The sequence below is a fragment of the Mesitornis unicolor genome, unplaced genomic scaffold (assembly GCF_000695765.1).
Source record: "Mesitornis unicolor isolate BGI_N332 unplaced genomic scaffold, ASM69576v1 Scaffold10685, whole genome shotgun sequence".
Taxonomy (NCBI): Eukaryota; Metazoa; Chordata; class Aves; order Mesitornithiformes; family Mesitornithidae; genus Mesitornis; species Mesitornis unicolor.
Window position 1 is genome coordinate 1 of NW_010184815.1, and position 50835 is coordinate 50835.

A 50835-nucleotide genomic window follows, 5' to 3' on the forward strand; every position below is an offset into this window, starting at 1 on the left:
ATTTAATATAATTAAAAATACATGGCTGTTACAAGCCCCAATCTTACCTTAGAAAGCCATAGTACATAAACAGCACACATTAATACGGAAGTTACACTTCATCTGCACTTCAAATCAGAACTCATAATACATATTAAAAAAAACCTGAAGGATGTCAGACTGAGGCCAGAGCTGAAAATGTGTCATTTGCGATTCTCCGCTGTCCTCTAAAGGCTGTTTCAGGAATTTCAGTCTCGGAGTTTGAACAGCAAATCGCTCCTGTTCTGTCTCCATGTAGAGGAGCACAGGCCAGCAGGTGAAAGAGCAGTGGAAGGTTTGCACAGAGCTTCAGATGGAGCTCTGAGAGGCACTACAAGAGGTTGGTCTGACCAGAGACACGGAGAGACCACGTCTGTGAGGTGTGTGGTGCTGCTCTGGCAGCATCGCTGTCTCTGGCAAGGGATGAGATCAGCAGGATTTCCGTCATTCTGCATCCTGCTACAGTTCATTCTGCTGGTGAGGCTTGGAAGTCCCTTAGCAAATCTGAGTGCCTGCTGCAAATAGCAACGTGCACCCAAATCAGCTTGCCAGGATGAACTTACAAATTTTATCTTGTTTAGTACCTGCTTATGCCTTTATAAGGTGCTCTTGAGGAGTTCTTTATTTATAACAGAGAAAGGTCAAGCCTTAAAATAAGCCCACAATTATATAATTGCCCATTAAGAAACCCTGTAGTTTAAGTCACAAGCATCTATAAACTTCTATGCAGCTGTTTCTTCTGAGTCACTTACAGTATTGCCCTTTAATGTTCTTAATTAAGGAAATTGTAACATTTATTCTTTTCTTATCCTTCCTGGCTACCATCCAATTACTCCTTTTGTAATTATTTCCTGTTCTGTTATTAATGGCTGGTTTGCTCTTTGGGTTTGCAGGAGACTTGATCTATTTTAATTTCCAAAACTTTTTGCCTGTGCAATACAAGTTCTAACTCTCAGATAAGTCTGGATCTGACAGATACTGTTCCTCTGCTGCTCCACCTCTCAGAGCTGCTTTGCTGCTTTACTTCTAGAAGATGGGACATCCTACCAGTAGAGGTGTCTCTTCACGATGCCAAACCTATTTTTTGCCTGTTTCTTTGGTGGCCCCTGAAGACATTTTGAAAATGCGTACCTATTTCTTTTGCCCACAGGGAGTTATAGAGGAGATCTAATCAACTAATTGCTCCTGTGGGCAATGAGGTAACCTCATTGATGGAAATATGAAAGACCTGGAATATATCGCTTGTAAAGTCTAATGCAGGAGTACAAAGGCAATCTGAGTGCAGGGATCTTCAGCGTCTGAATGCTGTTAGGAGGGTGCTCTGGGCAATTTGGAGGAGGTGTTTGTGTAATTCTGCGGTTATGATTATTTGTTCTTTTTTGGCTTTCTAAAGGATCCACCTTTCCTGCAGCTCTTGACTAACTTCAGCTGTCAAGAACTGCATTTATAACACCCCTTAAACACTCCTTCCTAACTGTCTCAAGGATCCCAGAACTTGCCTTTGAAAGGGAGAAATGAGGTTGGTGGGAAGGGAAACAAAGATGAAAGGGAAGATGTGACATGTCTTGTTTCCAGAACTTCTCTGCCTTCTTTATTTCTTATTCTTCCTTTAAAACAAGAATGATGAGAGGTTTTGGAAGTAAGGTCACTACACATTTCCTCTTCAGTTGTTTTGGCAGACATTGATCTCCAGTGGTTCTTAGATTCTGTTTTTGTCTTAAACGTTAGTTGTGTTAGTAAAATTGCAATGAGTGGGAATTCTCCCATTTTTCTCATTTATCAAGCATCATTTTCAATCCTCCATTTTCTATTCTCTTTTTGCTTTCTGTTCTCTGTCAAAGTGTGCCATTTTACTCCTCTGCATGTGATGATTAAATTGCTTGTTTTCTAAAAAAATTTTATTTTCTTCCTTTTCTGCCAATTATAATATGCTCTAATTCTTATTTTTACACACCAAGTTGTTAAAGGAAACTTCCCATTTGCCTTTTTAGTTGCTGTTGAAAGCCTGCTTGTAATTTCCCTCTGTTTCTTTACGCCCTTCAGCATTGCTCATTAGAAACAAGAGGTAAAACTCAGTACAAACAGGAGTGAGCATACTGCCTTGTTAAAAAGCAAAGCAGAAGGCTGTGTTCTTTGCCTCTCCCTTGGCAATTTTTAGAAAAGTTTTAAAGGGGCATGAAGTGGCCTTGACTAGTTTTGGGAATGTTCCCACTGTAGAAGTGAGAGGGATCCTAGATGCCCAGCTACCTTTATCTTGTGGCATGCGTCTCAAATACAAATAATTGGCTTTCATTCTCCATGGCACTGAAAGATTTCATATCACAATCACCTTGTGACAACTTTTTTCTATCATATCTTATCGTTTCATATTCAGACTGATGGTAACAATCACTCCAACAGCATTTTCAGTGCTTTAATGTTTAGCTAACTTAATTGCTGTTCTGATGACTTCTGGAGGAAAACAGTTAACAGAATTCATTCGACAAAGAGCTGAAGTAAATTAACTGTGCCGTGATAGAAACTTTCCCTCCTACACTCCTCAGACAATTTTTAAAAACATTTTTCTTTCTCTACTCTTTCCTGAGGATCTCTTCGGACATAATTCGCTGTCTTTCAGGATCCCTTCTCTCCTTTTGCAAGCGACTATCCATCACATTGGTTTCTTTAACTTTTTTGACCCCTGTATTCTCTCTGACCCTGTACACCTCTGCTCCTCTCTATCATTTCGCTTGCACTCCAGTCTCTATTTCCACTTCTGTGCAGCTTAGGTTTTGGCCGAATGATTTTATGAGAGAATATACAATGTTGGGTAATTAAAGCACCTTAGCAAAAAGCTAACTTTGGAATAAAAAGAAGGAAGGCAAACACCGACTGAGGCACTTTTGCTGCTCTTCTGGTGAAAGGGAGTAAGTATCAAGTTAACCCTTACAAGTGATTCTGGTGCCTTAAAGACTACATTGCTCCAACTTGACATAAAGCAGTTAAAATACTATGACAGGGAGCTGGCTTAATACTTTAGAAAGACTGAATGGTTCATATGTTAAATTCTTAGTATTTCCTGTCTACATAAACCTAATGTATTTTCATTACATTGTAAAATTGCAGTTCAGCAAGCCCTCAGAGTGATGTATGGCTGGTTAAATCAATGGCTGCACAAACTTCTCACTCTGAATAACTGCAGACTAAGAAAGAGAATATTGTTATCCTTGGCACTGTAAATAATTTTGGTTTGTTAAAATGGATAGAGCTGGTGATGGTTACAAAGCCTTCCTAGGAACCATGCAGAATTATTTCCTCCAACTTCTGAAAAAACAAGTTCTTGTATCTGTCCCTGCTCTACTTGCAAATGTTTGTACACCTCTTGCAGCTCTCCCAAATCTTTTTTTCTCTCTCCAATTTATAGAATCGTATGAGAGGTTAAAGTGATATTTTAGGTTTCAAGTAGCCAAAAGATGATTTTCAAAATAAAGTGGGCACTTCTGAGAAGTCTCTGAGCACCTTTACATGTGCACGAAATATGCTCTGTCATCTCTGAGGCTGCTTATTCTGTGAAAATTGAAACGAGTACAAATGGGTACAACGCACAGCTGGTTTCTAAGTGCAGCATCAGGAAACGTCCAGGAAACATCAAAGATTACTTCAATCCCTAAGTCTAGAAGTTCATAAGAAGCTTCAATTGTCTGTCCAGATGCCTCCTTTTTTTTTTTTTAAAATCATTCATTACTTTCAACTCTTAGTGTGCGTTTAAAAGTTTACATGTGCTCTTAAAGAGTGTCCTTAATACTGAAAATTATTATTAGATGTAGCACACTAGAAGTTACAGTATTCACACTGACCAAAGGTACTTGGCCATTCTCGATAGAAATGCTATTTTGAAGAGTTGGAAAAAGCTCTTAGATATGCGACAGGAGGAAGACAGAATCCTCCCACAACTCATTTTAAAAAATAAATAACGTAGATTTAGGTTTTTTATAAAGATAAGTATCCTTCTATGTAGAGTTGAAAGACCTTGGCATTTGTTCATTGTATCTGGTATAAGAGGAGAAAATCCACAGGGCCTTGAGTGAAAAATAGAATCATTAAAATAAAACCAGATTATTATTATTATTATTATAGTCTGTCCTTGATCTCCTACCCTAAACTTGTAATTCCTTGAAAAATACACTCTATCCTGAGCTTCTGCATTTCCTAGTGGATGTTTCTAAGATATTAAATCACATTGTACTGTACCCACAGGCAGACAAGCTGTTATAACTTACAGAGGGAGATTAAAATTTCAAGGACTGTTTTTTTAACTTTTTCTTCTTCAGACTTCATATTGGTTAAAATATAATTTCCATGTCAGTTATCAGGACAAATATCCCTTGTAGTTGAAAAGTAGAATACATAAATACTTTCCAGTTCTTTTCCTTTAAATGCATTTGTGACACTGGTAGCACTGCATGGATAGCCCTTCACCCCAGGACAGTTTGGTATACTCTGTGGCATCCTAAGGTGGGTAGGAATCTCAGTTTCAGTTTCTGCATTTCTCTTTTTATTGCAGTTTCTCAGAAACTTCTTTAATCCTTGGCAACTCTGAAAAGGAGGAGGCCAAGTGTGCAGGGTTGGTTATCGATGGCCGCAGGATAGGATGCAGAGAGCTGGAGCTGCTGGGCCCATTTCAGCCTGGAGATATGACTGCTCAGGCCTTCAAGCTGTATTTGTATTTCTAGATGCTGTATCTCCAAGAGAAAAACACTGACATTACCAGCCAGTAGCCTGCATTACATACCTTACAAAATAAAGAATAGCCTTGAAAGAGTAAACGTGTTGTTAGGAATTATAATCTTTAAGATTGATTGTAGTAGATAAGCAGTTCAGTGTTAAAAAATAAAATAAAAGGGTAAAACTCCTATGCTTCTCTTTAGAGACATACCTGAGCAGTGCTGCTGCCACCCACTGAAAGGTAAGCCACTTGCAAAGCTGCAGCAGGAGGTTGTCAACTCTTTACACTAAGTACAAATGCTTATGTAGAATTCAATACTGGTCTCCAGGCACAAATGAAATGTCAGAGCATTTCTCTCCTGCTTTTGTTGGGAGCTGATGAATCCAGCAGCTTGACAGAGTTGAGGCTGCTGCAGCTCCACGGCCCTGGGTCCAACCAGCGCCAAGGCTCAGGGTGCAGGTGCACACAGACCACATGTACACACCACATACAGGTACATACACAGCACATACATGTACAAACACAGCTGGCCATGCAGGTCAACCCAGACAGACACACATTGCAATCACATGAGCACAAGCAGCACCAATGGCCTCATCCTGCTCCCCTCTCTGACTGAACAGGATGGAGGGCCACTAGTGGGAGATACAGATTAGTGGGACATAATAAACAATATATAAAAAGAAGTCATATATTTATATATCCAAGTACAACATTGCTCTGCACCAGGAAGTCACTGAGAGTAAGAGGGTGCAGGTTTTTTTGGATTTCAGTAAGAAAGGCTTGACAACAAATGGCTTAATAGCTGTTTTAATATGACAGAACAAAAACAGGAATAAAATAATAAACGGGATAAAAAGAGGAATACACATAGTGGGTAAAACTTATGCCCATTTAGATGCTGGGCATCCTATGTTTGTGTGGCAGCAGATAGAGCCTTCTTAGATTTTCCTGTGTAGGTCCCATCCATGGAGGGTTTCCTTCTTCCCATGCCCTGGCATGCATGATGGGGAGGCATGGGGCACTCCATCAGGTTCCCATACAGCGGCTGCTCACATTAGCGTTCAGGCTACTCAAGCCTCACGTACAAGGCAGCGGAGCAAAGCAGACACATCTGTAAAACATCAACTCCCTGAATACACCACCTTCTGCAAGGCTCCCCGTATAGATGTGGATCTCTCCAGTGGCTGGGCTTACACACGTGGTCCAGGCAGCAGCTGACCCCTGGACCCTCTCACCTCCAGATACGTACATCCTCTCGCTGCAGTGTCTGCAGTTGCTGGCACCACAGGCACACCTCCCACCTGCAATCCTACTCCAGTTTCTGCACTCAGACCCCCATAACACACCCCCAGGGAAAGGGATTTAGTAAGACGACAGGACAGGTTGCACTGATCAGGTGATTTGCAAGGCTAGAAAAACATACTGACCAGCACCCTACTTACACAAAAGTGGCCCTTTTTAGAGAATCACAGAGTGGTTTGTGGTAGAAGAGACCTTAAAGATCATCTGGTCCAACCCCCCTGTTGTGGGCAGGGACACCTCACACCAGACCAGGTTGCTCAAAGCCTCATCCAATCTGGCCTTGAACGCTTCCAGGGCAGGAGCACCACAACTTCCCAGGGCACAAAGATTCATCTTTTTGTCCATGAATTTTTTTTTTTCATCATATCATCTTACTTGAAAAGGGGGTCTCTGGCTTCCTCAAGCTATACTTCTAACAGTGCAACTGCTCAGTCTTAATTGTAGGAGAGGAAGTGAGAAAAACTATGCAGATTGAAACAAACATGATGGGTTCTGGGTAAGGCAGTAAAAAAACTTGTCTCCGCCCACAAAAGAAGTGTTGTGGACAAACAACAGCAGTCTCCACCAGCCCAGGTATTCTGTGCCTTGCATTCAAAACCTTCCCCTCAGCCTGGCAGTGAGAGTGAGGACTGCAGCAGTGAGGACTCTTCCCAGAACGATGTGTATCTGCAGAATTACCCCAGAAATGATCATTTCCAGCACAGCCAGTACTGCAGGTTTCCTATGTACTGCTGGATTCATCTTAGCACTGAAGGGAACTAAACCTTCCTTATGGCCCGTGGATTGCCTAATGACACATGCGATCATGCAACATGTCCTGAGGCAATGGCCAAAAGTGCCCACATGGTTAATTTATTTTTCCAACAGTTTTGGCCAAAACACTGGCATCACATTAAGTGTTGAACTTCTTTCAGATTTTACAGGAATGATATACACTCCCACCCCATCTACAAAAAGCCTGCCTGTCAAGTGATCTGCAACCTTGTGATGCCAAGCTCAGCGCTCGCCAGCTTTGCTTTAGCACACAGAATATCACTGGCTTCAGAGTCTGTATTTTTCCCATGGCTGCAGTGCTGCCCGCTAGTACCTCCCAATGAGGGTAGCTGCACCAGCAGGTCCTTTAAAGACACAGTGTTAAAAAGCCTAACATGTTTTATTCAACAAAAGCAAGGACTCCAAGGCCTGCACAGTAACAGGAGTCCTGGTGGCCAGAGGGCAAACCCTCTAATCCAGAGCTGCAAGTTGATGCCTCATCCCCAGGACAGTTCACCTGTCACAACTCTGCTTCCCAGGGGTTCATGTGGAGTAAGGGCAAAAAGCAAAAAGGCTACAGACCTGGTTGGTCTGAGGGCAACTGTTAATTAATGAATTGCACACAGCTATGTATAGTAAGACTAGTACCACAATCTTGAAATAGGTAGGGATCTGCAAACCAATACACTTACAACAGGAATCTTCTCCTTTCTTACCCTGTGGAAAAATCATCTTTCAATTACAAAAAGCAAACCACATGTTTGAAAGATAATTGTGGTTTTATTTTTCTAAGCTTGCACTTGTGGAACATAATAAATGACCTGATATAATGACAACTTTGCAAAAGAAGAATCCCCCTCTCCCCAACATCTGGACAGCAATATATAAATATTTACAGTGAAAAAATAGGGACGGGAAGAGAATGAAGTCAACGTCAGCCAAGTCAGTTTGTTTCTACACATCTGATTTTGAACATCAATTATTTCATTCACTTCAATCTTAAACAACACTCTCTTTTTCCAGTACTGAGGCTTTAACTTCATTTTTAAGATCTTATGTGCAATAGATACACTCCTGCTCTGCTTCTATAGTTTTCTCCTGTACAGTAACCATAGAATTTCCCTACTAAATTTTTATTTTCAGTTTGTTAACTTTGAAAACAACAGAAAAATTAAATATAAGTTTGTCTCCTGATACAAAGTTTCTCACACAGTCAAACACATCACAACACTGAAAATCAGCATAGTTAAATGCTGTATAGCCTCTTCACAAGGAGATTAGGTCTGGGTCCTATCTGTTGGCTTTAACAAAAGCTCTCTTCAAATACAACAAGTACATATAGAAAAAATAACCTTCTTATTTTCTTGTTAAAAAAAGAAAATGGTGCTTTCTATAAACAAAAGATGCAATTTCCTGGACAGAGATATAAGTTACAGTAGAGAGAGCTCAAAACACTTCAAATAAAATTTGCATTTGTTTAAAAGGATGATTTAAGTTGATTGGAAGAGGTTCAATCAGCCCATTCAGTGTGAGAATTCTAGAAACGTCAGTGTAAAAAAACCCTACTGTTTTTTTTTTTGCTGTCTGCTATACAGTGTCACACAAACACATGACTGAGAACATGTTGCCAGCGGAAATGGTAGACACCAATCACGCACAATTTGGTTGTACTATGTCAACACTGATTGCCTTGTCCAACAAGAGGTTCAAGATCCTTCGGATACCGAGGTGCAGTCCTTAAGCTGGCGTGTCCCATATGTGAGCTTCGTCTGCCTCTAGAGCCCAACGATACACGGAGCCTTGGCTCTCTTGCTTTGTAATGTTCATTGAAGTCCAATCTAAAGCTAAGAAACCGAAGGCTTTCGTCAGAGCTGGTTGTCAGCAGGACCAAAAACTGCTGTACGATTCCCTGCAGGAGAAAGAAAAGCCCAAGGGACAGTTAAGAAGAAATCAGTGGAGTGTTCTGCACATGGAAGCCAGGTGGTGGCCAGGCCTGGCAAGTAGGCAGAGGGAATCTGGGAAAGAGCAAGCACAAGCATTTATACTCAACTGTTAACAAATGAGTTATGTTGGATTCATTCTTTCTGCAAATACCTAGGACTTCATTTTATGTTCAAACATCTGCCATGCACCTCAGTCTCCAGGGCAAACAGCTCGGTCTTTTAAACTGCCCCTGCCTTGCCCTTCCAGCACTCTTGATGTGTCTGATGGCTCCCAGGTTGCAAGGAGCTGCCCCTGCACCACTGCCCTGGTGGTCCCAGGGCAGCTCCACCATACCCAGAAGACCAATTCAGGATCCAATCTGCGCCAACAGGAGACCTCACCCGGTTTCTGCATTATATGTACAATGCAGGCCAGACCAGCATTAGACCACTACTTGCTTCAAAAACATGTATTTGATGTAGAACATATAGCAGCAAGTAGCAGCCCAGAGCAGCAGAGCATCTGCCAAGTAGGGCAGTCACTGCTACAAACCCAGTGGCTAGACTTTACACATCTGGAGCAGTTTACGTGGGACTTGCACTCATGTAGGAGGCATGCTTCTGGAGCCCATCTTGCCATTTGGCTCTAGACAAGGGACTACAGGTGCACCACAGCATGAAGGAAAGGAGAAGACTTTGGAAGGATAGGGGGACTCGCTTGAAGAGTTCATTCCTGATCTCCACTAATAGTAAAGATGACCAAGGCTGGCCAGGTAAGTCCTGTATGAAAAAATCTGTAATAGGACTCACTAAGAATGCAGTCCAAGCAGGCAAAAGATATATTCCCAACTTGGAGCAGTCCTGTAGAGCACACAAACTACAATGTATTCATAGCCTACACTTTTTAAAGAATTTGGCTCCATTTTTCTCCAGGAGGCAGAACTGCTGTATTTGGACCTTGTAACAAATTCCTCCCAGATTTGAAGTCCTCACTTCAGAGCTTCGATCTCTACAGCCTTCAACAAAAACCACCAGTATTTTGTAACCTGGGTACCCTATTCTGTTTTCACTCAAACTTCCATGTGAACTGAAATCTTCTGACATGCAGGGTAGCTATAGCCTGGCAAAGCTATACACAATACAGAAATGGATCTGCTGCTCATTTATTTACCTAGGGAAGCAATGTATGCTTACATGTTTAATATTTAAAGGCTGCTGTAGCATGTAGTGCTGTCTCCTAGGGAGGGCCCTTTCGTCACTTTCTGGGACACTTTCCCTGAAGTCTAACAGCTGACTTTCCCAGGGAATGGGAGTTTTAGAAACAGATATAACAAATCATGGCAAAGCTAGAATAATTCCCATCAAAGACGACAGCTTATATGCATTCCACCAAACACCTTACCCATTGTCCATCTCAGTGTGCTTAAAATCAAGTGTTAGGCCCTTAAAAAGGACCCTTTCTGCAGTCTTTAATAGCAATGACTTGCAAAAACAGTGAGAAGCAATGGAATGCAGAAGGAATTCTACTTCTTTCCAGTTTTCACCAGAAGATAGTTATTGCTTCCATTACTGAAGGAAGGAGAAGACTAAAGAGACTATTCTTCTTTGTCAGGGGAACATACATGATCACAAAACCTCTGTCTACTGAGGAACAGTGAGCACAGGTTTCTAAGTAGAGAAGCAAAAACATGAAGACTTATATCCACAAACTGCGCACAGGAATGTAGAAGTTGCACCATACTCCACATTGGAAATTAATTTCTACATATCAAAGCTTAGCATCCATATTAAAAAATATAATTTAAAGGGGCACCTGGTAAAAGTGAGTGAGTATTCGCAGCTGTGAGCACATTTTGGGTACTGAGTCTTGAAATTCTTTCATTCTCTTGCTCTCTTCTTCCTCTTCTGATGCAGTTACACCCCATTTGCCCTACACAGAGACCAAATGAATTACAAGGTTAAGTGTCACATGATGAAAACTGCAAACTGGATCACCCTCTGACCAGCCAAGCCACCATGTTTATACAAATCAACTGTTACCATAGAAAGCTAGACATGGAGCCTCTAGTACTGAAACTATCAGGTCCATTGGTGATTGCACAGCACATGAAAGAAATCTGAGGTTAGCAAAACAGGCGAGTCTCACACCAGCACTGCATTTCCCAAAGACAGTAGGGAGATAGGCATGGAGCAAGGAGCTATGGTATTTTTTGCAAAAAGGTTCAGAATATTAAAGCTTCTCCTATTTCCTTCACCTAAACCAGACCTAAACTTCTCATCCTCTAAAGCCTACTGCAGAATCTATTCACCTAGAGGTTTTGGATAGAAAGACAGAAATGAAAAACATAATTCAGCAGTTTTGTCTGAATACACTAGCTACTGTTGATGACTTTTACATTTATCCCAACTACATTTTTCTGTTTTGCTGTACCTCCACATGATACCTAAAATCCTCTGTATATCAAAAGACAAGTATATCTGCCTCAAGAAATTTTCACGTTCTTGCAACATCCTTACTGTACCTCAAGCTCACGCTGTTTTTTCCTCTCTTCAAACTGTAACCTCAGCTGCAGCTCCTCCAAAGCAGCTCTGTACATTGCATCTTGGGCATTCTGGAGCTCAATGATCTGATCAAAAACAGCTCGAAGCTGGTTGAGAAGTACCTGTGAGACCATTAAGCAACAAAACAATGAAGAATTCTGTAGCAAAAGTTTTAAGTTACAACCATTCTTCAGCACATGAGTAAATTAAAACTTTTTACACACTACTAGAGAGACTGTTTTGCAAAGCTCTAAGTCAGTTGTTGCATGATCACGCAGCTTCTTAGGACCAAAAGCAACTGGCCCAAATTATAACAAGTTTTATAATCACCATCTGTCACTGCATGTCAGCAGTATGTACAGAGTTTACCACTATAAGGTCTTACATCAGAGGAAGAAAAATGACTTTTCCTCTTGCTTCTACAACATCAGAGAAGATGGCTCCTAACACATAATCCAAGATTATGAATTTACGGTTTAACGCAAAGGTGAAGACTTACCCTGGAATCGCTGTCCAGCAAGCACCGAGCTATGATTGTGTCTAGAAAAACTTCGTGAGCTGCAATGATATGATCCAAGTCTTGTGCTTGTTGGACCTTGTTCCAGAGTTCATCCCACGAACATTCAAGCACCTGGAGCAATGATTCAGGATTGGGCTGTTTTGATTTGCTAGATGACAAGCTCTTTGAAATTTAAGACACACAACACACACAGAACATTAAAAGTACTTCATTTTTAAGCAACTAATTGGGTGGATAGAGTATACCTCAAATGTAATGTAATACTGCATTTGATGAATGAAATGGACCATTTCTGATGCCAGAACGTGACACTGATGCAGCACCCCAGAAAGCTCTGTAAAAAAATCCAAAGAGATGGCATGTTAAAGACCGCAAAGACAGGCAGCTTCAAACCAGCTTGGTAAACTTTTTCTACCAAATCGAGTACTTCATAAAACAGCCATTAGCCTTGGATGGTAGCAGCAATACTGTCTGGGAACAAATGAGCAAAGAACATTGCACAATTAACTCCTAGAAAATGTGAGTCAAAGACGACACCAACTGTGTGCTCAGACAGTACTGGAAACTTTGAGTATCACAAGTGAAGACGATCCTCTCAAAAGACCAAAATACAGTAAATGTCCCATGCGTTCTTTTGGTGGAAAATCTGACACCACAGATTTACAGTTGCTTCTGGGGCCTCTCATCTCTTACCATTACCCTTCAAACTAGGGACAGCATATTTCTTGTTACTTAGCTACACTGATATCAAAAGGGAGGGTGGTTGTGACAGAGGTAGGAATTCTGTGGCTCGTGTGGTCCAGGCTCAATTCCCTGATCCACCAGAGACCCACAGGCAAGTCACTAATGGCCTCAGCTGCTCACCTGTAAGAGAAGGTCTTTTTTTTGTAGAAGGGTATTATCAAGATAACTATCAACTGCAAAGGTTCTCTGGAATGAAGATACTCAGCCTTGTGAAACCAGGCAGACATCCAGACAGAGGAAGCCATTTCTAAAAAGCTGTCAACATAATTTGCCACTGCAGACAAGCTATGAGACTGCTGCAAAAGGAATTCTACATTTTCACATCTTCGGATGTTACAGAACCATCCTATAATCTGACAGATATTACAAGCTACTCTGTTCTTCATTTCTTATGCCTTTGCAGACTATCTCTAGCAAATTATGTTGTATCTGTTTTGAATAGGATTAATAAAAAAACCTCCAGGGTTGGCTAAACAGCAGAAACTCCTCAACACTGGCGAGCTGGATGCATCAGTGTTTCTTCAAATTAGTGACAGGAAAAGCATGAGCTTGGCACTACTGTCTAAGTATTCCTTTAAAGCATTAAAATCCCTGGCTTTTAAGACTTTTTGGGAATCGTGAATAAAACTATCCTTGAAGGTCAATGCTACCTGTTGTGGTTGAAAAAACAAAAGACCCTGCAGCTGCTTCCTCCTATCTTTCATTTGGTGCTCTGTGACTGGAAAAAAATAAAAGCAAGTTCTACTACTTCTTCACAAATCAGTCCTGGGGCAGACTCTCCGTCTATTTTGGGGAAAAAAAAAAATCTACTTGCAGCTTCCAACTTAAGACATGCCAGTGATAAAGAAAGACTTCTGCCCCTCCAGGCAGAAGGCAGTACACGTCTTTGTAAACACAGGCTCCTTTGTCAGAAGCATAAACTGAGAAATAACAAGGCTCACCTCCTTCTACCAACAACAGCTATAAGAGCTTGGCCAGCATTTTAAGTGTCTGCATTACTGAAAACATACCCAAACATAAAGGTGACAAGCAACTGAGCTTTCACTTACAGAAGGCTGCTCCATGGCAAAGCATAAGAAAGGTCTCCTAAAAGGTGTGGGGAGAAGGAAAAAACACCAAACCTCCTTCTGAGAACAAAAGAACAAATAAAACCCTAGCAATGGGACACAGCTCCAGCCCAAGAACCCTCAGGTGATGAGAATGAAATCTGTCAACTGCACCCTAGGCTCAAAAAGGAACAGAAAGAAAGAATACTTTCTGGTTTGAGTCATACAAGCACTTACTTGGAACAGGGAAATGACAGCAAACTAAATCCTATCTCACAGAAACAGAAAGGAAACCTAGTTAAGCCATACAGTTCCTAAGATCAGTCTTATGCGCTGAAGCAGGCTTGACAAGTTTGTTTCCCAGCAACCTTCTGAGGCCAAAGTGTCCATTCTCACCCACCAAACAGTTCCTAATCATGAAAATATAAATGTGTCTTTGCAAATATTACTATGCCAAAAAGAAGCATAACCCTCAATAGCTATTTTTCACTGGGAGAACTATAGATAGGTAAAAAAGTTAAGATTGAGCCAGTAGATGCCCACAAACAGGACTATATTCTCAGCTGAGAAGTAGGATCAAAGAGCCCCAGTCTATTAAACAATCAGAGCCACTACACTGAAGAGCTTTCCTATATCTTCTCAAACAGGTGATTCTCTTATCTTAGCCTATTCTGTTCTTAGCTAAACAAAAGCACCGGGAATGAGTGAAGGTAAAAGTAGTAAATTCAGAAGTGTGCATGTGTGAGACTTATACTTTCAGCATAAGAAAGAGGGAGACACAGGGTACAGACAGGAAAGCATCAACAAAGATGAATACAAGGGGATGGAAGAGTAACAGTCTCCTGGCGAAACATGGGATGTTTTGTTCGCTCACTGCTACAAAAACTAAAGGGACTAAATAAAACAAACAGGAAACTTCCATTTTCAATAATGCTATTTTATCTTCATCATCTACCATTAAAGAGTCAGTGAAGAGAAGCAACAAAATATAAAACTAATCTGTCCCAACAGACTTCCCCACCATTAATACAGTTTAAAAATAAGATGCAGTTATCTAAATCCAGTTTACAAGTATGTAATTCATTTGGGCCCCTCTTACCTGGTATACTTTTCAGTAGCTTTGCATTGCACATGTGCCCTTTCCATATATCAGTAAGAATATACTCCATTCGCTTTGCTCTCCAAAGGAAATTAAATACTCTTAGATAGTGGCTCATGCACTCACGTGTAAATACCTATCAAATAAACAAAACATCAGTAGAAATTTAATAGATATATCATGTGTTCTGAAGGACCAAGAACCTCTTCACAGCCCATCTTATCCTACCCATACAGCTTACTGGTAAACATTGTCAAAACAAAGCCCCTGGAAACCCCAGAGCCTTTGGGAAGATCATCCCTCGGTGGCTGAACTGAGTTATCTAACATTCAAGTAGGTACAGGGCACTGCTGAAGGCAGAGCTACAGAACCTGCTCTGGTCCAAAGTGCACTTCAACTGCGCCTGCTTACAGTGCTATCTTTTTATTTTAACCATTTTATCATTAAAAGGATTCCCACATTGTAAATTTTTCCATATCATATTATTGAAAAGACTGAAGAAAATGGAGTAGAAATGCATTGCAGCTTATAAGCTTCTCTACACAAGTCCTTCACATAGGCATCTTCTCCATATCCAAACAAAGTTAAGAAAAAAAAAAAAGGTTTTGCTGCCTTTTTTCTTTTTTTTAAATCCTTAGTACTGCTGAGATGCTTTTGCCAGTTCCAACTCATTGTAGGCTGAGAAATTACAACTGTATTTGTTGTCCTACCAACATGCCAATTGAAAAAGCTTGGACCCACATGCTAGGAAGCAATCATTTCTTGGGAGGTTCTGACTCCCATATGGGAGTAAGTGCAAGAAGGGAAGAACAAGACAAAGCCTAAACATTTTGCTCTTTTCAAGCTACATATGTATATAAAAATTCCTTATGCTGGGCAGACTTGCGTTTTGATGTCCTGTTTAGAAAGAAAAAGTTCTTTACAAGGTCTTTATAGAAGCTAAATACAGTCTGACCAATAGTGCAATTATTTTCTCAGTAGTTCTAACGAACACTACCTATCAAATTTCATTTAGACAGTACAAACAGGTTCTCCTCACATACATTCTTCACTTCCTTGCAAATTATCCCAAATTAGCAGCTACAGTATAGTAATAATGGAAGAAGAGCAACACTCCATTTATTAAGTACTTGCTAAAATCTCTGCTGGAACAAATGAATTACTGATTTTCAGTAATGTTTGTTTTAAATGTAGCTTTTTAGCACTCATAATTAATTTATAAGAATTGCTATTTTGGCTCAACTGTTTACATAGTGGGTACATTCTAGATACCCAAAAGAAAAAGGTAATTTCTCTGATCTTACACTCCAGAATAGAAAAGGTTATTTCAATTAAAAAAAATAAATTAACAATTCAATTCAGTATCTGAAACAGGTTCACAGCCAGCAGTATAGGACATTACCGTTGCTATGGGCCCATCAACATGATAGTCCAAGCTGAAGACATCCCATCCAGTGTCCCCCGGCGACACCTGTATTAAAAAGATATGCTACTTTCAGCAAATAACCAGAGCATACTAGTGCTGAAGAGCAACTCTCGCTTACTCTTCCATTCTCCAAAGATTGCGAAAAAGCAAGTACGCACACCCATACAGGACATTAGCAGAAATGAACCAGAGTTTGACATAACGGTGTGATTCATCTTGCCCAAATGTTGATGCTTGTATTGTCAGTGTTCTTCCATTGGGGCTAGTAAAGGAAATGAAGGGAAGAAGAAATTTCTCAGGCAGGACACAACCTAAGGTACAGACATATTTCAGATGCTACAGTACATCGGTTCACTCCCACCTCTGGCACTGGAGCTCTCTCATTAACTCAAGTTTCTTAACAGAGGTCTCATTCATGAAACACACTTTCATTGCTTCACTTTTTGTTACTGGTGACAAAGAGACTGTCTCCCAGATTCTGTTAAGAGCAAGAGCAGTAGGAGCTATTTGCAGAAACTCAAATCAGGGCCATGAGCACCAATTATTGTTAGACCTCAAATATTCAACTTCGTATTGTCAATAAAATGGATGTAAACCCACACCTTGAAATACAAATAGACAATAGGTAGGAAGTGGGAAAAGAGACGACTTAGGTTTACATAACCTAAGGTTTACGTAATTCAAAGTAGACTTCAACGGAAAGGTAGGGGGTGTATTTACTTTATACACATATGAAAATTGTTTCATATAGATGCCTGCATGTATACACACACATACAAAAAAGGTATGTTTCAGGTCAGAGACACCATGATGCAACAGACCTCCAGAAGTCGAACATCCAATCGCTTGAGAATCTCAGGATTATCAAACTGGGCATTAGTGGCCCTCACCGCTGTTTCAAGGATTCCAGTTAGATTATGCTGATACAAAGTTGTAGCTGGTCGTGCAAGCTCCGGCCTAGTGGTTATGAAACAAACATTCATAGCATATTACCAAAGTATTCTGCAGCAGCAGTTTGGTAACTGCAGCACAGTGAAACACTTTTCTGACACTTTCAAAACCTCTCCTATTACTCTTTCAGTTTTAACCATGAAGAAAATCAATGAGCAAAATATTCAAGCAGAATATGTCTATTCATATGCAGCTATACACCTGAACATCAGCATGAGGTGTAACATTACCTTCATTTAATGCCACTAATTTGAAATTACCAGGATTGCTAGCATAACCATTCTGTAATTTGAGCTGCATTCATATCTAAGATGAGGTAGATTACATCATTAGCACATCAAACCAATCATTTCATTTCAGGTTTGAGAGACTTACTGTTAGCCATCTCATGGGCTTAGAAGTGCTGGCAGAAGCACAAAAACCCACTCCCTCTATGTAACTTAAAACTTTCCAAAGAGTTGCAACACGCAAGTAACAAGCACCTTGCATGACTCCTCTCCCTCATGATCAGTACTGGAAAGCTCCTCACTACTTCTGCCTCTAATGTAGTACTGACTACACAAACCAACCTTATTCTGCCTCACACTAATTTTCACTTTTAAAAGCATGGTCATGTACAAATAGTCACCAGACAATGCTGATTTTGATGGAAGCTGTATTACAAAACCTGCCTTCTAGACCAAAGGAAAGCTTTGTAAAAGACATTTTTTTGGTAGACTAAGTTTCATCAGTAGCACAAGCACGTAGAAGTAGTAAGCTTGCAAATACACTTTAAGAACTGAAATTGATACTTGTGGGTGCACCTGAGTGCTTAAAACAAAGGCTGGTGAGGCATAATTAAATTTTTTAAAATGCATGAAGGGGTTCTGACACAATGTTTTGCGCAAGACACCTCCAAAATATAGAAGCCTACCATTCACAGTAAGGCTAACTAGTGACATCAAGAGCTACAGGACTTTTCTGCTTAAACTTGCTGATAGAAGCAAAAGAAGCGCTAACATCCTCAGGGCTGTCACAGGGTCAGTGTAAGATACGTATATTAGTGCAGCTTCTCAAGTGGTACTGTACATACTTCCTAACAAAAAGGAAGAACAAAATTAAAGGCTCAGGGTCAAAGAAATTAAACCCAAGATAGAATTTACAAGGTGTTGAATTAAACCTTTGAGCAATAAGATATTTAAAGCGTCCTCTTCCAAAGGCAAAACAGCTTCTGTGTTGCTCATGCACATTTGCAAGCATCAGAATTTCAACATTATTACCCTTCCTATTTTCTTACTTGAGCAAGTCCATTAAATGCCTGATAAAGTCTCCTTGACCAAGCAGTAAGTAGCGCCTCATGGCCTGCATGTGTTCCAGTAAATTGTATTTCTTATTAAGAACATCCAGCAGGTATTTGCTGGTCTCAAAATAAGCTGCATCGATTTTCTCTTGAAATGCATTTTCCAGATCTGTGAACAAATCGGCAGCTAGAAAAAAAGAAAAAAAAGTTTAAAATTGTATTTTTATAAAACAGGCAAACAAACTTCGGAATTGAAACATACAATCAGACATTGCTGCTTATTCTGATCCACTATATTATACATTTAGCATAGCCAAAGTGAAAGCAAGTCTAAAGCAGACCATACTTCACCATTATTACTTTTAATCTGTGCCCAGCCTGTACTTTCCAATAAGAGTTCATACTATTCCATCACTTTTACACAGAAAGTGAATTTTCTTTTAGCTTGCTGAAATAGTGTAATTTACAGAAACAAACTGTTTGAAGAAAATCTAAAAGCTCAGAGTTGGGGAAAAGCTTTATTGGGGGGGACTAAATAAAAAGTTACTTTAAGGGTGTGTGGATAGTTGGGGGAGAAATAGAAGAATCAAGTCAGAACATTCAACAGAAAAGAGTTCCCACATGTATGTCAGAGTGAGAGAGGAGGGAATATGCTTGCATGGTCTGAGGGACAGCCAGCAACCTGATGTTTTTTTCTCTCCACCTTTAATGCATGACACTCAGGGTCAGAAAGTGGGACACCATCCTTCAGTAGAGAAGCACATTTCATTCTTTTCTACAACTACAAGCTTGTTAAGAAAGGGACCACAATAAAGCTTTTATGAGATAGCAAGAAGAGAAAAGTAACCTCTTCAGGCAAGATGGAGCAAAACTCCAAATACTGGACTGCCAACTATCTTAAGATTCAGGCCTTCCTCAGCATTAAGGATATACTCCCACTTTCAACAGTTTTTAATTGCACAACTATTTGTATAGTAGTTTGGTATCTGAAGATCCAGGTACCAAATTTGTGTAAGACAGTGCATTGCCTGCACCAGGACTAGTTTCAGCCTGCACTGCAGACAGGAAAAATTAAAACCAAGTTTCATGTTGCTCTGATGACATTCAGCCTCAATTTAAAAAAATGCTTTTTACACTGAAGAAAAAAAAGTGGTTCTAATAAAGAAGTAACTTTTTAATGAGAGAAATCTCACAATGTCTGGTCCAATAACACTCCCCGAGGTTTCCAAACTCTGATTCAGAAACCTGTAAAGTTCTCCATAAGACAGCAAGTGCAAACATATGCAGAGATGTCAAAGAAATGATACTTGTATAAAACATCACGGTGCTCAAAATCCCTATGCTAAAAGAATACTACTTAAAGTAACACACAAAGCTTGGGGGATGTGAGAATTAATACAGCCTGTAGGTAAGGAATCCCCAAAGTGCCCTTTCCAGTCACTGATAGCAAGCCAGGAGAGACACCTCACCAAGATCTTTTAATCACAGAATTAATTCATCATATGATTCCATAATAATACAGAAGTGTATTTGATGAGAAGTTGCAACTACTAAATTCTTACTGCAGCACTCAAGAACATTCCTGTCCCCACCTTATTCCTTCCAACAAAAGTCAGCTGAAAGCAGACTGGTTTCTGAATGGTTTCATTCAGAAATCCGGTACATTAAAAACCATCCAGCAAAGTAAAGAAAACTATACGTGTGCATCTTCACGCATCTTGTAAAATGAAAATATTCATTAAAATACCTATATTTTAAGGTAGATAGGACTTTTGTACTCCTTTCTAGCACACTATCCAAAGTGTCAGTTTAAAGTTTAAATTGCATTGTGCAGAGCTCAGTTCAAAGGAAAGAAGTTGACCAACACCGATACTCTACCATCTTTTGAAGACTCTGTAGACTTTGCCACAGCAATCATCTTTGTGGATGGAGTTTGATCATGACAAACCTGATGCAAGAAGTTTATGGATTTTCCTATTAGGAGGACCTAAACACAAAAGGATTTGTTTCTTGTAAGTGATTTACATATCAAAGAAAACAACCGACCAAACAACAAAGCCACCCAAAACCATCAGGACAACAGGGTATTTTGTCATCTTTCTGTGCTCTTAAACTTCACAATCCCAACCACAGCAATCCAGAACTTCAGCACTAACAAAGCTCTCTCTCCTCCCTTGAGATCTCCTTAAAGTTTCAGTTAGAGAATGCAAAGCAGAAAGTCTTACAGACTTCTTCAGAAAACTACTATACTAACGTAGCTATTCTTAAGATGACTATTAATTGTTAAATTTGTCTCTGTTTTCTTAATGGAAATCTAAACAGCAGCATAAGGCCAACAAATAATCAGAAGATTAACTTTTCAATTCATACCTTTTTTGATTGCTCCATTGTAATAAAAGAAGGGATCATTGATTTCCTCAAAGTGTATTTGTCATGCCACAACCGATCAGTTTTAACTGTTGGATCTGAAGCTACAAAAAACTGTAGATCAAAATAAATATTAGAAACAAAATATGAATATAAACTCTCTCCTCTTACATTTCATTTAAGTTTTCAGAAAAGTATAAAAACATTTCTGAGTTGTTCTTAACTACAAAGGAAAAAAAATTCACAGATAACATGAATCTGGCAGAGTTATGCTGGCAATTGATATGCAAATTGTATCTTGACCAATATGAACACTGAAGAAAAAAATTAAAGAACAGCTCACAGAATTTTATCTCCTCTGTATGTTATAAGATCTTGACTACCTCAGGGTAAAGTAATATGTACTATATCTGTAAAACACCCACTAGGAAATACAGAAGCATATAGTTTTTCAGGCAATTAGTTATATAGTTAGGGTAGGAGATAAATTTCAGAACGTGAGTGCAATATCCTTTTATTTTACTGGTTCTATTGCCACCTAAGCTATTTTGGATTTCCTCATATTTGCACAGATACAGAACTGCAGAAAAAAACCTCATGAAATCCAAACCCAAATCCAAAACCCAATTGAACTGGTGATCAAATACTAAGGCTTCTCAGCTCCACACAGAGGACTACTTTCATTTGTAGAAAAACTATCTACGCAATTAATTCTGCTAAAATGATGTGTGGAAGGATTCTGTCAAACAAGACAACTATTTTATGGACAAGAGCTTTTTTCACCGCCTCCAAATACCATTTCCACCAAAAATGTCCATTGTATTTTTTCAAAACCCATGTCTATGGTATGACAATTGTAGCTTTCAGAATACCACATCCAACAGTCATTTTCAGTATTAAGAACACAAATATAGTGCACGTATAAATTTTTAAGCAAAGACTTGAAAACCAATGAATTATATAAAACCCAAGAAAGACACCACCTCATCAGTCTGAGGGACACCTGGGAAAAAAAAGTCTATTTTACACTCCTAGCCATAAAGATTCACAGATATTTAACACAAGTCTCCTAATGCTGACCTTAAAGATCAGCTGTGGGTGATATTTGTACTCATTTTAATTTTGAGCCTGATGGACAGTTTCAGAAGTCAGACAGCACATTTCACACTTAAGTTACTCAGATGTGTCTCAGAAGCGGTCAATTTATTTAAAAAAAAAATTCTTTGGCTTCTTGGAATGAAAAAAATCTCCCTTTAACAAGACTACTTATTTGAGACAGGAAAAAAAGAGTTGGAAGAGCTTAAAAAGGCATAAAACATTTTTAAGGAAAGGGACAGTTACTAGAATTTGCTGCTACACAAGTCAGAACCAGTAACTCTGCAGAGTTTCTAGAGGAATGCTGGAACCATAAACCTCTTCTACCCAATTTGACAAGCTGAAGTTATTTACAAAGCTGTGGATAACAGCAGGTAGTCAGAGTAAAATATTCTGAACTTTATTTCAAATGCAAGGCTTGCATTTTAAACAGTTATAAAGAACTCTGTATACATTACTATCGTAACATTAAGCAAGAAAAGAGAAAGAGATGACTTCATCTCTCTCCAGGAGCAAGCACCTATTGTTAGTCCATCATTCTGCCTTCACTAAACAGACCCAGGAAGTGATTCATTGAAGACAACACCCTGCAGCATTGCAACCTCCAGATACCACACTGACTGAATCCATGAAGAGTGTCACATTTCATGCTGTTATTGTATATATTACTTACTCGTATGTTATACGTTTCCATCACAGTCTACTTTTCAAAGTCTCCTCTAAGTTTCCCACAGATTATACTCTCACAAAGCAAACGAACAGAGAAAAATCTTTATTGTATCATACACATTACCTCATGGTAAGTATCCTCCAGCTCTCCATCATAAATCCAGCGATAAAGGAAATTCAGTACTGGATGAGACACCAGGCCAAGAATGTGCTGAACCAGAGATCTCATGTAGGGATCTCCTGTTTTAGTATAGGCGTGAACTGCTGAGGCCAGTTCACCCCCTTTTCTCCCTGTCAGATCATAAGGGAGAGGAACAGAAATATATGAAGGAAAAAATATATACAACATACTTAAATTCAGCAGCCACGGATTTTAAATGGTCATATGTCACTCAGAGCTTGCTGAGCAGCAACTCTAAAATGTAGCAAAAGCACATTCTTTATGTTAACATGGAATTGGTAAGTTTTAAGGCATGAATCAGTAATCTCACTGAAATACTAAGCACAGTTCTCTTGACACTGCATTCTGTCTACTTTATGGTAGCTTGGAAGAATACAAATTTCAAGGCACTGGATCACACATTAAAGTTGACTTTATGCTTCTTTTCTTCCCCATGACTCCCACCAAAAGAGCATTAAAGCCTTCGTATGTTTCCCTTCTCTACTGTACTTGAGTCTCTCTCAGATGTTGCATGTGCATACGTACGCTCAAACACATCTTTCCTGTGTCTTGGTTATAGTTTCCCTCCATAACTCCTTTAGGCATTATCTCCTGTCTTCTTGCAGTTGAAAGGTAAGATGCTGTCAAAAAACCTCAACCAAACAGGTCTAGTACTTGTTTTGCTGTTATGCTGCACAGCTTAAAGGTTCTTTGCAGCATAACAAACAAGGAACAGCTACAAGGCTGGAGCATTCAAAGTTTTCAGGAATGTCTTGGAAGTAAAGCCCACTATTTTATTCCCCAAATCGTTACCAATTCTGATAATTAAGGTAAAACAGATGTTAAGCTTTTCTGATTAAGATGATCTTTCCAAAGGGTCACAATCTCCATTTATTTTTAAAGACATCAAAGATGAAGTACCCTCAGGGAGAAGCATAGCCTATGGGTCAGTTACTGGCCAAAGTTTTGGTCAACTCCAACACCACTCCTCAGAGTTTTCTTGTGGATTGCCAACACAGCCAAGCACTATGTGCAAATTTGTAAAGTTTCATTGTTTCACAGGAATCTGCAGACAAATCTGCAAATTACTCCTATACGCCATGATATATAGAGGAATAGCATAATACTTATACATAGTGAAGAGACTAAGCCAACCATTTCATACCGTATCTGTGGGCTTTTTCACAGAGTAACATTCTCCGAAAGATTATTAAAATGGAATCATTGAAAACAGCAAGAAAGGTGCATGCTTAAAATTCAAAGGAATTTTCAAGCACATTCTAGTTTTTTAAAAAGTAGAAAAACATTAAGTGTGTCAAAACAGCACTAAAGTTTGTCAGGTTTTTTGATTAAACTAGAAGTGTGAGAATCCTTTTCATTAGCTACTTAGAATGTTCTAAAAAACACAACAGTAATATTATTGATATCCACCTTTGGCATGCACAACCACTCAAAGTTTCATCACTTCCCCAGAAATATTCAAATAATGTTAAACAGACCTTGACAGTGATCAACAAGTGCTGCAAGAGTCTTTAACCTTATTTTGGGATCGTATGTCCAGACCAGAAGACGGCGAAGTGTTAAACTGCTCTCAAGTCCCAAATTCACACCCTGATCATCTTCCAATTGCAACTGATCAAATTAGAAAGAGAGACATATCAAGGAACAAAACTGGCAAAACTGAAGTTTCATAATTTTTGTCCTGAAGTTAGTTTTTGCCTAATACATGTGAAATACCCAGTATTACATGTTCTCTCATTAAACATTTGGGCCAAAACCAGAGTGACACACAAGTGGAAATAGAGAATCAAGTGCAGATGAAAGGACAGAGACAAACAGAAGTGTAAGAGGGCAGACAGAACACAAAGGTGAATACAGTTTAAAAAAGCAAGGTGATAGACAGTCACAAAAGGAGATGAAGAGCAAAGGAAAATAGAGCAGAGATCCTGAAAGACAGAAAATACTGGCCAGAGATGCTCAGAGTAAAAAAAACAACAAAAAACCCACAAAAAAAACATCTAAAAGAAAGGAAGGGTGTAGGTGGTAAAATTTTTTATTGCTGCACAGTCAGCTTATTTTAGTTCAACATGGGAAAAATTCTGTTCAGTGCCTTACTCCAGAAGCTACCACAACAGAAGTTAGGTATATAGTGAAATTAAGGAATTGCTACCATCAGAAAAAAAATATATTAAAAACCATGATAAGAAAAATCTGTCACAATGTGACTACCACGAATCATCCAATACTGTGGAAAACGAAAGCCAAATATCTGCACCTGAGAGGCCAATGCACACCTCATACAAGTACAGGACAAGAACACAACCTAAGAATAGAGAAGCAAGTTCCTAGAGCAGTCCAAGCAGACAAACTCTTAGAAAAGATGCTCTTTTGTGTATGTGACAACCAATCCACTCCATGCTTCCACGTCCAGCACACTTCTTTTTTTCCAAATACAATATATCAGTTAAACTTAAGGTTAGAGTCATCCACATTAAGCTCAGCCTTAAAGCCAGTTAAATTAATTCGCCTCTGCATGTTCCTGAGTCCATGGAGGTTTTTTTGGTTTTGTTGTTTTACTTTATTTGCAAATTGGCAATGATTAAAAGATCATTAATGAGCAAGAATGATCCTTTGCCTTTAGGGTGGAGATTATATGCCTGTATCTTCATCATGGAAGTGCCTTTTTAAAGGGGCTGATAATTTGAAAACAGTCTGCAAGGAAAAGACTGAAAAGCTTATGGAATAGTATACAGTTCACGCAGGAAGACTCTTTCAGAGGAAGAGACATGTTTGGAGGAAGCTCTAAAGACATAACAAAGTTAGAGAGAGAGAGGCAATACAGAACCCTTTGAAGATATTATGATGTACTACTATGCCTGAACTGAAACTGCAGCTAACAACTCGCAAGCCAGCAGCCTGTGTGATCTCCTGGATTACAAGAATGCAACATGCACTCAACTCCCAGACACCATCTTCTACTTTTTCAAAAAAGTATGTATTGACTGTTGCCTACCAGAATGCACTTAATCAAGATACTCATGAACTCTAACACTGGAGATCAATCTGGCAAGGAAGACAAAGAGCAACAAGAAAAGCAGTTCAGGCTGGGAAAAATGTGGGTCCAACTACTGAGTGGTGCTGGGAAAGCAGTGACAGAGAAATGAAAAAAGATGAGGTACTCAATGCCTTCTGTGCCTTGCTTTTTTGGTTAAGATTTAACATTGGGAATACCAGATGTTACCTGAGATCAGAGGGGAAGTCTGGAACAAGAGAGACTTACTCCAAGTAGAGAAGGATCAGGTTAGGAAACATGAAACAAACTGGATATACCTAAGCCTATGAGAGCTGATGGAACGCACCCACAAATGCTGACAGCACTGGCCAATGTCACTGTTAGGCCGCTCTTGATTACCTCTGCAGCATCGAAGCAATGAGAAGAGGTTCCTGATGACCAGGAGAAAGCAAATGTCACTCCTCTCCAAGAAGGAGGATCCACAGAACTACACACCAATGAGACTCACCTCACTCCCTGGAGTGCTGGAACAACTAATCCTGGAAACTATTTCCAAACATAGGGAGGACAAAAAAGCTTTTCTCAGGAAGAAAAGCTCAGGGAAAAGGAGGAGGAAGTGGGTACACTTGTGGCAACAGAGTTTGTCTTCCCAAGTAAGCGTTAAGTGTACTGAAGCCCTGCTTGCCAGGAAGTGGCTGGACGTCTGCCTGCTGATGGGAAGTAGAGAATTAATTCCTTACTTTGCTTTGCTTGCACGCACAGCTTTTGCTTTTCCTATTAAACTGTCACTAACTTGACTGACTTGCCTTTTTGCCTTCCTTCTGTTTTCTTCCCATTCCCTAAGAGACAGGGGTGAACGAGAGGCTGGGTGGGTATTTGGCTGCTGGCCAGGGTCAACTCACCACAAAGGCAAATGCAGTTTGAAAATAAGTGATGCCAGAACTTTCCTTTCATCTTCCCCTTAGACACTTTCCCTCCCACCAGACTCATCTCTTCTTTAGAAATGTCTAGTGGAGCAGGAAAGGTAGAAGTCAAATACTTTCATCTTCAAGAAGTTTTAGAAGTCAGAATAAACCAAAACTCCAGCAAACCAAGAGAGAAAACTTATTCTGGACAGAGCAGGAAATAATCACAGAAAGAGTAACTGGATAGTAGCCTGGAAAAATAAGCCAAAAATTTGTATGACAGGTGTTTCAAAAGTCAGGAATATTAAAGAACTGCACGTGAGTCAAGAGGAATAGATGCTTTGAACACATTTACACAAGTCCACGACTTAAACTACAGATTTTTTTTTTTAAGTTGGAATTTTAAATGGCATTTTAAATTTAACTTTAGGTCAATTCTCAAAATAAATTTTTCTCAATTACAAATTATGAACTACTTGAAAGCAACTGTTGTTACTAGCTGATGAACCATGCATTGCTTGAAATACAGAAAGAATTCTCCCTTCAAAGATGTGTCATGCTGTTTGGAATTTGAATGATAAAGATATCATGCAAGATACTGACAAAAATAATGCAAAAAAAGGTACAGAGACTTAGAAATACACATTATATTCCTTGCTTATGTCATACATCAAATAACAGTGAATTTCTAAGAGAAAAATATTCATTGGTACATACATTCAAAAAAAGTAAAAAACATGTGTAAGTTAAAGAACTATGTCCACTGTCAATAGGAACTGCTGAAGTGATACCTAAGTATACCTTTTAGGAGATACTGTAGGAGATAATGTAAAGCAAAATAAGAAAGTTAAATAAGACCCATTTAACTTACCTGAGAATGTAAAACAGACAGAAGTCGGTAGTATTCTTTAAGTTCCTGATGTAAGGCTGCACAAAAACTCTGTGAGAAAGACAAGAAAGAAAAAAAAAAAAAAGACAATTTCAGGAGAAATCTCTGGTTTGATCTAGAATAACTTTTATCCCGTCATCACACTGTGAAAGTGGTTTAAAATTTCCTGAAATGAATCGAGCTGTAAGTTTCAGCACAAAAGCCAACAAACTGGCCAAGATATAAGTGATTCCCTAAGAGATGCATCGACCTTTTCCAAGGATACATATACACTGTCAAGTGACTCTGTTTCTTGCTGTCTTAATTCTATCAACAAATTAAACTACAACGAACATAACTCTGTAAATAGATATCATCTCAAGACATTATTAATTACCATAAGGATGTACAAATAATAACATGATCCAGAAGAAATTTTCTCTTAAAATAATGTAAAATACAGTATGTAGTAAAGTAATAGGAGTTTCAATTTCAGGAAGGCCTCTAATCACAGAACACAGAAATGAGGCGACCATCACTACATTTACAACATAGGCTATATGACATGAACAAGAAAACACAATGCTCATAAGAGAACCAGTATGTGCTGCTGGATCAAGTACTCTACACTTCTGGCCTTTTATCAATTGACAGTTTCATACGACTTTAAGCTTGACATGGAAGACATGAATAACCAAGAAATCTGTAATATGTGCATAAGTTAACAGGCCTGAAAAAAAGCAAAGATTCCTCTTTGCAAAATAGTTCTAAGCACAGCTACTTTGTGTTGTTTAAAAATGAATACATAAAGGTAGATTTTAAAAACAATTCTTGAGAAAAAAACCAAAACCAACTTGTTTCATAACAAATAGTTTTCCATGGTTTGAGGTCCTGGGGTTTTGTTTTGGTTTTTTGTAACGTTCTTAACCTAACATACAGACTAAAATATTTCCTGAAACCCATTTTCTAAAATAGAATTAAAAATACAGCTCGTTAATTTTGGACTGAGTTGAAAATTTTGGACTTTAAGCACCTTTTGGTTCTTGGTGGGTTGTTTGTTTTTTTTTAATTTGTTTGGTTTTTTTGAAGAGTACTTCTATATACACACACACACAAATTCTTCAGAACTGATTTCTTAACTAATTCTCAGCTAATGATTTTGATAACTATTTTAATAGACTTTTAAAATATTAAATTCCCCAGGACTTTTCCCTCAACCCCTTTCAAAAACATCACAGTCAAAGTAATTTGGAAAAAATAAGGCAAATCTCAGACAAAAAGAACTCAAAAGCTTAAAATAAAATATTTGTTCACTAGAGTATGTACAAGGGAGAAATCATTACTACAAGCACAAGAAGAAAATAAATCTTTCTTGCTAAGAGGCTAAGAAGCCTGGAGGGGGGAGAAAAATCATTAATCTTGTCATTGTATCCTTTAAAAGGAAAGAGGGTTCCCTTCTTTAATTCCATGTTATAAATTAGAAAGAAATTTGAAATTCCTTTAATTCCAGAGGATACCGAAGGGCAAAAAGAAATCCCCTTACATGTAACCTCACTTCTCATTTCTTCTCACTTGCTTCTTCAGTACATTTTTCAACCTATTAAAGTAGCACTTGCCAAGACAGAAGGCAGAGTACAGCCTCCAAGAAAACACTCAAAGGCACTACACAGCTATTCAAAAAGTGAGAACAGTAATCACTGGCTGTAGTAGCCAAAATGACTCAGAATCTAACTGGCCATCAACTTTTCAGAGAAACTTTAGAAGTTAAAATTTACATCCAGTGCCAATTCCTGCATTACAAACTACACATTTTTGTTTCCCAAACTGGTATGGAAAACTGGACATTATCCTTGAATTCTGATTTGGTCTACAGCAAAAGAGAATTTAGGAAGGAAACAGAATGCTTGTTCAAGAGGAAAAAAAAAAAAGAAATTAAGTGTCCACTACCTCAAGCGGACAAAGTGTCAAAATATGAGGTGAGCTGTATTTCAATGCTGATTATTCTTTTTGCTTTCTGAGGACAAAGCAGAACTTAGACACTAATCAGCAAAGGTAGAAGAATATAATGTTAAAGTGCAGTATATTGTTATATCTCTACTCCTAATAATTGCCAATACCTGACATTTTTGTGTGGTAAAAACAGTCACCAGAATCATAATAAGAGAGGCAACAGATATCTTACCCTACATATGGTTTAAACAGGGGTTTACACAAGCATTCTTTTAAAACATTAAGCAAAAGATGCTTTGGGATGCACATATTCTTTTAATGCAGTGTGTAGTGCGTGAAATTGTCAGCTATAAAAGCTGTGAAGTGCAATGGTACACAGTCTTTTTGCCCAGATACTGACAGCAGGAGTAGAATATATGTTTTTATTTGTACACTTATCTCCTAGAAATATATGTAAGTCCTTGCCTCAAGCAAAATTAAAAGCATTAGAGCTATGCAGATTCAGCTAACTAACTGCGCAGCCTTCTGCACAGGATCTGAAACTTGCATATGGTAGCCAAGATATTGCACATTTCAATTCACTGAAGAATTAAAACTCTCCCCTTGCTGTAAACGTGAAGATTAAAGCCAGAGACAGTACAAATAAGCATAAGCAGGAAACTATTAGATAAAGAATAAGAAACTTCACCCAGATATAAGGGGGAGAGTCCAATGAAAATGCATATACAGTAGCACTACCATATAAAACATGGAAATCAGCATTGGATCACTAGAAAAATAGTTAGTTATATGTAACTAGAAGGGTTACTAGGAATAAAAGACAGAAGGGAACAGAATAAAACATTAGAAAGGTAGGAAGCACTACAGTGTCTCTACTGACCTCTTAAGATAAATTAGATTGAAGGGAGAAGCACTTCAATTTCTTGGCAGATTAGGTAGGCTGTTATGGCTAGAGGCAAGGATAACATTTCTGTCGACTCAGAAGGGATAATATCCAGTTTTACAGAGGGAGCAAGTGAGAGGAAACGGGAATGCCTTAGCAGTAAATGTGGTTTTGGGTATTACAGCAGCTGTGAAGTTACTGTAGGCTATAAATCATGATGATGAAACCTATAAAAACAAAAGTTAATATTCTTTTGATGCTGTGTCCAAAAGAAAGGGCAGAAGAAAATGGGGTATTTGCATTTTATGTAAGTTAGTGCAGTATTAACACAGGAACATCAACATTAGCTGACAAGAGTGTCTCCTGCATCGGTCACTCTAACAACTGAATTGCTGATTAATTAGCTCAGGGATGCCACCATCCCATTTAAGCAATGTTTTTCTTTATGAACATGCATGAGTACTTAAAGGAAAAAAAAAAGAGATTAAGAAAAGGAATCCATGCATGAGGCTTTCCAGCTACAAATGACAGTGGCAGCTCCTTCTTACAACCAGCAAGAAGTCCCTTTCCCTTGCCTTCAGACTATCACCCATAGCAAAAGTGGCAGTCCACAGGAGGAGAAAATCGAAGGATGAATGATCCAAGATCTAAAGTTTACTCATCATTCTAGTACTGCATTTCACTCAGCAGTTTAAGGGAACCAAGACTAAAATATTCCAGCAAAATCAATTTTTAGTTGACCTACCTGTCCCACAAGTCCAAACGCACGATCCAAGCTCCTCTGGTCTGTGTATTTTCTTATTTTATTATGTAGCCACCCCAACTCTGCAAGTCTACTTGTAGTATCTCTGAGAGATTTGGACAAGCTCACCTACAAAGTTAACAGAAACAATAACTTGAAATTAAGTCAAAACTACCATGCCAATCCTTGCTTCTTCACGAAAGTCCTCCCTTTCTCATAAAACAAGCCAGTTCAGGAAACAAACATTTTACATTCTACAGTAGAGATAGTGCCAAAAATGCAGAAATCCATGTAATTAGCACTAAATTTATACACATAAACATTGAAAAGGCATCAGCAACAAACTACTAGCAACTCTATCACCTTCTCTTTTGGAAATCTTAATGTAACATTATTCATACTGGCTTTTACAAGCAATCTAATCACATGCCCTCTGAACTCTTCTAGTCTGTTTCTACTTTCCTTATATGAGGTAGCTCACTTCACCCTGCAAGCCCCCCTTAGTCCCAGCACCCTATTTAACTACTACTGGTATTTTCACCAGAAACAGCACATTTCTTCCTTTGAAATACTAACACCTGAGACACTGTTCCTCTTGTTCCTACTTAAGATTTGCTTCTATCACATTTTATCACATTACCCAAGAACAGCACAATCAAGTTTTCAGGATTTATTGGACAAAAAAACCCGAACGATTTGATACATTAGGCCAAAAGACAGAGATTGACTTTCGACCACAGCAATTGGGCCTATGCCAGCTCTACAAACAATTTTAAGTTGGACAGCATGCTGGAATGGTCCAAACCAAAGCAAGGAAGTGCACTGACAAGCTGAACGGATTGCCAAAGAACTAGAAATCAAGCTCATTCATTCTGCCTTTTAGTTAGCAGCAGTACAGGCATTGTCCAAGATAAAAATCCACTGTGTGTTAGCCACAGCAACGTGGGCTTGAACCAGGCAGCAGCACTTATCTTATTTATCTTATCTGGTTGCAAGACCAGAGTTCAGTCCCTGGCCCTCTTGTTTAGGTATAGAAGCAGAGTTTTAACTTCTTAATCAAGTTCTAGAGGTTAAGTTCAAGCCCAAAGAAGCATGATTGGACACAAACTCGGCTTGCAGCTAAAACCAAAGAGATGACATAAGGACTATCTAGAATTCTGCAACTACAGAACACTTGGCAAGTATTAAGTACAACACACATCCGCTGGAAACAAATTAAGAATGCGCAAAATTGGCTTAGTGTTATTACATTTGTATCTCTTAGATCAAATCAGAAGCTGCTTGCTTATACAGTGCTGAATGTCACCAACAGACCTAATATTAATGTTGACGTTAGAAAACGTTCAGGCAAGAATAACAGCCTGGAAAGTGTGTTTCTTTCTGGAAAAAAAACAGACTACACAATGACCTTTTCTTTGTGCAGCTGAGGGAAAACTACATGCTTTGACTAGTTTTTTTGCCTAACACACAGTCAACACAGCTAGAGAGGGTATGATTTCATTCCTCCATGTTCATCGGAAAAAGTTCCAGCTGCAGCTCTAGTCAGACAAATAACTTCACCTTCACTGGGTCCAGCAGCTCAGTACAAATGCCAATAAGGAAGAAGGACGGAAGATCTCAGAAAAAAGCATTACCGACCACAAACCACCTGAATAACCAAACTCCTTGTATTAACAGAATCAGGATTTCAAACTAAAAGGTTTTCACCTCAAAGTAGCCTATTTAATATGAAAACAACACAGAAAGCTAATGAAATCCACAGTGCAATTTGGCAATCACTGATTAAATTTCCCCACATTCCTCTAGAAGAATCTATTATGCTACCTTTCCTTTGCCATATAAAACCTAACCATATATGGAACATAATTAACTCAGTGCAGGCGTTGAGGAATTACAAACTTTGCAGCGTCTACAGGCTCAGAAGATGACACCCTTAAGAAGCTGTTTATTAACAAGATTTAGCTGATTTAACAAGATTTAAGTTTAACATTTTTCCCTCCACTAAGCAGCCCTGAATATCATTGTAAAGTTACAGGGGGTACAATTATAAATGTCATTTTTTGCTCTTATTATGGAGAGGTTAGTTCAGTTATCATCTACATTAAGATAATGTCATGGTACATTGTCATAGCATAAAGTTCTTAATACAAGTGAAAATGGGAAGCACTGTCTTTCCATTTGAACAAGAACATGAAAATCATTTAGCGATCTGAAACTAAACTGTGATGCAGTACTATCTAAATACTGAATAAGGAGAAGATGCTAAAACAACCAGAGCCATTTCTTTGTTCTTTGCTCAGCTGACCCAATCTCCCCCTCGGGTTTTTTTCCCCCACATTTCAAATATGCTTAACATCTCACCACCTTAAAGCCAGATCTTCTCTCTCTCAGGCTTCTCTCCTGTTTTCTGCCCTCTATTTATAGACACCTTCCTTCAAATTCACATCAGCTGGATTTCCTACCAACAACAGGAGCTGAAAGCACTCTCTGCAGTTCTATTACCAGTCGTCTTAGGTGATCTGTGTGATCCCATCTGATCACTTGTAAATTTGAACCAAACCCACAATATCAAGTGGTGAGCATCCATTGCGCATCTCAGGCTGTTAAATTTAATCCTACAATAACGCGGTCAAAAGCCTGCATTTGCTTTGTATTCATTCTTATACACTAGAGAGGAGAAATTATGACAAAAATCTTCAAATTAAGCCATAACTTAGGAGTCTGTACTGGCTTAATAGTTGGGAGTCTATTCACATCTTGTGAAATGTTATGATTTCTTTCTGGGACATAATCCATGCCATTGATTTTAAATTAGTCCAGTTGAAACTACTCTGTTACACTAAAACAAAATATTGTGATAATATTTTAACTTTTTTTACATATTTTCCATAGCTATTTTTCCCCTACATACCTCTCTGCTCACATACGAAATACAAGTCACCATACAGTACCTTTCCCTCCACTTTATAGCAATTTTCAGAATTGCACATTTTGATGTTTTTGCCATCTATTCCCTGGAAGACATACAAAACGTCTCTTACAAGGTTTGCTTCGGTTATTTCAACAGAGCCTAGAAAGAAAAAACAAAAACCAAAATCAAACAGTATTTAGATTTGGTGGGATAATTAGTTTTGATTACCATTTCAAAAAGCTATTTAGAAGCCTAGTAAAAAGAAGAAAAGGGAAAGCCTGTTTACAACCTGTAAAGAAATGCTTTCAGTCCTCTTCACAACCTGACAGGAACACCAAGAATCCCTTTATCTGCCTCTACTGGTACTTGGGATTCTCTCAGAGCAGGTCAGCTTGTATGACTCAGGCCATGTTATATTTTAACCAACATTTCAGCCAGTTCTTAAACTAATATTTATCTTTCTTTATTTCACTGACAATATTTTATGTCAATTGCTAAAAACAATCACTGTAAATAGTGTACCAATTTAAAGAAAAATAGTTTAAAGAGCTCTCTATGCGAGAGCATATTTCCAAGTTTTAAAAAGACAGAATCCCAAATGGATGAGTATTTCAACAAGTTCTATTCACTGAGCTCTCTTTCTGACTTTCTAAAAGCAGAAGCATCTTCCAGTTATCAAAAGCATGATGATTACTCCCAAACCACAATTATTCGATTCTGACAAACACTGCAATGAAGTAAGTCTTTTAAGATGACCAGAACACACTATCAAACGAATCATTGCAAAAAGAAATTAACAAACAGCCACAGAGATTGCGGCCAAATACACTGGTCTTGCATATTTGCTTCTATCATTCTAACTGAATACATTCTAGCAAAACACTCCTCAAAATTTCAACATGCCATAAAACTATTTCATAATCATTACAAAATAATGGAGGATATGGGCAACAATTGTAAAATCTGTAACAAATGCATCTTTGCTCACCACTTGTATCTCCTTCTCGTCTTGATCTTGGCACACCACGGGAGACAGCATTGGAAAAGCCTTTTGAGGTAGTGCTTTGTAAAGAAGGCTGGCTTGCAGTTAAAGTCCATGCGAGACGTGACCCTAATTGCTGACGGAGGCAATCTCCAACGCCTGGAGTTTGATAGGATTGTCTGGAAGGAAGAAACATGTTTTAAAAATTTGATTCCATACCCATCACATCATTTGGAGTATGCAAATTTTGAAAAACGCACCAAACTTGAGGTCTTTTTTGTGGACGTATTGTTTGTGGGTTTGTTTGGATTTTTTAAATAAAGGAAAACTTCAAAAAAGGGAGCAAATAGGATGCCATTGGCCTTCTTGGCTGCAGAGGCACATTGCTGACTCATGGTCAGCCTGCTGACCACCAGGACCCCCAGGTTCTTTTCTCCTGAGCTGCTCTCCAGCAGGTCAGGCCCCATCCAAGACTGCTACGGTTGGGGTTGTTCTTCCCTCAATGCAATAATCTACACTTGCCCTTGTTGAATTTTATTAAACTTCTCCATGTCCAACTCTCCAACTTGTCCAGGTCACACTGAATGGCACCACAGCCTTCTGGAGTATCAGCCACTCTCCCCTGGTCAGTCCTGAACAATCCCAGCTCTCTCAGCCTCCCCTCATATGTCAGTGTTCCAGGCCTTTAATTACTTTTGTGGTTCCTTCTCCAGACTCTCTTCAGCTTGTTAACGTCCTTTTCTGTACCATAACTGTATCCAGCATTTCAGATGTGTCCTTACCAGTACTGAGCAGAGAGGAAGGTTTACCCCCTTCAGCCTCCTGGTGATGCTCTTCCTAATGCAGCCCAGGAGGCTGTTTGCCTTCTTTACCACACATGGCACACTCATGGTCAACTTGGTGTCTACCAGGAACCCCAAGGTCCTTTCTGCAAAGCTGCTTTGCAGTCAGTCAATCCCCAGTACGTACTGGTGCATAGGGTTATTATTACCAGTACATACAAAGGGGAAGAAAGCACCGAGCATCTCAGCCTTTTCCACAGCATGTCACCAAAGTCCCTACAGGTGTTTTAGATTTGGTTTTTTTCTAATAGGTATTTTTTAAATGAACTCTTGCATAATCTTTTTTATAAAAAAACCAAACAACAAAAAACCAAAACAAAACAAACAAAAAAAACAAACAAAAAAACCTCCCTGTACACTCAAGATGTGAGACTACACTAGCACAACAGCCAACCTGCTATGAACATGCTTAAAAGAAAGCCAGACCATGCAAGAAAGGTCACCCATTTGAAAATGGAGGACATTAAGTCTACTAATTTGACACTGCCTGGAGAATGCTTCGTAAAAGGAACTTGAGTGGGTATACTCTAACAAAGGTGAAGAAAGAAAACTCTTGGTACAATTTTTAGGAAAGAACTGTCTTTTCTCCACTTTCCCCTTCACTCTCCTTTACAAGGAGGTTTCAAAAGAAGATAAAGACTATTTTAATTGGTTTCAGAGAACTAAGAAATTTGGAAAAGGACTTGGCACTAGAATCCAAAAAAGTGGATCCAGTAAGATATCAGTTGTTCAGCTGATAGCCAAGTTTAAGAATGGCTAAACTTGGTCAGCCACTTATGGCTTCATATGATCATATGACAGCACTTGACATTCAGAACTGTTCAGCTATGAAATTCTGTTTCTATGCACCTACAGTGGAATTTCCAATGGCATACAAATGGAGAGAGTGAGGGAACGGAAAGAAAAAAAAAGAAGAAGAAGAAAGAGTCAGTAATTTCTAGTCTTCCCCAAACTTATCTGTGAGGTAAAACAGTTTAATTTACCCTGGAAGGAGTGATTGTGGAGTTGGCGTTGGCCCATTCAGGGCATACAGGCTGATGCTGCTGATCCCACTGCTCCCCATGCTGCCAGAACTCTGGGCAGACTGAGCGCTGCGGTCCTGGTAATTCAACGGGAGGCTTTGCGGCCTGGCATAGTAATAAGGGGTTGAGTGAGCATCCCGTGGCAATGCTTGAGCAAAAAGTGTGGCATAACTTGATACCTGAAAAGGAGAGTATTTGAAAAGGGAGCAACACAAAGAAAAGATTTGCAAGTTGTTTTAAGTCATGTCTGTAGTTAACAGGAGTGTAATATCCAAGAATACAAAAAAAATACTAAAGACCATGTTTATGCAAAGAAAAAATTAAAATCAATTAAAATGACAAAAAGTAAGTCTCTTACACTGAGCAAAAGTACTCTTAGCAATATAGCTTATTTTTGCCTGCAAACTGTCATTAGCAACAGCTTCAAAAAGCACTTTGGTGCTAGCAGAGCTGCAACCAAAGGAGGAATTTTACTCTCCCTACTCCATTTCAAACTCATTAGTACATGAGCAAACATTACACCACCAAACAGAAAGTAAAAAAGAAAATCACCACCCATATAATAAAGTCACAACTTCAGCTACAAATGTAGGGCAGGTCATAATTTTTACATTTACTTTGTATAAAAAAATGACAGAAAAAAAAATGCAGATACTTGTGTCAAGTGTGTTCTTTCCATCAGCCTCACACACAACCACCACAATTACAACCTGAGGTGTTGGTTAAGTCTGGATAAGGATTCTTAACAGCATCTAAAATAAGTGACACACATTTACTTCTCAGAAGCAACAAAGGTCTCCTCACCTACCTTGTTAGACTGCTTACGGGGATCTTCGCTAAGGCTAAGCAGGAGGTAGAGTATTGACCATTTGTTTTTCAAAATGCCCTTTAAAAAAAGATGGAGACAAACAGAAATTAGTTTAACTCTTGATAATAATGGATTTTTAAATATCCAGCCTACTAATCTGCACACATATAAAACAATTTCATAAGAATTCTGGCCATAGAACATTTCTTTCTTCAGGACAGAGCTCACTAGTCAAACCTACCAAAGCTATGTGGTGTTATACAAAGAGTAGAAGGAGACATCACATATTATTATGTAGAGTAGAAGTCTATTATGTTCTGCTTTGATCTCAACTATAAGTATCAAAAGTAGAGGTATTGCATCTGTTGCAAATAACTAATCCAGCAACTTATTAACAACTGGTGAAGAAGTAGCAGCAACATTACTACTTCTACTGGCCAGGATAGAGCAAGTTTCTCAAGAAGCATGGTTTGCTCAGCTGGCAAGCTGCCACTAAAATAAGCACTGACCTCCTTTTCTCTTTAGAGTAAAGGATGAAACACAGTTAAAACAGATTCACACAAGCTTTTTTCTTTCTTCTAGTTGCTTTCAAGAGAATTGCTGGAGGAACAAAAACCCTCATTGACTCAGAAAATGCATATTCCTTCTGTGCCCTTCCCTAAGCTCATGGGGAAAAGAAATTATTGTCCACCATTAGTAATAAACCTAACAGTGAATTGAATAATAATTGGTAGAGTGAATTTTAAAGAAAGCAGGATTTAGCTGGGGTTGTTCAGCCTGGAGAAGAGAAAGCTCTGGGAAGACCTTATTGTGGCTTTCAGTACTTAATGGGGGTCTATAAGAAAGATGAGGACAATCTTTTTAGCAAGGCCTGTTGTGGCATGACAAGGAGTAATGGTTTTAAAATAAGGGAGGGTAGATTATACTGGATACAAGGAAGAAATTTTTCACTATGAGGGTGGTGAAACACTGGAACAAGTGGTCCAGAGAGGTGGCAGAGGCCCCATACCTGGAAACATTCAAGGTCAGGCTGGATGGGGCTGAGTGACCTATCAAGTTGAGGATGTCCCTGCTCACTGCAGGGAGGTTGCACTAGATGACCTCTAAAGGTCCCTTCCAACCCAAAGCACTAACAAACTAGTGAATAATTTAAGTATGGATGAGGGGAGGAGCAGAACTGAGTACGGAAGAGTCACACTCTCCACAGAATCACTTTTTTATAATCTTAAAAATCTTAGCGTTATCCTGTAAAACTCAGCCATGAACTATATATAAATTAATGAATAAAAAGCAGATGAACAGAGAAAAATATTTCTCCTAAATACAAAGAGCAAAATAAGTACCAATTTTCTGTTATAGAGAAAATATGATCTTTTACATTAATTTTTGTTGCCATTTACATGTACCTGATTTTTGATAATTGGGAATCTTATTTTATTAATGCCTACCATATTCTACCTTGCTAAATACTCAGTTTTACAGAGAATCCCAGAACAGATGAGCAGCGGTCATTTTTCACCTACCTCAGCTAAACTTCTATACTCGCATCTTTCCCCACTTTCATCTGATCCGTATTTCTGCATCATGGGCTTTCTATACACTAATACCTTTTCTCAGCATAACAACATGCAGTATTCTTTGATTAACATTGGTGTTAGCAGAATTACTCAGCAAACCCTTAAACTTCAACACTAAAGACCTAGAGCACTTAAATATTTAAAGTTATGAGGACTGTTTCAATCCTAGATCAAGAAAATCGGTTTACTTATAAGGCACTGCTGTAAAATAAATACCAAGAGAAAATTAATCAGTTTTTCATATTAAAAAAAAAACAACACTCGATTTTTACAGAGTTCCTTCCTTTATATGAAGTGCCCCTTTGTGTAACTGGACTCAAACTAAAAACACATCATTTATTATCTTCTGATTTATAATTAAATCCAAATTAATTCATAATTAAATCCAAATTAATTTCTAATTAATAGCAAACAGCTCATAGAAAAAAAAAAAAAACAAAACAACAAAACCTTGTAAACTTTTCCACAAAAATTACAAAATGGCCAAGCTTCAAAGGCACGTCTGAAGATAGTCCAGTCCAACCCCTCCCCTCTGGTCAAAGCAGGGTGACCTACAGCAGGTTGCCCATGACCATGTTCATTCGGGCTTTGTCTGACTCCAAGAATGTTCCAGTACTCAACCATCCCCTCAGTGAAAATACTGTTAATGACCCAAGCACCCTCCAAAACAACTCTGTACCATCAGAAGGATACATGTGTGCTTTCAGTTTCTTTACTCTTCATACATTTATTACACTACCTGTGAACCGAGTTTTCTGTAGAGTTCTGAAAACAAAGCAGCATCTGCTTCCCTTCTTTGTCGCACAACTATTAAAAAAATACAGAGATTAAAAAAAAGAAAGTATAATACTCACACCTGAAATTATATACTTGTGGTAAACTGGAAATTGTACCCAAGAAAACAATGATTCTCAACTGTTTCACTCTATTTACTCAGAGTTTCACCTGTTTTCATTTTATCTGCATTAGAGCCCTGAAAATTCTTGAAGAAGTGGTGCAATGTAAGTACATGTTTTTATTTTCCTTCTAAATAAGTGTCCTTTTAAAGTCGAGTCTGCCATTCTGTAGGTTCAGGAAATTAAAGCATAACTGAAAATAGATAGAGGTTAAAAAAATGCTATAAAGCCCTTCATAAAACTGTGAAGTGTGAAATGTAATTGTTCCTAATTTGGGCAATAAAAGCAAGGAAGTAAAAAAATAGTAATATCACTTGATCAAAGTCAAGCAGAACTCCAAGGTCACACAACTTTTCTTTACGTGTTTAAATGATGAGTAGATGTCATGCTTAGGAACATGGTCTAGTGGCAGATTTACAGCTGGTTCGATGGTTGGACTCGATCTTAAAGGTCTTTTTCAACCGAAACCATTCTATGATTCTGTATTAAGAAAAAAAACCAACGGTCTCAATCATTGCCAGTTACATAACAGAAATCTTTGCTCAAATGAAAAACATCTTCAAGGTTTAAGATGTCTGCTGAAGAGCCATGTTACATCAGAAAGAGTCAGGTTCAAAACAGGAAATAAAAAAAAAACAAACACCAAAAACATCTGAAGAAGCCTTAATAATAAAAAAATTGCTGTTAAATGTTAGAAATGTTAATTAGCATCAAAAGCCACGGCTAAGTATGTTTTGCCAAATAAGTCACTTCCTGCGACACTCCAAAATAAACATGAAGCTAGAAGGATGTATCCAGTCACTTGCTACAGGACCACTAACATCAGCATACAAGCTGATGTTGGGAAGAAGAAAGATAAACGAAATTATCCTCTTCAAAACTCCTGGCAATAGGCTCAAAGAATATATGCTGTGTTAGCCAGTACAAGCCTAAGCACATAAAAACCTCATGCAGAAAGTGTGTACTGTAAAATACGGTGTTTAGGAGTTACATTGAGAGAAATTTTGATGGGTTCATTTGCCTATCAGCAAATCATTGATGCTCTGCATCAGCAAGAAATATACACGTACTTTGAAACAGCTACAACCACTGACTTCAGTTGCGCTAATTCAACCTCTCTGGCTGAAGATTCAAAGCTCAAACATGAAGCTTTAATTTAATTCGCATACTTCAAGTAATTGTTTCTGGACATTCTACTGTAGAGCACATCATTTGCTGAAAGTAGTCTTTGCCTTTTCAAGAAGAACACACCAGATCCCACATGTTGGATTCACACAGTGCAACACTTGACTCCGAGCAGCATGGAACACAACGGAGCATAACTGCAACATAACTTACACTGTCCCTGTTTCAGTTTTGAGAAGGTGGTTGCAGATAAGCTTGTACATAAACTAAAGACAAGAAGTATTAAGTAAGACAAACAATTCCATCAGTTCCCAGGATGCTCGTTCAGCAAGTTTCACACAGGTGCTCATGAAGTTAATTGTGCTGAAGTGTAGTATTTCTAAAGTGCACATCACAAAAACATCAGTCTTCTAAAAAATAATTATAAATTCATAGTCTGAGTATTATCAAAGTGAAAAGAGTGCAATATTAATTGTTCTTTATTTCCACGGTGGCTAAGATTGAAATAAATGGCAGCAACAGAAGTCTAAGATGAGCATTCAGAAAAATACAAGCTGTGAATACAAACAGCCACTCAGGGATACTAATTGGGGAATTAATGACATTTCCATAATGAGTTTTTCAGGGGGTGAGCATTAATAACAGATTAGATAGCCATCTAATGAGGCAGAGTTGTCCCATTTTCAGAAGAATAAACTGATCAGATAACTTCTTGAAGAACTTCAATTTCTATTTCTAAGGAAGAAACAAAGATGCACTTACGTTCTTTCTTGATTTTCTCCGCCACAAGAAATTCATCCCGCTCAACGGTGGGAGCGAAGTTGCTTCCAATAACTCTCACTGCATACTGAAACTGTTGGGCTGCATCAGCTGAAAGAAGAGGAAAACTCTCAGTTAAGCAGAGTGTTAAAGTTCTAACTTTTAGAGTTTATTTATTTTAATAGATATGAGATTGCATTGCTGTGACCAAATCCAACAGAAACGTACATGGCTTAGCTCAGAAAATGTTATAATATTTAGACATGCTTCTACCCAGAAGGCAGTCCAGTAAAGTCCAGTTTACCCATGAGCATATCATCAATGTTTTACTTAAACACACTCACCTGTATACATTCCGCTAAATAATTGCACTTAAGGTTATGAATAAGCCTTTCCTACTCCAACACTGACAGAAGTGACACTTGGGCCTGACCACTTACTAGACAGCATCAGTACACTTCAGCTGGCTCTGTCCTTCCCCACAGACTGAAATGCAGTGGGACTTGGCACAAAGTTACCCAATTCAGCTCACGCATAGGAACAATACAGCCATGTTCACTCTCTCACCAGGTGCCAAAACTGGATTAACCCACCTGTGGATCTTTACACAGGTAAATTAATCCAGTTCATCTATACACAACAGTGGTTTTATCAGTTTGTGTGCTGCTGTTTTGGTTTTTTGTCTTGATTTGTTTTTAAACTAGTTTACATGGTTTCACCACTTCAGTTCAAAGCTAGCTCTGAGATATTGCCATCATATCCCAATGCATAATATAGATACTAATGAAGAAGTCACAAGCCAGTGACCTCCCTCCACTGCTCCTTCATTATGCAATAATTCTATGTTTAATGTTGTCGCTGAACAGTACTGTTTTAGTGCAAGTATCTCTGCTTTCTGGGAAGATTAATAGTATGGCAACACTGAGATAGGGCCAGCTCAGTATTAATGCCTCTACAGCATAGTCACATTCTCATTTATTGACCTGAAAGTCAATCAAACAATAACCCTACAGGCATGTTGAGCGCCCTTACAAGTACAAAATGTTAGACAATTTTCCACTTCTCATATACAAAAAGCTGCAATAACATAAGGGGAAAGGTACATAAGAAAAAGTAAGCGTAAATGTATGGTGTCAGCTACTTGATTCTTTACACTTCTTCACTTCAGAAAAAGAAATAACTATCTAAGCAATTCTGCATATTATGCCTAGTTTTTATATAACAGCTTTGTGTCCTAATGCATCAGACTCCTCATGTGTTTTATTTAGTCAGTTAAGTAGTCACCTTTCAGAGAAAATTGTAGAGTAATGCAGTAATGGTTCAGCCGAGGAAAAAGAAAGGATGCTGGCTTGGACAAATATGTACAAAAGGAACAGAAAAATGGAATAGGAAGGAATAGGGTAAAAGTTCAACAGAAGCAGAACTACATTAAGCACTGAATCATCTCCTAAATTAACTAATGTTTACAATGGAAAAAAATCACCTGGGACATACTAGGAGTCAATTATTGATTAAATGCATTAAAGCCTCCAGAAATTTCTGAAAAGAAGAAACTTGAAATCAGAATGTGTTACATTGTTTTTGAATGTCCATTTTTTTACTGTTTTGTGACATAAATGCCACCCACTTGTCCTAATCTACCAGAATGCAACTGCAGACCAGCAAACATTAACCAGTTCACACAAAGCAGTACTTCACACAATCAGGAAAAAAGTCTGCTCAGACAGAATCATTAATATTTAACGGTATTTGACAATGTTGGCCTACAGAGGGAGCAAGGGTATTTATTGTCAATGTCAATATCCAGACTACTGTGAGGGCACAAATCCGCACGACTTAAATGCCTCCCAGAAAGAGTAGTTCTACTGTTGGACTAAGAAGCCTCTCATTTGCAATAAGGACTTCAAAACACACATACCAAATAATTCAACAGTTCAGCTATTGATAGCTTAAACAGAACTGATGAACCAGGTAGGAACAGTAAGTATGAAAAAGTGTTCCTAAGTAATTCCTAAGTACAATGCATGTTATTACAGAACAACAAGATTTCCAAAAGTATTCTGCAAGGCCATTTAAAGTCAAATATTGGCATTAAGTTATCATAAACAACAGTAAGAATTCTGTCATTCGTTAATTCCACAACTGTACCTAGCAGCAGTTAGGCCAGAGCTAGGTTTTTCCAGTAATTCTTACGTATTTTTGCATGTTACTATAGTGACTTAAAGTCACACAGGCTACAAACTAAAAATAAATTTGCCACAAGAGTTCCAGGTCAGGCATTTTGCATTATTTGAGTCAGGAGAGGATCAAGAGTTGATACAAAGTATTTTATTCAATCTAGATACATGTCACAACTGATAATGAACTCCCTCACTGATTATGCACTAAAAAGCAGGAGAGAATGGATTTCCAGTAAATTACTTCAATACCAGTTATAGAAAAATCTAAAAAGAATAGAATCATAGGTTAGAAAGGACCTTTAAGCTTAGCAAGTCCAACTGTTAACCTAAAACTCCCAAGTGCACTGCTAAGCCATGTCTGTAAGCACCACATCTACACATCTTTTAAATACCTGCAGGGATGGTGAATCCACCACTTCAGTGTAACAACAATGCACAGTTTTTCCATGTAAGCAATGCTGTATTGATTATGTTTATTCACTTTTTTAGAAAATCTTTGGTTTCTGAACAAAATGTTTCATAGCAGTGTTTCAAAAAGATTTTTCCTCTCTGTTAAACCCTGGGGTTTTGGAGGCACAAAAATCTGGTAATGTCTTTTCCATACTGCCCTAACAAGACACCCAAGAGAAATTTCTAGTTGAAAGAAAACAATTCCATCCAAAAAATCTGATCATTAAACCTATTACACTACTAATGATATGGAACAAAGTTATCTGCTCTTTACACATAGATTTGCACTGGCAATTCAACAGCATCATAGTAAGACTGTTTTAATATTGTATTTTATTCAGACTTTCATGTTTTATTCATATCAAGTCCAGATTCTCTTTTACAAACAAAATTCCCTGCTGTGGGAGTTTCTTCAGCAGATTACTTCTTATAAGTCTGTAAAATAACTTCAGTACCTAAAGTGATTAAACATAACTTAATACGGATATCTGTCAGTGAAATAAAGATTCACATATTTTATAACTAAAAGACACATTTAATTGCTTCCCTCCTCAAAGAACAGCCATTATGACAGCAGATGGGCTTAAAATACTCAGCTGTGTATCCATGTACGTGCACATCCTTCTTCATCAAAACGTGATTATGGGAGGACTCTATTATGTAACTGGAAGCTTAATAGATCTGAAGCATGAAATTGATGCAGCTGTTTGCAGGGTAAGGGGGGAAACAACACTGAGCACAAGTTGGTTTCCAGAGGTCTGATCAGAGCAGTGAACACAGGTAAAGACAGCCACTCCTCCTCAGATTATCTCCTTTAAACAATACACACACACACACACACACACACACACATATATACACACACACCTGATTAATGATACTAGTAAGCAGCCATACAATTGAACAAAGAGCACATCTGAATCACAAAATAAATTAATTTAAATCCTCTCCTTTCAGTAGAGCTATCATCAATAATTCAAAGATCTATACTCCACCTAGCCATTCACATTTTCTTACAAACAATGCAGTATTAAAATTGAACAACTTCAGAAGGGCAGATAACAGCATTTTAAAGCTGCAGAAAATACAAGTGCAGCAGATGTAAAAAATACACAAACACCACACAGGGAGAATTCGGTTTTAAAAAAAGCAAGCAGAAATAGGATAGAAGGTGAAGTTTAAAGGAAAAGTTCAAAAGACAGAGACACTTGGCCAATATACTTCCAAGAAGACAGTATTTCAGCAGAAATGCTGAAATTGAAGTTCAGTACGTCTTTTGCTAAAAAGAAGCTTCTAACATTACCTACAATTTTAGAAAGTGAACTGAAATTCACTTTCCAGCCTTATACGCTTCTTTCAACACCAGCAGCTTATGTGTCTATTGACGTTGACAGAGAGAAAAAAAACCAGTCCTGAAAACCTAAAGAGCAATTGAAACACAGTTTCTGATCATTAACATATCATAATTGTGAAAAATCTGGCTTTCTGGAAATAAGACACTTGGTTATTTTAATTTGACTGTAAGCGTAATTTCTAAACAATAGGACAATTCTACAGAAAGGTCATTTCAACCAGACAGTAACCACTTTGTCTTAAAAGACTTCAGAGATTAGCGAACTCTCTCCACTACAAGTCCAGTCTGTCATCTCAGACAAAAGTTTTGCTTCGATGTAGATACAAAAATTATTGTAAAACAATTGCACTTTGCATTCAATGCTCTATGTGTAGCACTGACTGGCTAACAACTACTGCTGCAAACTACTCAGACACAGATGCTGTCATCTAACACATGATAAAGGAAAAAAATCCAACTTCTTTCCTTTAACTAAGCATTTGCTAAATACCTAATGTGCTACCGTTGCAAAACGTTCTCACGTATACCACAAGCAAATACTGGGTTTGTCAAGACAGTAATATTGCTGTATCTTCTCAGTTTTAACTACATCAAAAGTTCTACGTCGGTAGAAATTATTACCAGAAAAAAAGCAATTGCATTAATACGATGTGAGATACTGACAAACTTAAATACTAATGTAGAATGTCATTAGTGTTACTATTTTGTCTAAGAGAATCTTCACACACTTATGAAAACTGCTTGTTCCTGTAGAAAACATATGTATGAGAAAGAAGTGTAATTTCAGGATAAGCCCAGTTATGAAGTATTCCTGAAAAAATTAATTTTGCATGAGTCTTCTGCTTTAGTCAACTGTCTTAAACTTCTCTGCTGCAAGTTCACTTCTTTCAGAAGGAAAAACAACACTAAAGAAAATTAAAATGTAAATGTAAAAATACTCAATTTGTCCAAGTTTTTATTTGAAGCATTTTAACTTTATTCTTAATTAACCATCTTTCCAGTCTCCACACACCTCTCCTACAACAGCAAAAACCAACAAACCCACAAAATAAAACCCAAATTACACACACTCCCAAGCCTTTCCTTACTTACAAGCTGTCCACAAACTTTGAACATAACTATTTTTTAATCCTGATAATATTGCTGGCTCTTGTAAACAGATTTGTTTGAGGAATGTCCCACTGGAGTATCAGCAACTCAATCACACAACTGTCTCGGAACTTTACCCTCACTGAATTTTCACCTAACCTGTCAACTTGTGTTTGCTTCTGCTGGCATAGGTAAAAAAACCCTCCGTATCACCTTTTGAATTAACTCTATGCTTTCTCCCCACCATGACATTTTAACATCTATTCCAATAGTTCAGATCTTAAAAAACACCCACAACAAACAACAACAACAAAATCCTCACTGAGATTACATTAAGGCCACAGTATGGACTTCAGGTAGCAAAGTGCTCTCTGCAGACTGAAATACCACTTTCTAGAGCATGCACACCTCCAGAAGCACTTTGGCACACAAAAAATCTTTTTAGGAGTCAAAACCAAATAACTGTAGCTTCAATATTTACAGCAATACCCTTTAATACAATTGGATGCACCAAGTTCTTGCAGCTGACAAGCTCATACAGCAGTCTACAAAGTCTCTGAGTAAGATTACCATGAGGTTTGTGAAAGATAAGAACAATAAGCCTTTTGTCAGAAAGATTAAATTCACTGTCCGAAGAGAGGCATGCAACCCTGTATAATTGCTGGAGTCAACAAATAAGGGGGAAAAAAATATGGAAGCTACTACAAAGGCAGGCAAACTCTGCAAGATCAGGTAGTACTGTAAAAGTGAGGTGGACAGCCTGGTTACACACCAAAAGATTGATAATGCAAAACTACTACACGAGTTTTTGGACACTGGGAGGACATGGGAATGAAAGAGGTCAGCAATGGCTCCAACTGCAGAGTGCAGAGATCCCCAACTAACCACAGTGGGTGAACTGCAGACAGCAAGCCTAGATTTAAGCCCTTACTTGAGAACAGGCTAAAGCACAGGAACAGAGAGCTCTACCTAAAAACAAAAAAAACTGAGGTAGGTTTTTTTTAAAAATTACTTATTTTAAATAGAGTTCTTCCACATAACTCAGCAGACCTTGTAATAAATTTCTCTGAGGCAGAGCCATTTGTGAAAAAACAGTAACTAGGCCTATGCAGCTGACTGATTTAAGAAACTAAGCAAGCCATCTATTTAGTGGATGGTCTCTTAAGTAGGAAGAGAGAGAGAAAGAGGATAGCTTCACCACCGAGAGCCTCTGCAGTCACATTCCATCACAGCACAAATTCACTTCAACATAAATCTTTAACAAGTGGGGAAGGTGGAGGCCTTTTAAGGACATCATTGGCAGAAGTAAAAGAATCCTGCTGTCTGCTGGGTTTATAGAGGGGTTCGAGCATGGGATTGCACAATGTAGACACGGACGCAGAGTAAGGCCACTCATCCCACATTAGCTGTAAGTGCACTACTATGATACAGGTACTACATAAATAGAATCCTTCTGAAGCCATAGCTTCCTCACAAACATAACAAAACACAAGTGCTAAGAAGGAACATAGCCAAGTAGACCAAACCTTCTCAAGTACAAACTCTGGGAATGCACAGACAGGAGGAACCATTAGAATGTTGAATCTCAACTCCTTTCTATTATTAACCCACTACATTTCACCCAATTACTTCAGTACCTTGTATTTCACTAGAGCACTTCTTCCAGGAAGGTATTAAAAGCTAGGATTTCAAGACGTTCACAGCAGGACAATCATACAAATGGTTAAAGATGGCTGCTTGTATCTAGCTTCAGTGACTTGTTACTAATTTTTACAAGAAATTTCTCTAGTGAATTAAAAAAAAAAATCTCTTGAGGATCTAAGCTTTCCCCTCCATAAACTCTGAAAATAATTGAACGTTATAAACCACTCACCAAAGACTAAACTGATAATACTTGTAAAGTCTGCTTCAAAAAAGCAGACACGTATATATAAAGAAGCCTAAATTCATTAGTACAAAAAGAAGAGGGAAAGTTGCATGTAGATCACTAACCACACAAATATCACACGTAACACTTATCCTGCGCTGAAAGAAAATTAAGAGTTGCAAGCCTGAAAAAACAGTGAGATGCTAAATAACCTGTCTGGCAAGGTGCTAAATACATGTCCCTGTCACCTAGGGATACATCACACCTCAACACAAAGGATGCTATACACAAGTTTCACGACTGGGTTTTCTTCCACAAAGACTTTTCTATTTATCAGTCTCTATGAGTTTTGTATCAATATCTGAGTTGAGCTGAAGTCAGCCGAGTTGAAGCTAACACACATACTACAGTTGACCATTGAGAGAGAGGTCTTACGTTAGAAGGGCGAGTCTTCAGAGCTAGAATTCCTCATAACACAGGAATAAAGATCAGGGTAAGGATGGGTTTCCTATCTGTCATGCATAAAAATATATTTATTTTTTTTTTGGGTGCAGAACTCACACAGTAATTTGAGATTTCTAGCAGTGAGAAGTACGAAGTGCTCTTAAATAGGAAAAAGTATCAATTGTATTAGGAAAAAAAAATCCATACGTTAAAAGTGAGAAACAACATTAAAAGCAAAGCTAGACTAGCACCGTAGAATTGCAGGCTGATGTGAAATACCCTTTAATACACAATTAAACCAGTTGCTGAAGGAAATATGTGAACGCATAAAACCACAGTAGTTATTAAGACATTTAGAAGCAGTACTCCAGGTAGAGTCCCAGGAGTGGAACAGAAGTGAATAGTCACCTCTCTTGACCTGCTGGTCACACTTCTTTTCATGTAGCCCAGGACACAGTCGGTCTTCTGGCCTGCAAGTGCACACTGCCAACTCATGTCCAATTTTTCATCTACCAGTACCCCCAAGCCTGTCAAGGTTGCTCTGGACAGCATCTCTTCCCTTAAGTGTATCAGCTGCATTGCTCAGTTTGGCATCATCCACAAACTTGCTGAGGGCATACTTAATCTTACTGTCTACATCATTAACAAAGATATTGACCATTATCAGTTCCAGTACAGACCCCTAAGGGACATCATCTCCATTTCAACACAGGAGATGTTGACAGCAACCCTATGGATGTGGCCATCCAGCCAGTTCCATATTTCTTTAATAGTTCATTCATCAAACCCTGTATCTTTCCAATTTAGAGAAAGGATGTCATGTGGGACTGTGTGGTGCTGCCTCTAAGAGACGGAAACAGAAAGTCTGAGAGAGACACACAAGTCTATATACAGCTTCTCACACATTTTCTAGACTTGTAAGATAGCAGTAATTCATTTATAGGCCATGCTTTAGTCAGTTTGAAACCAATTCTTTACAACAGGTCAATACTCAAAATTATTCGTTTCTGTCACGGAAATACCTAAAGTTAACCAGGAACAGCTTGTCAGGAGACAGTGGCATGGAGGGAGAAAAGAACACAAAAGACTTCACAGCCACCACTGTGGACTGGAAGAAAGCCATCTCTCATACAAGAATACAGATACAACAAAAGCTATAGCATGAATTTGACTGGTGAGCAATGCTTATAAACAGAGTAACTTAAAAAGGAGACTTAGCAGATGCACCTCTTCCTTTCCACCCTCCAGCTGCTTACTGAAAACAGAGTCTTTGCCTTGACTGCAACAGATAGCAACTTACACAAACAGGCAAGAGACTCATTCCCCTGCTGGAGCATCGCAGCAGCATCACGACGTAGAGGACCTGCAGAGGACCTAGCAAATGTCAATGGCTTGCCTTGAGCAGACACTGGAGGAAGGAGGAGATTCCCGATCGTGCCACCTTTTGCCCCAGACACCCCGGGAGCCGAGCCCGGATCCTCACAAGAGGGGAACGCCGTGAGCACCCCTGAAGCGCTTTGGAGGAGGAGGACGCGGCGGCGCCCCGCAAGCCCACTGCCCGGCACAGG

General features: G+C 38.6%; 1 protein-coding gene across 1 annotated transcript; it reads right to left on the reverse strand.

Moving 5' to 3' along the window:
- Positions 1-8441: 8441 nt before the first annotated feature.
- Positions 8442-42237, reverse strand: TUBGCP3 (tubulin, gamma complex associated protein 3). Its single transcript, XM_010184610.1, has 22 exons — positions 42228-42237; positions 41887-41994; positions 39843-39910; positions 37527-37604; positions 36680-36897; positions 34861-35033; positions 33913-34031; positions 30965-31090; positions 27390-27458; positions 24100-24232; positions 22565-22731; positions 20680-20790; positions 20188-20296; positions 18307-18496; positions 16901-17036; positions 16056-16124; positions 14654-14789; positions 12010-12098; positions 11744-11875; positions 11226-11366; positions 10517-10633; positions 8442-8690 (listed from the first exon to the last, which is right to left on the reverse strand). Exons 1-22 carry the CDS (start codon positions 42235-42237, stop codon positions 8457-8459), a joined length of 2733 nt encoding a protein of 910 aa, XP_010182912.1. The 3' UTR covers positions 8442-8456.
- Between the last annotated feature and the right edge of the window lie 8598 nt (positions 42238-50835).

Bases quoted from the DNA above. Each gene is read 5' to 3' on its own strand.
- TUBGCP3 (XM_010184610.1), bottom strand. The intron at 39,911-41,886 runs GTAAGTGCATCT...TTTTTTTAATAG, and splicing joins GGAGAAAATCAAGAAAGAAC to TTGTGCGACAAAGAAGGGAA. The intron at 17,037-18,306 runs GTAAGAAAATAG...CATAACCACTAG, and splicing joins CATTTAATGGACTTGCTCAA to GCCGGAGCTTGCACGACCAG.